The sequence below is a fragment of the Paramisgurnus dabryanus genome, chromosome 4 (genome assembly GCF_030506205.2).
Source record: "Paramisgurnus dabryanus chromosome 4, PD_genome_1.1, whole genome shotgun sequence".
NCBI lineage: Eukaryota > Metazoa > Chordata > Actinopteri > Cypriniformes > Cobitidae > Paramisgurnus > Paramisgurnus dabryanus.
The window spans coordinates 51,219,302-51,291,390 of NC_133340.1; the positions used below are offsets into that span (position 1 = coordinate 51,219,302).

The following is a 72,089-nucleotide window of genomic DNA, read 5'->3' on the forward strand; positions in this document are numbered from 1 at the left end:
GGTGGGCTCATTTTACTCAGGCATCCAATCAGTCTCTCAGGATCCTTACAGACTTACTAAGCCACGCCCCTAGCAACCACTTTTGAGCACCCTAGCAACATAAAATACAAACAGTTATATCTCGGCATCAGAACATCGTAGAGACACGGGGGTTGGACCATTTTACTTGTGACTAGGGGTGTAACAATTGGGCACATCATTGGCCACTCCGAAGCCACGCCCCTAGCAACCAAATTTGAGCACCCTAGCAACCGAATAAACAAAGCCTTATATCTCCGCATCAGAACATCGTAGAGACACGGGGTTTGGACCGTTTTACTTGTGACTCGGAGTGTAATCACTGGGCACATCATTGGCCACTCCCAAGCCACGCCCCTAGCAACCAAATACAGTACCCTAGCAACAGAGTAAACAAAGCCTTATATCTCCGCATCAGAACATCGTAGAGACACGGGGGTTGGACCGTTTTACTTGTGACTCGGAGTGTAATCACTGGGCACATAATTGGCTACTCCCAAGCCACGCCCCTAGCAACCAAATACAGTACCCTAGCAACAGAGTAAACAAAGCCTTATATCTCCGCATCAGAACATCGTAGAGACACGGGGGTTGGACCGTTTTACTTGTGACTCGGAGTGTAATCACTGGGCACATCATTGGCCACTCCCAAGCCACGCCCCTAGCAACCAAATACAGTACCCTAGCAACAGAGTAAACAAAGCCTTATATCTCCGCATCAGAACATCGTAGAGACATGGGGGTTGGACCGTTTGACTCGTGACTCAGAGTGTAATCATTATGGGATGCCAATTTTTCCCTAGCAACCAAATACAGTACCCTAGCAACAGAGTAAACAAAGCCTTATATCTCCGCATCAGAACATCGTAGAGACACGGGGGTTGGACCGTTTGACTCGTGACTCGGCGGATAATCACTATGAGATGCCAATTTTTTCCCTAGCAACCAAATACAGTACCCTAGCAACAGAGTAAACAAAGCCTTATATCTCCGCATCAGAACATCATAGAGACATGGGGGTTGGACCGTTTGACTCGTGACTCAGGGTGTAATCATTATGGTCTGCCAATTTTTTCCCTAGCAACCAAATATAGTACCCTAGCAACAGAGTAAACAAAGCCTTATATCTCAGCATCAGAACATCGTAGAGACACGGGGGTTGGACCGTTTGACTCGTGACTCAGATTGTAATCATTATGGGATGCCAATTTTTTCCCTAGCAACCAAATATAGTACCCTAGCAACAGAGTAAACAAAGCCTTATATCTCAGCATCAGAACATCGTAGAGACATGGGGGTTGGACCGTTTGACTCGTGACTCAGAGTGTAATCATTATGGGATGCCAATTTTTTCCCTAGCAACCAAATACAGTACCCTAGCAACAGGGTAAACAAAGCCTTATATCTCCGCATCAGAACATCGTAGAGACATGGGGGTTGGACCGTTTGACTCATGACTCAGAGTGTAATCATTATGGGATGCCAATTTTTTCCCTAGCAACCAAATACAGTACCCTAGCAACAGAGTAAACAAAGCCTTATATCTCCGCATCAGAACATCGTAGAGACACGGGGGTTGGACCGTTTGACTCGTGACTCAGAGTGTAATCATTATGGGATGTCAAAATTTTCCCTAGCAACCAAATACAGTACCCTAGCAACCGAATAAACAAAGCCTTATATCTCTGCACCAGAACATCGTTGAGACACGGGGGTTGGACCGTATGACTCGTGACTCAGAGTGTAATCATTATGGGATGCCAAATTTTTCCCTAGCAACCAAATACAGTACCCTAGCAACCGGATAAACACAGCCTTATATCTCCACATCAGAACATCGTACAGACACGGGAGTTGGATCGTTTAACTTTTGGCTTGGAGTATAATCATATATGGTCCCCAGAATTTTGCCACAGCAAGCACCACTCACATTTTCTTCAGGAAATGTACCTATCTACGACACTGTAAAGCAAAGATATCTCATCTGGAACTGTTTTATTCCCTTATATGGGCATGTTTCCTGCCCCATTATAAGTCAATGGGAATTTTCGGGTGTCGCTTACACCCCAGGGGTACAACTTACACCCCATTGTGATCCATGTTCTTACAGAGTCTACCACCCTCTTCAAATGTTGTAACCCACATGTTTCTACAAAATCCTTGAGCGGAGCTATGACCCATCAAAGTTGGGCGTAATGTTAAGTCAATGGGATTTTTTGGGTGGTTTTTCGCCCCCCTTTCGAAAACCTTGCACCCGATCGCTTATAAAAGTCATAGCAGACGTGTCCTCAATTAGCCGGTCGTTTTGAGCACTGTTTCATTGGTCTACGACAAACCGTGCGGGACGAGTTACGCGCCGAAAAAGTGTCCAGATATAAGAATAATAAATAAATAAATAATAAGTATGAGCAATAATAATAGTGATGCCTTGCATAAATGCAAGCACCACTAATAATAAGTATGCAAGATAATAATAGTGATGCCTTGCATAAATGCAAGCACCACTAATAAGTATGAGCAATAGTAATAGTGATGCCTTGCATAAATGCAAGCACCACTAATAATAAGTTTAAGTGCAACAACAGTATGTTGGCTTTCTCAAGCCAACATAATAAGTTTAAGTGCAACAACAGTATGTTGGCTTTCTCAAGCCAACATAATAAAAAGTTTATGTACAACAACAGTATGTTGGCTTTCTCAAGCCAACATAATAATAAGTTTAGATACAACAACAGTATATTGGCTTTGTCAAGCCAACATAATAATAAGTATGCAAGATAGTAATAGTGATGCTTTGCATAAATGCAAGCACCACTAATAATAATAAGCTTAGATCGAAGAACAGTATGTTGGCTTTGTCAAGCCAACATAATAAGTATGAGCAATAGTAATAGTGATGCCTTGCATAAATGCAAGCACCACTAATAAGTTTAAATACAATATTAGTATGTTGGCTTTGTCAAGCCAACATAATAATAATAATAATAAGTTTAAATACAATATCAGTATGTTGGCTTTGTCAAGCCAACATAATAATAATAAGTTTAAAAGCAATAACAGTATGTTGGCTTTTTCAAGCCAACATAATAATAATAATAATAAGTTTAAGTGCAACAACAGTATGTTGCCTGCACCACGTTTTTTTGTCCTATTATTTTTTCGTGTTTTTCAGCAAGAATTTAATGTATTGCAATAGTATATACCCGGGAGCTGTATTGTTTTACTTTATTTGTCATTAATTTATTACACTTTAAGCGCTACTTTACTCAACATTTAATCAGGAGATGTTTATCCTTTTTTATTTGTTTAATATTCTGCATGATGATCGCCATTGTAAACCATCGTCAGCAGTACATAATTGTTTTTTCGTGCTAGTCAGAACGACTTTCAATCTAATGTATTTCAATAGGAAGTATTTTTCGTGCCTGCACCACGTTTTTTTGTCCTATTATTTTTTCGTGTTTTTCAGCACGAATTTAATCTAATGTATTGCAATAGAATATACCCGGGAGCTGTATTGTTTTACTTTATTTGTCATTAATTTATTACACTTTAAGCGCTACTTTACTCAACATTTAATCAGGAGATGTTTATCCTTTTTTATTTGTTTAATATTCTGCATGATGATCGCCATTGTAAACCATCGTCAGCAGTACATAATTGTTAATTTACGAGACTGCAGAGTTTTGCTACTGCAATCGTTTCCAAATGTTGCCGTTTTTTCTGAGAAATATTGATTTTTCGATCGGTTTCGTGTGTCAAATACAAGAGTAAATACTACAGTACCCATGAGCCTTATCGACATCTACTATGGTGAAGGCACCAGCTAAAACTACATGTGGGCCCGCTGCAGATCACAATATTTTCTCAACACATGAACACTAACGTGTGCTTGATAGTTCAACAATACGATGTTATGGCCATCAATTTTGATTGTTTCTACTTTGATTGTAAAAAAAATAAGTCCGTTTTGGACGCCTGCATTTCCCAGAATCCTCTCTGCCTCCGTTGCTATGGAATCTGAGCCAGTCCTCTTTGCTATTGGGTGATTTCTTCTTCGGTACTCGTAATTGACAGGGATTCTCTCATCATTACGCGTAAATCACTGTCCAGGTAAGTCTCGATGCTTTCGTTTAAAGTTCACTATTTGTTTAAATGTTATAATTCACGCCTTTCTTTTGGCATTAGGCTGACATTGCCATACCCGTACGAAAATTAACCATGTTTTTGTGGTAAAAGTGTAGTAACCACGGTTTGTGTGTGTCGATTATTTGCAAAATGGTTTTACTAAACCAAACATGGTTTAACTTTTTTTTTAAATCCATGGTTATTTCTTAACTGTAGTAAAACAATGTTTAATTTTCGCAAGGGAAGTCTAAGGTTTCGTGTTAGAGAATTAAAGTCCCATTAAGAAGCTAACGTTAACCTAGTTTAAGTTCCCTGCTGAAAAAAACAGCAAGACCAGCATATGTTGTGTTTTGGTGCTGCTTTGCTAGTGAACACCAGCTAAACCAGCATCAAACCAGCATTAGCACCAGCTAAACCAGCATCAAACCAGCATTAGCGCCAGCATCCCATGCTGGTCATACCAGCATATGTTGTGTTTTGGTGCTGGTATGCTGGTGACCACCAGCATAGACCAGCATAATTCCCATGCGGGTTTGATGCTGTTTTTTTCAGCAGGGTTATCAACATTAGGGTAACTTAACGTGGTCATTGCTTTATTGTGTGAGCTTAATATAGTCTAAAGTTTTAATATTTGTCTTATAATATTTGTAAGAAAATAGGAATCCCCACTATCGGGGTACACTATTTAAGCCTTATATTAGAGCTAATTTACACTACATAATAAACATTTTCTGTTCTCCCTGCAGATCCTGTCAATCGAATCACCTGTTACAACTTAGATTTAACGTTGCTTATTTTATAAACCCAAATGCAATTTTAAGAGCCATCCATCCTCTCTTTCTTTATAATTTTCTGTCTATTTCTTGCAACCTATCTCTACATACTGCATCTGTTGTACCTGTCTGTCCAGCTGTGTGTTTGTCCTTCTGTCTTTGTCTGCTTTGCAATGGCCACCAGATATACCCCTCACAAACAGGATCCCCAGTACCAAGAGGGGAGGCTCATGGCTCTTGAGCTGAACCATGACCACATTGTAGCTGAAGCCAAGGTTAGAGTTTTTATTTACCTGTTAGTTTATACTTAAACATAATGGATGTGGGACAACTTAAAATAAAAATGATAAATATGGAAAAGAGATGAGTGTTGAAGATTTCATACGGTATATTGTAATAGCAACTTATTTAGCAAGTAACATCCTATAATGCTCTGTGGCATTTTTAAATAAGGTAATATATTTTGGAAAAGAGAGGTTTCATCCCCTGAGTTTCAGAGACTTGGAGAATCTATGCCAAGGCTCATTTAGATTATTCAATACTTACACTATGCTGTGTTTCCTTTTAGTTGTTGCATGTCTTTCACATCCTGTACCTTTTATTAGTCGGTAACACTTTAAAATAATGGTCAATACTTAATAGGTAGTTACACAGGAAGTAATGCAGAACAAATGGTTAGTGCTGCATTAACACTGTTATCACTACTGGTAACTAATAAAGAAGAGCGATTAACTAATCAGTAGTTAATAGCATACTAATGTTTGGGTTAAGTAACAATTAGTTACTTATTACTTATTTAATAGTCATTATTAACTATTACATGTTGAATAAATCCTGGTGAACAATACATTAATTAAGACATATTTTTAAAAAACTATAAATTAACTACATATTTACAGTTGCTGTAAATTAATTATGATGTGTGTGCATGCGTGCGCGTGTGTGCATGCGTGTGTATGAGCTATATGATCACATTTTGATACTTTATGTTATCTATATTGATTCATGATTAAATCAAATCCAGAACGTAAAATTCAGAAACGTAAGAATTAACCCCATCTTAATTATTAAATTATTATCACTTGCTTTTATGGTAAATAGTTAATAAATCCATGTTTGATTTTGAACCCATACGCTGTCACTTTAAGGAGGGGGAGGTGCATGACGTCATGCGGAAGTCACTCAGACAGCAAGCGCGTGCTGCGGCTAATATTAGAGCTGTTGTGTGATTAATTGAACACATCGATTCAACAAGAAATTTGAGTTATCTTTTCACAACCTTCTAAAGCTACAGAGAAGAGAAACGGAGAAGAGAAGCAAAACAGAGAAGATATTTTGCTGCGATGCAAAGAAACAACCATTTTGTGTTAAATAAGTAACGTTAACGTTAGCCTTTTTGAGTAAAATCTTATGTAAAATATGGCACTGACTACTCATAAATTAAATATTTAACATTTAGTAATCTGTGTAACTATTAAGTATTTTTAAAGAATTTATTAAAAATATATTCATTATGATGAGTCGTATGTTTCTATATGGATGCAGACAAAGGTCCGCTCTACTGTTTGTGTTGTTTCTCGTTTCAGTTTGCATAACGTTACTTTATGCCTTTACAGTACCATTTCTTTTATTTGTAATAGTGTTGTTATTATAAAAGTACAGGATTGTGTCTTTACTAGGGGGTTACCATGATTTGTACCTTAGAATACAATTTCTTATAATTAATTGTGCTAATTACTAGTACATTACCATGTTTTTCACTTTAAAATAATGGTCAAGATTTTAAGATTTATGCCTTAAGTCCTGAGTAATTACTAATAAGTTACCGTGTTTTTCACTTTAAAATAATGGTCAAGATTTTAAGTAATTTCTTAAGATTTATGTCTTAAGTCCTGAGTAATTACTAATAAGTTACCGTGTTTTTCACTTTAAAATAATGGTCAAGATTTTAAGTAATTTCTTAAGATTTATGTCTTAAGTCCTGAGTAATTACTAATAAGTTACCGTGTTTTTCACTTTAAAATAATGGTCAAGATTTTAAGTAATTTCTTAAGGTTTATGTCTTAAGTCCTGAGTAATTACTAATAAGTTACCGTGTTTTTCACTTTAAAATAATGGTCAAGATTTTAAGTAATTTCTTAAGATTTATGTCTTAAGTCCTGAGTAATTACTAGTACATTACCGTGTTTTTCACTTTAAAATAATTGTCAAGATTTTAAGTAATTTCTTAAGGTTTATGTCTTAAGTCCTGAGTAATTACTAATAAGTTACCGTGTTTTTCACTTTAAAATAATGGTCAAGATTTTAAGTAATTTCTTAAGATTTATGTCTTAAGTCCTGAGTTATTACTAATAAGTTACCGTGTTTTTCACTTTAAAATAATGGTCAAGATTTTAAGTAATTCATTAAGAACAGCGTGGTAATACTTGAATAATTACTAATGGGTTACCATGATTTTCTTAATATTAAGTCAGTCTTCCAGACTTATAAACATCAGTAAGGAGGGATATATCTAACAGAGGTTGAAAACATGGAATCTGTATTTTGTGAGGTAAGTTAGTTAGAGATTGGTTAAATCAATAAGATAGAAAACAGAATAAAAATGCTAAAAATTAAATGTATATGGTAATATAAGAATTGAATCCTAAAGAGTTACCATATTTTACCCTTTCAGTGATGATAGGTAACATGAGTAATTCAAAGTAATTAAGTAAACATATTTTTTTCAGATTGTATTATTAATAGTTACAGCAGTGGTTCTCAAACGGGGCCCCCAAATTTTATAACATTTTGTAAAGTACATTATCATAAATTCTGTGTAATTAAACCTCAGAAAAAATAAGGCTACTAACCAACTGCACCAAATTGTAGAATTTAATATGTTTTGTGTCATAAAAAAAATAGATTTTACAATTTTGTGGGGGGCACCTTACACAAAGGGGGGCGGCACGCCGAAAAAAGTTTACAGGATCAGACTTTATTTATTGGTATGTGACTGGTGATATGTATTTAATTCATAGTTACTTGAAATAAGTCGTAGTTAATGTATTGTTCACCAGGATTTTTCAACATTGCAGTAGTTAATATGTAACTAGTTGTTACTTAACCCAAACATTAGTATGCTATACCTACTGATTAGTTAATCGCTCTTCTTTATTAGTTATCAGTAGTGATTTCAGTGTTAATGCAGCACTAATCATTTGTTCTGCATTAGTTCCTGTGTAACTAACTATTAAGTATTGACCATTATTTTAAAGTGTTACCTATTAGTCTTACAAGAAATATTCACTTCAACACACAGAGAGCAGCTGTGGAGACGAAACGTTTATGCCCTAGAAGAGACCCTTCACAGACCTCTAAAAGGATCTTTGTTGGCTGGGGCAAGCCGAGGGGGAGGCAAGGAGGGTGACGCCAAGCCTCAGCTACAGGGTATATCTGAATTATTTCAGATTTGTAGGAATTGAAATGTAAATTGTGGACCAAATCAAATTACGGAATAACATTGTAATTGTATTTGAGTATTAACAGTTTAAATCATTTCAATATGACAAAACACATAAAAAATAGAGTATAACACTTAAGTATACTATCATGTCAAGTACTTGGTAATGTCTTTACCAAATGCTTAACAGAAATACATCTGATTTCATAAACAGTTCTGTATATAAGTTGAAAAAGATCATGCATGTAGTGATAGCCTAACCTGTTCTGTGTACTGTTGCAGTGAATTTTACAGGGTTGAGTGCTTCCTGTCATCCAGTGTGGAGTTTCCACTAAACTGTACCCTCAGCAAAACTAAATCCTCATGAGGAATTTGGTTAATCGCATTGATTAATTTGAGCTTAATATTATTTAGTCAATAATATTAAACTTTAATTACTTAAAGTATGCTTGCTAAGAATTAATGCACAGTGCCCTGCTTTATGGTTTAAGATGCATGTTTTTGGGATTTGAGAAACTTGGATAACCAGATAAAAACACATTTAAAAGAAAAGTAAATCTAGGACCTTCTTGCTGTGAGGTGATGGTGCTAAACATTGAGCCACTATGCAATCCTATACAAAAAAATCAAACCTAGAATCCAACTAAATCTTGAGTAGTTTGGTTTAGTGTATTATTTTTTTATGAGTTATTCATCTAAAATAATGTTAATTTCTTTTTCTTCCTAGGTGCAGAGAGTGGTTCTGTGGGGGGACCCTGATGTATTACGTCACAAAAAACAGCCACTCCACAATAGGGAATGTGTAAATAATAGGTTTTTTGAAGGCATCCGTCCAACCAAATGCATCATTAAAGGGGAAGATGGATATTGCACACAACACAAGGTATGGTCTCACAAAAGCCCTAATTTTGATGTTTATATGTGTCTGCAGCCAGTAACAGGTAATCTAAACTAGTGGTTTTCTTTCTTTTTGGCAGTCGGCAAGATGCCAGACCGCTGTTGTAAACACACAAACGTAATAATGCTTTCAGGCAAACCAGTCATTTTAATTACCATCAATGGTAAAACCAATTCACAGTTTAGATTTCCATTTTAGATTTGATGTTTTTCACACTATGTTTTGATGTTTTCAATGCTGTGGCATTGTGCTTAAAATTGCAGTAGAGTCAAAGTGCATTGTATAGCACATCACAATCTGTTGCAAAGCAATTTGGTGAATTAGCAAATTATACTACTCGAGGAGTTAGGCAGAAGGAGTGCTATACTGGGATTATAGAAACTTATAAGATGTCTGTTAAACATTCACAATGTGCAGAATGAACTAACTGTTATAAAATATAGTATGTGGTAAAGGTTTTTTTTTTTTTTTTTCAAGGGCGTTTTGACTTGCATCAGCCACTGTATGTCTGTTAAACATGCAAACAGCAAAGGACCCCAGACCTGAAAGACCTTCTGAGGATTGGATATTGACCAGCTTCAATAAACACCACCACACTTTACATACTGGACCTCCTGATCTCCTTTCAAGAACTCAAGGTCATCTCTCCAAGATTCTCCAGACAAGCCTTCGCAAAGCTGCTGGAGCATTGCACGAAGTGTGGAAGAAGAGTAAGTCTAAATGTTATCATTTTATTCAAAACTCCATAAGCAGACAATATCACAATTACTATTTCATTCTATATATCTTCCAGTCTGGATATATCAACGGCGATGCACTGCAACGCAGCTTCTTGGAGTTTTCATACGCTTCATTTGAAGCAGACCAGCTCTGCTGTGGTGCTCCTTTCACCTGCCCAGCCTGAACGCTAGAATTGTTGGCTGCTTCAGCAGATGGAAACAGAAAGCTATATCGCTTTTGCCAAACAGAAGGTGGTCTTTATTCCAGTATTTTTATTGGTTTATTTATTTACTTTAATTGATGGATTTCCTATTTTTCTTTCTTAGCTCTGGTGATCCTGTTTTTTGTGGCTGATGACAGTGCGGTGTCTAGATTTGTCAACACCATACAATTAGCACTGAAAATGCAAGTTTTAATCATAACTTGACAAAATAGTTGTTACACAAAAAATCTTGTTCGGAGTTGATTTCTACTTTTGCCTACCAAGTACTCCTAAATCAAATTAGGAATAAATGCCATATACTGTATTGTATGACACCATCACTTTAATTTGATTTGTTGTGTGTTTCATAGACTGTGGCTTGCAAATATTGGCCATACTTGAAGAAAGTTGCTAGTGTCCTTCCTGATCTTCAGGAGCTGACCTCAATGAAACCTTTCCTTAATGTCATGCATGCTTGAGCCACGCTACAACGTGTGAGGTATGTATAATATTTTTGCTTCATATGTACATGTGTAATGTACATTCATAAGAAATAGAAGTTAATGGCTTGACTACACTATTTAGATTATTTTTGGCATAACCATTTCTTGTACAGGTTGTAAAAGCCCTTTGAGGACAAATGTGATATTGGGCTATATAAATTAAATTTATTTGAATTGAATTAGTCTTGAATTCTTAAATTAGTCTTCCACCATTTATTCAAAGATTAAATGAAGTGGTAGGAACCAGGAAGGAACAGGGACAACCACCGGTGAGTGGAGCAAGTGAACAGCTACCTTTCACGTTGTGCCCGTACAACCAAATATATGTCCAAAGCAGGTGATCAGACTGTTTGTAATATTTTTGCACTTTTTTATATTGAGCATCATACCCTCATTATTTTCTTTCAACAGCACAGGTGGACATGCTTACATTGCATGCAATGGGCTGGAACCATAAAAAAGTATCTCTCTACATCAGGCACTTTCCACAATATATGTGAAAGTAAGTTTTTTTTTTATATATATATATATATATATATATATATATATATAAATGTTTTGTGTGTCTTTTAGTTGTTGTGTGCATTTTGCCTGTTGTTAATTGTACAATGTACAACAATCCTGATTATTGAATAACAGACATCCAGCACGAGACTGCAAGGCTGGCAGAACTAAAAACAAAGCTACATTGCAAAGATGAAGTGGCGTCACAATGGCTTTCTGATGTGAATGAATGGGCAGCTGGTGGTAAGCGAGACCAATATTCTTCCCACTACTATCTGAATTTTTCAGTTTGATATTAAACAAGTGCCAAAGATGGTAGGCTTATCATCTATTGCTTAACCTCCTAAGACAGGGGTGTCCAAAGTCGCTCCTGGAGGGCCTGTGTCCTGCAGAGTTTAGCTAAAACTTCGCTCAACACACCTGCCTCAAAGTATCTAGTCTGCCTAGTAAGACTTTGATTAGCTGGATCAGGTGTGTTTGATTAGGGTTGGAATAAAACTCTGCAGAGACACCGGCCCTCCAGGAGCAGGAGTGGACACCCCTGTCCTAAGACCTGGTGTGTCCACATACATGGACATCACATTTTTTGTTGTTTGCATCATAATACTTTATTCTGAGTAACTGGAACCTGGTACACAAACGTGAACAATTACACTGCTTCATTTTCAAAAAAAAAAATTATTTGGTTAATATATTTATTGGTTTTTCCTAACCCCAAATAGCTGGAAGAAATCTAAAATGCAAGCCAAACCAAAGCTCGGGTCTTAGGAGGTTAAACAGTTGGTGACATCTCCTGCCACCAAAAACAAGCCAACTTCATCTCACCATCAGATGTTATTGCACATTTATGTTGTGTTTATGTTTATTATAGTTTCTTTGCAGGAACCATACATATCAAGTTCAGGAAAGTTGTTTAAACCATTAAAATGGCTTTTATATACAAATTTATCCTCTGAAATGTTTGTGTGTTGTTTAAACAGTGAATTTGCTTTCATTATCACTTCTACAGAGACATCAGAAACATCTCATGCCAGTCAAGGCACCACACACAGAGAACTTCAGCAGTCAATTGAGGGGCTTAAAGGGATACTTCACCGATTTAGCATTCAGCTTTGTATCTGTAGAAACCCGGCAGTATTACTGAATGACCATGTTTCCCTCCATCATTTCCCCCTGAGAGGGGAGATATCTGCATTTTGGTTCTGCAAAAAAGTCCTCCGATGATGCAAAAATCGTCATATTACATCATCGGAGGACTTTTTTGCAGAACCAAAATGCAGATATCTCTCCTCTCAGGGGGAAATGAGGGAGGGAAACATGGTCATTCAGTAATACTGCCGGGTTTCTACAGATACAAAGCTGAATGCTAAATCGGTGAAGTATCCCTTTAATCTTAGTGTGATGCTGCGCAAGCAAACTCTCTACTGTCAGAATGGTATAACTATTATAATTTAATAGCTTGATAAATTCAAGCTAATGTATGCATCCTACTTTCCAACAACAATTACATGGAACTAGATAGAAAAGTTTGTTGACAAACTTTATGTTGGCTTGACAAAGCGTAGCCTGAACGTTTAAAAGGGTTTGACAGAAGTTTAGTTTAGTAGGCTATCTGGCTGTTAGTATGTTTAAGTGAAGCTAGCCTGATTAACATGAAGTTAGCATGATTTAGCATGATGTTAGCATGATTAGCATGAAGCTAACATGAGAATAGCATGATTAGCATGAAGCTAACATGAAGCTAACATGATTAGCATGAAGCTTGCATGATTCTAATATGATGCTAGCATGATTAGCATGAAGCTAACATCATATAAGCATGATTAGCATGAAGCTAACATGATGTTAGCATGATTAGCATGAAGCTAGCATGATTAGCATGAAGCTAACATGATGTTAACATGAATTAGCAAGAAGCTAGCATGATGCTAGCATGATTAGCATGAAGCTAGCATGATGCTAACATGATTAGCATGAAGCTAGCATGATGCTAACACGATTAACATGAAGCTAGCATGATGCTAGCATGATAAGCATGAAGCTAGCATGATGCTAGCATGATTAGCATGAAGCTAGCATGATGCTAGCATGATTAGCATGAAGCTAGCATGTTGTAAGCATGATGCTAACATGAATTAGCATGAATTAGCATGAAGCTAGCATGATGCTAACATGAATTAGCATGAAGCGAACATGAATTAGCATGAAGCTAGCATGATGCTAACATGAATTAGCATGAAGCTAGCATGATGCTAACATGAATTAGCATGAAGCTAGCATGATGCTAACATGAATTAGCATGAAGCTAGCATGATGCTAACATGAATAAGCATGAAGCTAGCACGATGCTAACATGAATTAGCATGAAGCTAGCACGATGTTAACATGAATTAGCATGAAGCTAGCACGATGCTAACATGAATTAGCATGAAGCTAGCATGATGCTAACATGAATTAGCATGAAGCTATCATGATGCTAACATGATTTAGCATGAAGCTAGCATGATGCTAACATGAATTAACATGAAGCTAGCATGATGCTAACATGAATTAGCATGAAGCTAGCATGATGCTAACATGAATTAGCATGAAGTTAGCAAGATTTATTATGAAATTAGCATAAAGCTAGCAAGAAACTAGCATGAAGCTAGTATGACTTAGCATGAAGCTAGCATAAGGCTAACATGACCAAAATACCCAACCGATTCCAGAGATATAAGGCTTTGTTTATTATGTTGCTAGGGTGCTCATATTTGGTTGCTAGGGGCGTGGCTTAATACCTTGATAAGAATCCTCAGAGACTGATTGGATGCCTGAGTAAAATGAGCCCACCCCCATGTCTCTGTGACACTGTGCTGCAAAGATATCCTTCTGGGCATTTTATAATGGCAGTCTATGGGATATGTTGCTAGGTTGTCCAAAAATGGTTGCTAGGGGCGTGGCTTAATAGCTATGAGATGATCCCTAGAGACTGATTGGATGTCTGAGTAAAATGAGCCCACCCCCATGTCTCTACGACACTCTAAAGTGAAGATATTCCATCTGGGACGTTTTTATTCCCTTATATGGGCATGTTCCTTGCCCCATTATAAGTCAATGGGGAAATTTGGGTGCCTCTTACACCCCAGGGGTGAAACTTACACCCCAATGTGAGGTATGTTCTCACAGTGCCTGTCAGCCTCTTCAAATGTGGTAACCCACAAGTTTCTACAAATTTCTCGCTTGCAGCTATGACCCGTCAAAGTTTGCCGCAATGTTAAGTCAATGGAAAATTTGGGGTGTTTGAGCGCCCCGTTTAGGAATTCGGTAGGTCCCATCAGTTAGAAAAGATATAGCATAAATCTACGTACCAGTCTTAAAAGTTTTGTAAAGTTTTGTGGGTGTAGCTTGAAAGCTCTAGGAGGAGTTACAGTTAGAAAAAGTGTGGACCAGAAGAATAATAATAATAACTAGATAGAAAAGTTTGAAGACAAACTTTATGTTGGCTTGACAAAGCCTAGCCTGAATGTTTAAAACAGATTGAGAGAAATTTAAAACAATTTAGTTTAGTATTATAACTTTCCGTAAACATGATACCAAAAGTTACCATGTTAGCATGTTTAGCACTAAGTTAGCATGATGCTAACATGAATTAGCATGAAGCTAGCATGATGATAACATGAATTAGCATGAAGCTAACATGATGCTAACATGAATTAGCATGAAGCTAACATGAATTAGCATGAAGCTAGCATGATGCTAACATGAATTAGCATGAAGCTAGCATGATGCTAACATGAATTAGCATGAAGCTAGCATGATGCTAACATGAATTAGCATGAAGCTAGCATGATGCTAACATGAATTAGCATGAAGCTAGCATGATGCTAACATGAATTAGCATGAAGCTAACATGATGCTAACATGAATTAGCATGAAGCTAGCATGACTTAGCATGAAGCTAGCATGATGCTAACATGAATTAGCATGAAGCTAACATGAATTAGCATGAAGCTAGCATGATGCTAACATGAATTAGCATGAAGCTAGCATGATGCTAACATGAATTACAATGAAGCTAGCATGATGCTAACATGAATTAGCATGAAGCTAGCATGATGTTAACATGAATTAGCATGAAGCTAGCATGATGCTAACATGAATTAGCATGAAGCTAACATGATGCTAACATGAATAAGCATGAAGCTAGCATGATGCTAACATGAATTAGCATGAAGCTAGCATGATGCTAGCATGATTAGCAGGAAGCTAACATCATGTTAGCATGATTAACATGAAGCTAGCATGATGCTAACATGAATTAGCATGAAGCTAACATAAATTAGCATGAAGCTAACATGAATTAGCATGAAGCTAGCACGACGCTAACATGAATTAGCATGAAGCTAGCACGACGCTAACATGAATTAGCATTAAGCTAGCACGACGCTAACATGAATTAGCATGAAGCTAGCACGATGCTAACATGAATTAGCATGAAGCTAGCACGATGCTAACATGAATTAGCATGAAGCTAGCACGATGCTAACATGAATTAGCATGAAGTTAGCACGATGCTAACATGAATTAGCATGAAGCTAGCACGATGCTAACATGAATTAGCATGAAGCTAGCACGATGCTAACATGAATTAGCATTAAGCTAGCACGATGCTAACATGAATTAGCATGAAGCTAGCACGAAGCTAACATGAATTAGCATGAAGCTAGCACGATGCTAACATGAATTAGCATGAAGCTAGCACGAAGCTAACATGAATTAGCATGAAGCTAGCACGATGCTAACATGAATTAGCATGAAGCTAGCACGAAGTTAACATGAATTAGCATGAAGCTAGCACGATGCTAACATGAATTAACATGTAGCTAGCATGATGCTAACATGATTTAGCATGAAGTTAGCAAGATTTATTATGAAATTAGCATAAAGCTAGCACGAAACTAGCATGAAGCTAGTATGACTTAGCATGGAGCTAGCATAAGGCTAACATGACCAAAAGACCCAACCCCCATGTCTCTATGATGTTCGGATCCAGAGATATAAGGCTTTGTTTATTATGTTGCTAGGGTGCTCATATTTGGTTGTTAGGGGCGTGGCTTAATACCTCAATAAGAATCCAAAGAGACTGATTGGATGTCTGAGTAAAATAAGCCCACCCCCATGTCTCTGTGACACTGTGATGCAAAGATATCCATCTGGGCATTTTATAATGGCAGTCTATGGGAGATGTTGCTAGGGTGCCCAAAATGGTTGCTAGGGGCGTGGCTTAATAGCTCTGGGGTGATCCTAAGAGACTGATTGGATGACTGAGTAAAATGAGCCCACCCCCATGTCTCTACGACACTCTAAAGTGAAGATATTCCATCTGGGACGCTTTTATTCCCTTATATGGGCATGTTCCCTGCCCCATTATAAGTCAATGGGGAAATTTGGGTGGCCCTTACGCCCCAGGGGTGAAACTTACACCCCAATGTGAGGCATGTTCTTACAGAGCCTGCCAGCCTCTTCAAATGTGGTAACCCAGAAGTTTATACAAATTTCTCGCTCGCAGCTATGACCCGTCAAAGTTTGTCGCAATGTTAAGTCAATGGAAAATTTGGGGTGTTTGAGCGCCCCGTTTAGGAATTCGGTAGGTCCCATCAGTTAGAAAAGATATAGCATAAATCTACGTACCAGTCTTAAAAGTTTTGTAAAATTTTGTGGGTGTAGCTTGAAAGCTCTAGGAGGAGTTACAGTTAGAAAAAGTGTGGACCAGAATAATAATAATAACTAGATATTAAAGTTTGAAGACAAACTTTATGTTGGCTTGAAAAAGCGTAGCCTGAACGTTTAAAACGGATTGACAGAAGTTTAGTTTAGTAGGCTATCTGGCAGTTAGTATGTTTAAGTATGAAGCTAACATGATTAGCATGAAGCTAGCATAAAGCTAACATGATTAGCATGAAGCTAGCATGATGCTAGCATGATTAGCATGAAGCTAGCATGATGCTAGCATTATTAGCATGAAGTTAGCCTGATGCTAGCATGATTAGCATGAAGCTAGCATGATGCTAGCATGATTAGCATGAAGCTACCATGATGCTAGCATGAAGCTAGCATGATTAGCATGAAGCTAGCATGAAGCTAGCATGATGCTAGCATGATTAGCATGAAGCTAGCATGATGCTAGCATGATTAGCATGAAGCTAGCATGATGCTAGCATGATTAGCATGTAGCTAGCATGATGTTAACATGATTAGTATGTAGCTAACATGAAGCTAGCATGATGTTAGCATGATTAGCATGAAGCTAGCATGATTAGCATGAAGCTAGCATGAAGCTAGCATGATGCTAGCATGATTAGCATGAAACTAGCATGATGCTAGCATGAAGCTAGCATGATGCTAGCATGATTAGCATGAAGCTAGCATGATGTTAGCATGATTAGCATGAAGCTAGCATGATTAGCATGAAGCTAGCATGATGCTAGCATGATTAGCATGAAGCTAGCATGATGCTAGCATGATTAGCATGAAGCTAGCATGATGCTAGCATGATTAGCATGAAGCTAGCATGATGCTAGCATGATTAGCATGAAGCTAGCATGATGCTAGCATGATTAGCATGAAGCTAGCATGATGCTAGCATGATTAGCATGAAGCTAGCATGATTAGCATGAAGCTATCATGATGTTAGCATGATTAGCATGTAGCTAGCATGAAACTAGCATGATGCTAGCATGATTAGCATGAATCTAGCATGATGTTAGCATGATTAGCATGAAGATAGCATGATGCTAGCATGATTAGCATGAAGCTAGCATAAAGCTAGCATGATTAGCATGAAACTAGCATGATTCTAGCATGATTAGCATGAAGCTAGCATGATGCTAGCATGATTAGCATGAAGCTAGCATGATGCTAGCATGATTAGCATGAAGCTAGCATGAAACTAGCAAGATTAGCATGAAGCTAGCATGAAGCTAGCACGAGGCTTGCATGATTAACATGAAGTTAGCATGAGAATAGCATGATTAGCATGAAGCTAGCATGATTTAACGTGAAGCTAGCATGATTAGCATGATGCTAGCATGATTAGCATTAAGCTAGCACTATTTAGCGTGCAGCTAACAAGATTTAACATGAAGTTAGCATGATTTAGCATGAAGTTAGCAAGATTTATTATGAAATTAGCATAAAGCTAGCATGAAACTAGCATGAAGCTAGTATGACTTAGCATGGAGCTAGCATGAAGCTAACATGACCCAAAGACCCAACCCCCATGTCTCTAAGATGTTCAGATCCAGAGATATAAGGCTTTGTTTATTATGTTGCTAAGGTGCTCAAATTGGTTGCTAGGGGCGTGGTTTAATACCTCAGTAGGAATCCTAAGAGACTGATTGGATGCCTGAGTAAAATGAGCCCACCCCTATGTCTCTATGACACTCTGGTGTAAAGATATCCATCTGGGCTTTTTATAATGGTAGTCTATGGGAGATGTTGCTAGGGTACCCAAAATTGTTGCTAGGGGCGTGGCTTAATAGCTCTGGGGCGATCCTAAGAGACCTATTGGATGACTGAGTAAAATGAGCCCACCCCCATGTCTCTACGACACTCTAAAGTGAAGATATTCCATCTGGGACGCTTTTACTCCCTTATATGGGCATGTTTCCTGCCCCATTATAAGTCAATGGGAAATTTTGGGGGCCTCTTACACCCCAGGGGTACAGCTTACACCTTAATGTGATGTATGTTCTTACAGAGCCTGTCAGCCTCCTTAAATGTGGTAAGCCACAAGTTTCTACAAGTTTCTCACTCGCAGCTATGGCCCGTCAAAGTTTGTCTCCATGTTAAGTAAATGGGAAATTTGGGGTGTTTGAGCGCCCCGTTTAGGAATTCGGAAGGTCCCATCAGTTAGAAAAGATATAGCACACTAAGTCAGACCAGTCTGAAGGTCCGTGGAAAATTTGGTGCATGTAGCTTGAAAGCCCTAGGACGAGTTAGTGTCAGAAATTTTGGGGTGCTAAGAAGAATAATAATAATAAGATATAAGTTTAAAAGCAATAACAATATGTTGGCTTTTTCAAGCCAACATAATAATAACTAGATAGAAAAGTTTGAAGACAAACTTTATGTTGGCTTGACAAAGCCTAGCCTGAATGTTTAAAACAGATTGAGAGAAATTTAAAACAAGTTTAGTTTAGTATTATAACTTTCCGTAAACATGATACCAAAAGTTACCATGTTAGCATGTTTAGCACTAAGTTAGCATGATGCGAACATGAATTAGCATGAAGCTAGCATGATGATAACATGAATTAGCATGAAGCTAACATGATGCTAACATGAATTAGCATGAAGCTAACATGAATTAGCATGAAGTTAACATGATGCTAACATGAATTAACATGAAGCTTACATGATGCTAACATGAATTAACATGAAGCTAGCATGATGCTAACATGAATTAGCATGAAGCTAGCATGATGTTAACATGAATTAGCATGAAGCTAGCATGATGCTAACATGAATTAGCATGAAGCTAGCATGACTTAGCATGAAGCTAGCATGATGTTAACATGAATTAGCATGAAGCTAACATGAATTAGCATGAAGTTAGCACGATGTTAACATGAATTAGCATGAAGCTAGCACGATGCTAACATGAATTAGCATGAAGCTAGCACAATGCTAACATGAATTAGCATGAAGCTAGCACGATGCTAACATGAATTAGCATGAAGCTAGCACGATGCTAACATGAATTAGCATGAAGCTAGCATGATGCTAACATGAATAAGCATGAAGCTAGCATGATGCTAACATGAATTAGCATGAAGCTAGCATGATGCTAGCATGATTAGCAGGAAGCTAACATCATGTTAGCATGATTAGCATGAAGCTAGCATGATGCTAGCATGATTAGCAGGAAGCTAACATCATGTTAGCATGATTAACATGAAGCTAGCATGATGCTAACATGAATTAGCATTGAAGCTAACATGAATTAGCATGAAGCTAGCATGATGCTAACATGAATTAGCATGAAGCTAGCACGACGCTAACATGAATTAGCATGAAGCTAGCACGACGTTAAAATGAATTATCATGAAGCTAGCACGATGCTAACATGAATTAGCATGAAGCTAGCACGATGTTAACATGAATTAGCATGAAGCTAGCACGATCCTAACATGAATTAGCATGAAGCTAGCACGATGCTAACATGAATTAGCATGAAGCTAGCACGATGCTAACATGAATTAGCATGAAGCTAGCACGATGCTAACATGAATTAGCATGAAGCTAGCACGATGCTAACATGAATTAGCATGAAGCTAGCACGATGCTAACATGAATTAGCATGAAGCTATCACGATGCTAACATGAATTAGCATTAAGCTAGCACGATGCTAACATGAATTAGCATGAAGCTAGCACGATGCTAACATGAATTAGCATGAAGCTAGCACGATGCTAACATGAATTAGCATGAAGCTAGCACGATGCTAACATGAATTAGCATGAAGCTAGCACGATGCTAACAAGAATTAGCATGAAGCTAGCATGAAGCTAACATGAATTAGCATGAAGCTAGCACGATGCTAACATGAATTAGCATGAAGCTAGCACGATGTTAACATGAATTAGCATGAAGCTAGCACGATGCTAACATGAATTAACATGAAGCTAGCATGATGCTAACATGATTTAGCATGAAGTTAGCAAGATTTATTATGAAATTAGCATAAAGCTAGCACGAAACTAGCATGAAGCTAGTATGACTTAGCATGGAGCTAGCATAAGGCTAACATGACCAAAAGACCCAACCCCCATGTCTCTATGATGTTCGGATCCAGAGATATAAGGCTTTGTTTATTATGTTGCTAGGGTGCTCATATTTGGTTGTTAGGGGCGTGGCTTAATACCTCAATAAGAATCCAAAGAGACTGATTGGATGTCTGAGTAAAATAAGCCCACCCCCATGTCTCTGTGACACTGTGATGCAAAGATATCCATCTGGGCATTTTATAATGGCAGTCTATGGGAGTTGTTGCTAGGGTGCCCAAAATGGTTGCTAGGGGCGTGGCTTAATAGCTCTGGGGTGATCCTAAGAGACTGATTGGATGAATGAGTAAAATGAGCCCACCCCCATGTCTCTACGACACTCTAAAGTGAAGATATTCCATCTGGGACGCTTTTATTCCCTTATATGGGCATGTTCCCTGCCCCATTATAAGTCAATGGGGAAATTTGGGTGGCCCTTACGCCCCAGGGGTGAAACTTACACCCCAATGTGAGGCATGTTCTTACAGAGCCTGCCAGCCTCTTCAAATGTGGTAACCCAGAAGTTTCTACAAATTTCTCGCTCGCAGCTATGACCCGTCAAAGTTTGTCGCAATGTTAAGTCAATGGAAAATTTGGGGTGTTTGAGCGCCCCGTTTAGGAATTCGGTAGGTCCCATCAGTTAGAAAAGATATAGCATAAATCTACGTACCAGTCTTAAAAGTTTTGTAAAATTTTGTAGGTGTAGCTTGAAAGCTCTAGGAGGAGTTACAGTTAGAAAAAGTGTGGACCAGAAGAATAATAATAACTAGATAGTAAAGTTTGAAGACAAACTTTATGTTGGCTTGAGAAAGCGTAGCCTGAACGTTTAAAACGGTTTGACATAAGTTTAGTTTAGTAGGCTATCTGGCTGTTAGTATGTTTAAGTATGAAGGTAGCATGATTTACCATGAAGCTAGCATGATGTTAGCATGATTAGCATGAAGCTAGCATGATGCTAGCATGTTTAGAATGAAGCTAGCTTGATGCTAGCATGATTAGCATGAAGCTAGCATGATAAGCATGAAGCTAGCATGATGCTAGCATGATTAGCATGAAGCTAGCATGATGCTAGCATGATTAGCATGAAGCTAGCGTGATTAGCATGAAGCTAGTATGATGCTAGCATGATGTTAGCATGATTAGCATGAAGCTAGCATGATGCTTCCATGATTAGCATGAAGCTAGCATGATGCTAGCATGATTTGCATGAAGCTAGCATGATGCTAGCATGATTAGCATGAAGCTAGCATGATGCTAGCATGATTAGCATGAAGCTAGCTTGATGCTAGCATGATTAGCATGAAGCTAGCTTGATGCTAGCATGATTAGCATGAAGTTAGCATGATGCTAGCATGATTAGCATGAAGCTAGCATGATGCTAGCATGATTAGCATGAAGCTAACATGATGCTAGCATGATTAGCATGAAGCTAGCATGATGCTAGCATGATTAGCATGAAGCTAGCATGATGCTAGCATGATTAGCATGAAGCTAGCATGATGCTAGCATGATTAGCATGAAGCTAGCATGAAGCTAGCATGATGCTAGTATGATTAGCATGAAGCTAGCATGATGCTAGCATGATTAGCATGAAGCTAGCATGATGTTAGCATGATTAGCATGAAGCTAGCATGAAGTTAGCATGATTAGCATGAAGCTAGCATGAAGTTAGCATGATTAGCATGAAGCTAGCATGATGTTAGCATGATTAGCATGAAGCTAGCATGATGTTAGCATGATTAGCATGAAGCTAGCATGAAGCTAGCATGATTAGCAAGAAGCTAGCATGAAGCTAACATTTATTGCGTTGCTAGGGTACTAAGTTTGGTTGCTAGGGAGAAAATTGGCATCCCATAATGATCACCCTTCAAGCCACAAGTTAAACGGTCCAACCCCCGTGTCTCTACAATGTTCTGATGCGGAGATATAAGGCTTTGTTTATTCCGTTGCTAGGGTACTAAGTTTGGTTGCTAGGGAGAAAATTGGCATCCCATAATGATCACACTTCAAGCCACAAGTAAAACGGTCCAACCCCCGTGTCTCTATGATGTTCTGAAGCGGAGATATAAGGCTTTGTTTATTCCGTTGCTAGGGTACTAAGTTTGGTTGCTAGGGAAAAAATTGGCATCCCATAATGATTACACTTCAAGCCACAAGAAAAACGGTCCAACCCCTGTGTCTCTACGATGTTCAGATCCAGAGATATAAGGCTTTGTTTATTATGTTGCTAGGGTCTTCATATTTTGTTGCTAGGGGCGTGGCTTAATACCTCAATAAGAATCCTAAGAGACTGATTGGATGCCTGAGTAAAATGAGCCCACCCCTATGTCTCTATGACACTCTGGTGCAAAGATATCCATCTGGGCTTTTTATAATGGTAGTCTATGGGAGATGTTGCTAGGGTACCCAAAATTGTTGCTAGGGGCGTGGCTTAATATCTCTGGGGTGATCCTAAGAGACTGATTGGATGCTTGAGTAAAATGAGCCCACTCCCATGTCTCTAAGACACTCTAAAGTGAAGATATTCCATCTGGGACGCTTTTTTTCCCTTTTATGGGCATGTTTCCTGCCCCATTATAAGTCAATGGGAAAATTTGGGGGCCTCTTACACCCCAGGGGTACAGCTTACACCCCATTGTGAGGTATGTTCTTACACAGCCTGTCAGCCTCCTTAAATGTGGTAAGCCACAAGTTTCTACAAGTTTCTCACTCGCAGCTTTGACCCGTCAAAGTTTGTCTCAATGTTAAGTCAATGGAAATTTTGGGGTGTTTCAGCGCCCCGTTTAGGAATTCGGAAGGTCCCATCAGTTAGAAAAGATATAGCACACCTCGTCAGATCAGACCGAAAGTCTGTCCAAAGTTTGATGGCTGTAGCTTGAAAGCTCTAGGACGAGTTAGAGTTAGAAATTTTAGTCTCAGAAGAAAAAGAATAATAATAATAATAATAATAATAATAAGTTTAAGTGCAACAACAGTATGTTGGCTTTCTCAAGCCAACATAATAATAAGCTTAGATCGAAGAACAGTATGTTGGCTTTGTCAAGCCAACATAATAATAATAAGCTTAGATCGAAGAACAGTATGTTGGCTTTGTCAAGCCAACATAATAATAATAATAATAAAGATAGTAAAGTTTGAAGACAAACTTTATGTTGGCTTGAGAAAGCGTAGCCTGAACGTTTAAAACGGTTTGACATAAGTTTAGTTTAGTAGGCTATCTGGCTGTTAGTATGTTTAAGTATGAAGGTAGCATGATTTACCATGAAGCTAGCATGATGTTAGCATGATTAGCATGAAGCTAGCATGATGCTAGCATGATTTACCATGAAGCTAGCATGATGTTAGCATGATTAGCATGAAGCTAGCATGATGCTAGCATGATTAGCATGAAGCTAGCATGATGCTAGCATGATTAGCATGAAGCTAGCATGATGCTAGCATGAAGCTAGCATAATGCTAGCATGATTAGCATGAAGCTAGCATGATTAGCATGAAGCTAGCATGATTAGCATGAAGCTAGTATGATGCTAGCATGATTAGCATGAAGCTAGCATGATGCTAGCCTGATTAGCATGAAGCTAGCATGATGCTAGCATGATTAGCATGAAGCTAGCATGATGTTAGCATGATTAGCATGAAGCTAGCATGAAGCTAGCATGATTAGCATGAAGCTAGCATGATGCTAACATGATTAGCATGAAGCTAGCATGATGCTAGCATGATAAGCATGAAGCTAGCATGATGTTAGCATGATTAGCATGAAGCTAGCATGAAGTTAGCATAATTAGCATGAAGCTAGCATGAAGTTAGCATGATTAGCATGAAGCTAGCATGATGTTAGCATGATTAACATGAAGCTAGCATGAAGCTAGCATTATTAGCAGGAAGCTAGCATGAAGCTAACATTTATTGCGTTGCTAGGGTACTAAGTTTGGTTGCTAGGGAGAAAATTGGCATCCCATAATGATCACCCTTCAAGCCACAAGTAAAACGGTCCAACCCCCGTGTCTCTACAATGTTCTGATGCGGAGATATAAGGCTTTGTTTATTCCGTTGCTAGGGTACTAAGTTTGGTTGCTAGGGAGAAAATTGGCATCCCATAATGATCACCCTTCAAGCCACAAGTAAAACGGTCCAACCCCCGTGTCTCTACAATGTTCTGATGCGGAGATATAAGGCTTTGTTTATTCCGTTGCTAGGGTACTAAGTTTGGTTGCTAGGGAGAAAATTGGCATCCCATAATGATCACCCTTCAAGCCACAAGTAAAACGGTCCAACCCCCGTGTCTCTACAATGTTCTGATGCGGAGATATAAGGCTTTGTTTATTCCGTTGCTAGGGTACTAAGTTTGGTTGCTAGGGAGAAAATTGGCATCCCATAATGATCACACTTCAAGCCACAAGTAAAACGGTCCAACCCCCGTGTCTCTATGATGTTCTGAAGCGGAGATATAAGGCTTTGTTTATTCCGTTGCTAGGGTACTAAGTTTGGTTGCTAGGGAGAAAATTGGCATCCCATAATGATTACACGTCAAACCACAAGAAAAACGGTCCAACCCCTGTGTCTCTACGATGTTCAGATCCAGAGATATAAGGCTTTGTTTATTATGTTGCTAGGGTCTTCATATTTTGTTGCTAGGGGCGTGGCTTAATACCTCAATAAGAATCCTAAGAGACTGATTGGATGCCTGAGTAAAATGAGCCCACCCCTATGTCTCTATGACACTCTGGTGCAAAGATATCCATCTGGGCTTTTTATAATGGTAGTCTATGGGAGATGTTGCTAGGGTACCCAAAATTGTTGCTAGGGGCGTGGCTTAATAGCTCTGGGGTGATCCTAAGAGACTGATTGGATGCTTGAGTAAAATGAGCCCACCCCCATGTCTCTAAGACCCTCTAAAGTGAAGATATTCCATCTGGGACGCTTTTATTCCCTTTTATGGGCATGTTTCCTGCCCCATTATAAGTCAATGGGAAATTTTGGGGGCCTCTTACACCCCAGGGGTACAGCTTACACCCCATTGTGAGGTATGTTCTTACACAGCCTGTCAGCCTCCTTAAATGTGGTAAGCCACAAGTTTCTACAAGTTTCTCACTCGCAGCTTTGACCCGTCAAAGTTTGTCTCAATGTTAAGTCAATGGAAATTTTGGGGTGTTTCAGCGCCCCGTTTAGGAATTCGGAAGGTCCCATCAGTTAGAAAAGATATAGCACACCTCGTCAGATCAGACCGAAAGTCTGTCCAAAGTTTGATGGCTGTAGCTTGAAAGCTCTAGGACGAGTTAGAGTTAGAAATTTTAGTCTCAGAAGAAAAGAAGAGGGAATAATAATAAGTTTAAGTGCAACAACAGTATGTTGGCTTTCTCAAGCCAACATAATAAGCTTAGATCGAAGAACAGTATGTTGGCTTTGTCAAGCCAACATAATTAGCATTTAATTCTGAATTCTGTTCTTGAAATGTCTAGTCTCTAGGATTTATGTAGCTGTAACATTTTAGCTTCCTCCCCTAAATGGATCTTTCAGTTACCTCTTTGTCAATCTAAATTGTAATTTTCGCATAAAATTCAATTGCTGCTTTCCCTTTTGCTTGTAACATTTTTTCTTGGTGAACAGTTCACAAACCCCTGTACATGTCTTTCTAGACAGCAGCAAGCTTCGCCACCGCCTTCGAAGAAAGCTGGCAGAGGACAAAAAGCTCCTTCTTCAGGAGATACAGAAATACAATGATCTTGTACTAGACTCTGCCACAAACATCATTGACCTAGCTGTGGTGGAGCATTCCTCACTGGAGAGAGCAGTGTGTCTCAGATATGGCAGTGGTATGTCAAGAATTTATTTACAGTTTTGCTTTATAGAGTATTCTGAACAAAAGCATGCAACATAGTCAGTGTTAAAATATTCATTTAATTTATTGGCGTTTGCTTATTATGTATCAGTTTGTAAAAAGTATGCATAATGCGATTATGCAATATTGCCTCAAATTAACATATAACTGTTATTGATTCTTAGCAAACATTTCAGTCAAGAAACGATTGCATGACCAAGTGATGTTGACAATGCGACTGCAAGAGGAAAGGGGCATTGTGGTGTTGGAGATGGCACAACACTACACATGGTTGCAGAGCCTGGCATTGGCTCTCAAGAACAAGATGGCTGAGGAGGGTAAGTTAAATAAAAATCCTGTCAATTCAAAGTATGAATAAAGAAGTCACCCTCAGTCTCCGAACTTGGATGGAGTAGAACGGTTATTGCTCTGTTTACCATGGACATTTGGCTTGTACATAATAAAATAGGCATTATAGTTGTTGTTCACAACAAATACGGCTTTGCTAGACTGTGATTTAGGTAGTACTAGTTTAACACAGTTAAATATTTAACACAATGCCAGTTTCTTTAACTCACAAAAGTGTTAAAGGGGTCATATTATGACATTTTTTATTGTGTAAAATAAATGTTTGGTGTCCCCAGAGTACATATGTGAAGTGTTAGCTTAAAATACCCCACAGATAATTTATTATAGCATGTTAAAATTGCCACTTTGTAAGTGCGAGCAAAAACGTGCCATTTTGGAGTGTGTGCTTTAAATGAAACAGCCAACATCTAAACCTGGGTTAAGAAAATAACACATAACACAGAGATGGTGATAGAGAGAATAAAGTAAAAGATTGCAGATCTTCATCAGTGTTACTTTTTAACACACTTTAATATTGGGACTATATATATATATATATATATATATATATATATATATATATAACCCAGCAGTGTTCGTTTAACTAGGGTTCAAGGACAACAAACACAAAAAGTTTATAACAGTTCATTACAGTTAAAATCGAAGCATTAAAATTGAGTTTAAATAATTTAGTTTCACTAAATGACAGGCGACCAGCCCAAATGGAAGACTGAAATGTGTGGGTGGACTGTAATTGCATCTCTAACTGTACGTTCACAACGCTGATGGAGACTCTGGCTGCCCTGCAAACAACGCTATAGAAAAAGAGTAGCGGACACTCGAATATGTTCTACAGAATCCTTTTCCACCTTCTGATTGATTGCCGCCGAATGTTTTCTCTGACTTCCGGCCACATTAACGCTCTCGTCGGTGGCGGTGTGAACGTATAGTAAGGAAACTGGTATTATTAACTCTGTCAATTAACTCCAACTCTGAACAACAATTTACTCTGAATATGTTAAATTTACTCTTTAGGTGTTCAATTCAACTCAGAAATGTTTAACACTGAAATTTTTACTGTCCAATTTTGCTGTGTACTTAAGCACAACTATATTGAAGAAGAAAACGGTTAACCAACAGGACCTATCAGACATTGGCTGAAACACAAAATGCTTTTTTCTGCTTTTGGTCTTTCTGCATTGAATTACCTCAGTGATCCATCATGTTGCCTCGGTTTAAACAGAGTCATCTAGCCGGGTACCATTGCAACAATGCACAGAAAAATGACAGCCATTCTTGTATGTAGATTTAAATGGGTGAAATTTTTTACTCTATTGAAGTTCTTTGGCCTCAAAAAGCAAAATTAATATCAAGTTAGTTTGTCTTCAATGTAATCTCTTTTGTATTTTAGACAAGGGAAATAAAGAACTTTGCTGTCTCTTAAGAAGATCGTCAGTGGTGTCAGAAGGGTTGCAAGTCGTCCTTCAACAATACAAGACTGCATTAGGTCTGGAGGTCTCTGTCCTTCTACATGTTGAAGAAGAAGATCAAAGTGACCTCAGCAGTCCAGATACCAGCGAGGATGAAAACATAATTTACTGTGGCTTAAGCCCAGTTCAGATAAAAGATTTACAACAAGACAAAGCTGTTTTAAAAGTTAACAGGGGGAAGTTGCAGCAACATGAACTGGCTCGTCTCAGCTCTACTCAAGCCAGCTTTTGGGGTTGCTGCATCACAGCTTGTCAATTTGCCAGCTGCTGGTTTTAGAAGGTTTCAACACACAGTCAGCTTGTAACAGAGTCAACTGGTCAAGTCACTATTCAACTAAGTCAACTATTGGCTGGTTCAAGTTTTGGACGAAAGAAAGTGGGGAACAATTAGTTTATTTGTTTGAGGAACAGCTGTGTCTGTTTGCCTAAAAACGTAAAATGTACTTAACTCTTCAGGGAACCTTATGTGCACGAGCACAATGCATACCTATTCTGGCTTGGTTAAAGTCAACATGGAATTGTAATTGCTATATTACACTGACTTTCACTGTAGGCTCAAGCCATTTCACTGACAATGTTAATTTAAGCAAGGCTTTTTCAAGTGAGCACAGGTTTCCTTAGCTGCATTGATGGAATTTCCCCATTATTTTTACATGAAATCACATTTTTGTGTAATAAATAATGCTTTACACACCTAAAACAGCTGAACTTAACCTTCTTTTCCTACCTCTTGCTTTCCCAGATAGAAACTGCACAAAGGACTGCGTTTAAGGAAATGGACTTGGCATATATCTGTGTTGTGTTAGTATGCTAACTACATTAAAATCTGTATGCATCCTATATTGTTGAAATGTTCAACCTGTGTCTAGATTATCAAGCATGTTATTTAGCACGTTGATGCTCCTTAAATATGCACAAACATCTCAATATAGGTGCAACAATCGTATGATATTATCAGATGTAATAATTGAACTGATGTTATATTTGGCTAGTGTATTCATAATTTGTGTATTTAAAGTTGCTAATGGGCATTGTTAGCCACCTCACAAACTCAATGTTAAAACACTGCTTATTGTGCCTTATTGTGTTTATTTACTTGCATTGGTGCAGTAATATTGATGTAATGCAGTAAGGTCATTGGTGTGTTTTACAATGGCTTTGAACAGAGCTCAACCAATCAGAATAATCATTGATAATAAAGTAAAAGTTTTATAACGGGTAAGTTGATATGAAATACTGTAAGCACATTCATCAGGATGACTTTGCTGACCTTTTGACCTTTATTACCACATTTAGGCCAAAATGTGAAAACTCTACTTGATTGAGTGTATTATAGGATATAACTGTTGTGCACCATTGAAGATAAACATCATAAATTCTTTCTTAAAGATGGATAATTTGTTGGCCATGTGTCTGTCACTATCAGTTCTGTTCTTATAAGCACATTGTACATTAAGCTCTATAGTATGCAAAAGAAAAATACACTACATTTATATTTTATGATTATACTTATATTGTGTATTACTACATTTGATAGATAACTTTATTCCCCTGTTCTGCTGGTGGTTTTCAAGTGAACTTCACAGTCTAGTGTTATTAAATTCAGCCTTATGGCTTGATTGACAAATTTGCATTTCATGTATTTTCACTGCTTTTATTGTGAAAGACAAAAAATAAAGTGTTTCTAAACATGAGCATATTATGTTTTTACTTGTTCATACATTGTTAGTTAAAAACAAAATGTGATCAAATGTGTCAAAATATGCGTATTTATATGGGCGATCTTGGTTAATTTGACAACAGACTGCATTATATAATAAATGCATTACTTTAAAGCAGGGGTGGGCATTCCTGGTCCTGGAGGGCTACTGTCCTGCAAAGTTTAGCGCCAACCTTAATCAAACCTTTGATTACAGCCTTTGATTAGGGTTTTTCAGGTGTGTTTGATTAAGGTTGGAGCTAAACTTTGCAGGACAGTAGCCCTCCAGGACCAGGAATGCCCACTCCTGCTTTAATGCATGCATTGGTCTCCAACAAGGTTGCCTTGTGAATTGTCTGCCAAAGCACACTCTACTAATAGCCTTAATTTAATTTTATTTATTAAACAGGACTATTTATTTATTACATATTTTTATATTAGCTTGGCTTCTTTTATGTACGTTAACATTTTAAACTATTATAAAACATTAACAAGTAAAATAAAATAAAAATCAAGTAAAACAAAAAAGTTTTTAGTAGACTATTTAAAAAAAAGTGGCCCTGCAGAATTGTTTTATCCATTGTGGTAGCCCTTGCTCACAAAAAGGTTGGGGACCCATGCTTTAAGGCAGGGGTCAACAATCCTGCTCCTGATGGCTCGGTGTCTCTACAGAGTTTAGCCCCAACCCTAATCAAACACACCTGAAGGGCTGGAGCTAAACTCTGCAAAGACATTAGCCCTCCAGGAGCAAGACTGGTGACCCTTCCTTTAAGGCATATATTTTACTTATCTTTAAACCACTTGCTTTTGCTTATATTTGATGATGTAATGATTCTAGCAGAAAGTGTTCTAGCAGTGGTAGAGCTCAAACTAGATCATTAGGACCCACAGCTCTGCATATTTTGTATGTTTTCCTTAACTGACACACCCAGAACCCAGATCTGTTCATGGATCTCTCCCTTAATGAGCTGATGATCTAAATCAGATAAGGGAGACATGCAAAATGTGCAGAGGAGTGGATCACCTGGGGCCAGTTGTTCAAAAAGTTTAATCTGGATCAAAATGATCCGGATTTGGAAATCACATTTTTTCCTATTCAGGATCAGGTAATCCGTCTTACTTTTATGCCGGTTTTTTCAAAGCAACATTGGACTGGATCACCCTGATCCAGATACACAGTTTTCAAGATTACCAAATCCAGATTACCTGTGCTCTAAATGGGACAACATATCACAACATGTGCTACCAGCTATGTGAAGAACAGGTAGAAGAACCAATATGGGATCACTGTAAGAGTTTTTAATTTTAACACAAAAATAACATAAACATCCATTTATAATTTCTTTTATGAACCCTCATCTGAGTCACAAAAAAATATATATATCCAATAACAAATACATTGTGGACGCACAAAGGACGCTTCAAGTGTCTTTTCTGAGCTCCTGTGACTGCTGGCTCTACCAGTGAGGGTCCAGGTTGTATTTCAATAATACAGTAGGGCTGAGATCCAGAATGAATGTTTCCTCACTTTCCTTTACAATCGTAGGCTCACCATCCCCTACAACACCTCGAATCCCATGCAGAGCTTTATAGTTTTACCTCCAATAATGTCCAGAACCACATCTGTGTATTCATCAACACTACTCATTGCAAAACAAGATGTGCAATTGAGCTTTTAAATGGAGTTCTGAAGAGGCGCTTTGCATGCCTTAACTACTTGCGAGTGGAACCACAGGGAGAATGCAACCAGGGCTGGATTAACATAAGGGCTAGGTGGGGCTGAAGCCCCAGGGCCCGCGGGATTTGGGGGCCCGTGATTGGCTGGAGGAAATGAGATTGTCAAATCATAGGTGGTTGATTTGTGTATAATAAAATAACAAGACGTTATTGGAAAATGTGACTTGAATGATATAATTCACCGCCCAATCAAATGAACTCCACAATTTGCGCCATGACGTTGGGAAACGCCTCTTTTCGTTATGCTTTCATGAACATTGTAGCGCTATAAAACGCTCGCTGGAGCAATAGTTACGCCCCTCTCTTGCAGACAGACCCATCTCCGCTGGAGTTCAAAAATGATGAAAAAAGTGATAGTGGTTCACAAAAAAAGGAAAAACAAGCTTCACCCCCCTGCCTCGTCCCCGATCCGCGTGTTTTATATGTCGAAAAGGGTAAGCAAGCAGCTGAAGTTAATGAGTTAAGCACTATTTGGATGATCGCAGTGTTTCCCATACATTATTTGTGGCGCGCCGCCACAGAATCAACACTGAGCGCCACGAATAGATTTTTCATGATTACCATTGTGGGATTTTTATGTTGTTTTATTAATCAGTATGTTATGTTATAATCCATATGTGCCATTATGCTTTCTGTGCTGAGATATGTGAGTAAATGTCTGTGTGTAAAGTTGAAAGGCTGTTCCAGTTGGGGGTAGGAACAAAGCCCTGAAGAGAAAACACGCAGAACAGATGGTTTCAATAAACAAGTTGTTTGCTTTATAACTATGTTATATTTAGAGAAAGTGAAAATTAGTATGTTTAACTAATGAATGCATTTAACCAATTCATGAACAATGGAGTACTGTTGTGTTGTTGAATAATTATGTTTTACATATTTACTGCCTACATTTCATGCTGATTGCTAAAAGTGTTAAAGTTACAAAGATGTCCAAATAAGGACTGTGGAAATTGATTTTGTTCCATTTGATATTTCTTTAATTAATCATTTTATTCTATAAACATTGTGTGTTTCATATATGCACTGAGCTATTATGTAGAAATGAGGTGTTTGTGTTTGAGAGTGGAAAGGTACCAGTTTTTGTGTGTGTGTAAGATGCTGTAAGGAGGATTAGCGAGGAATTTACGCCTGGCATCGATCAAGATAAGAGAGAGGCCTGAGGGGGAAAGCAAACAGGCAACTATGTCATTAATTAATGCTTTAATATTCACAGGATAAAATATGCCATGTATTTCTTACTTAATCAGTATTAATCATTGAATAATTGATGTAATAAATATAAGATGTTGTCTTTGATAAATTTGTATTAACCAATGAAATGAAGGTTGCATATAGAATAACTTAATGGGGGCAGGGCAGCTCAACCTTGAAGAACAGAATCTCCTGTGTGTGTGTGTGTGTGTGTGTGTGTGTGTGTGTGTGTGTGTGTGTGTGTGTGTGTGTGTGTGTGTGTGTGTGTGTGTGTGTGTGTGTGTGTGTGTGTGTACCTGGTAATTATCACGTTGTGGGGACCAATTGCCCCCACAAAGATAGGAATACCAGTGTTTTTGTGACCTTGTGGGGACATTTTGATGTCCCCACGAGGAAACAAGCTTATAAATCAAACAAGATGATGTTTATTGAAAATCTAAGGTACAAGAAAGGTTTTTCTGATTGTTGGGGTTAGGGAATGGGGCAGGTAAGGGGAATAGAATATACAGTTTGTATGGTATAAAATGCATTACGTCTATGGAATGTCCCCACAAAACATGGAAACCAGAATGTGTGTGTGTGTGTGTGTGTGTGTGTGTGTGTGTGTTTTCTTTCCTAACAGATGGTTTTTAATAATGATTAAAGTGTTTGCTTAGAAGTAGTATTGCAGTAAAAGATTTAATATGTGTTTATCTATCTAAATAAGTTAATGTGTGCCTTATTCATATAACCAATTTTACAAATAATGAAATGATGTCATGATATTGAAATATGTTTTACATAATAATCACTTTCATCTTACAGCTTATGTTTTTTATAAATGAATGTTTTATTAATGATTTGTTTTTAAGAAAGCATTATAACATGCTATTCAAAGTGGAGGAGTACTGGAGAGGAACTGCAGGGCTCCCAGGGATGAGAGGAGAACAGATTGTTTTTTCTTTGTCTATGTGTGTCCATCTTTGCCTACAGGCTAAAATTGGGTGTGGTGATGGAGTCAGATGGACGAGGGGAACGGCCTTTGTGGGTGGAGATTTTCTGAAGAAAGATCGACGTCACATATTTTATAAATAAGCATGTTACTTCCTGAGCTGGTTGTTCGCTACTTGAGAGGACCCAGCGCTGTTAAACTTTTTCAATCTGATCAATAAATATTTGAACTTAGATATTCGTATCTTTTGCCTTTCCTCTAAATTATGAACACGCAATGGACGCCTTAAAGTCCAACAATTGGTGACCGCCGACGTTTTGTGGAGGGAAAGGAGAGAGTGAGAGGAAGGAGGGTTTCACATTGAAGAAACCAGAGTAAGGGAGGGCTCCATTTCAACACAAAGAGCGCTCTAATAAACAAGGTAAGCAGAAACCTGTTGTATCGAATTCTGCTATTTGGATATACCAAATTAATTGTGTTGATAAGGAGCTCCGAACTGAAATTAATTATTTAAACAATAAGAATTGATCAGAGTGAAAAACTTTTTGAAATGTTTGAATTTTTTTTGTTAAATAAAAGGTTGAGGATTCCTTTAACGCATTAGGCGTTATAAAATACCAACTCGGGTTGAAGCCCGTAGGGGGTTGAGAAACCAATGGGTGGAGGGCCCAGGAACCATCTAATTGAGTACAGTATTAAATTTAAGGGTTATATATTGTAATTTATGGTTGGAGGCCATTAGTGCATTAGGCGCTATAAAGTACCAATTTGGGTGAAAGGCCCGTTAGGTGAAATTCCTACGAATACTGTTAATGGCGGTGTAAGTTAACAGAATTAAATATAAGGCTGAGGATTCCTTTAATACATTAGGTGTTATAAAATACCAACTCGGTTGTAGCCGTAGGGGGTGTACAGCAGCCCGTGAGGTGTAAGGCCTACGAATACTGTAAAAGAAAATTGACGTCTTACTGTTATTGTTGTGGTTTGTCTGAGAAATTGTATTGTAATAGTATTTGTACCGTGTATTGAACGTTGATATATATTATGGCTGAATTTCAGAAAGAGTGTGATGACTATGTGTGTTCACCGGTGTATGTGCCATGGCTAAAAATAATTCAATTAATGATGGCCCAAACTGATCCTAAAGATGTTAAGAAAAGACAGAAAGAGGTTGCATTAGTTAGGGGAAGTTGACAGTGGTGCAGCTGCAAAGCCAAAGGAAGTTGAACAAGGAAACAGTCAGCCAGACTCAAGTGTGACACCTACGGCTCCTCCTCCAGCTCCACCCCCAGTGAAATCGATCTACCCCTCCTTGCACACACCTCCTCTTTATGAGAAAGCCAAAGCCCCAATGCAACAGCCTGTTTTTCAAATCAATAGCGGTGAATTGAATGTAGATGTAGATTTTATTTGTGTGAAAATGTAGTGTGTCTGTGATATATTGAGTCTGTTAAAACCATAAATGGGATTAAGCAAAATTTAGCAGAAAGACAGAGGCGAAGCTTTGAAAGAAAAACAACAAATTACAGAAAAGAGTAGAGACCAAGTTATTAAATGTGGAAATGAACATGAACAATTAAAAAAGGACAGAAAATTGTTAAAAGGTGAATGACACAGATAAATTGTATAAAGGACAAAAAGATTTAACAAAATGAAGAGGAGTCTTCATCTGATGATGGAAGGTGGTCACAAGATAAATTTTATTTTAAATTGAAAGGCAATATTTTGCAATGGGTTAAGTTAAACCTTGAAAGGCTGAAAGCTCTCATCCTTTGACATTCAAGAAAGTGAATAAAAGCTGGCAAGAAACAGACAATGAAAAACTGTGTGTGACATCAAAGTGTTGGAGTTGCAAAGAGAGGAGTAACTCATAAACTGGACTGAGAACACATTCTATTTGAATGGGACTATACTTGAACTCAAGCGGTGAAGGGGGCACTGCCTATGGTCAGAGACATTTACAAGGATGAAACACCAAATCCAGAAAGACTCACAAAGACAATAATGTTCTTGGAGGCAAGAGAAACTGGACAATATTTCACTGGACACTGAACTTTTTCATTTTCATAAGGGCCTTTGAGTGAAAAAGGGGAAAGAGTAAACAGCCGTTCAATGTTTAGTAAAGACCTTGTTACTATAGGGACACAGACAATCTTTATGAGAAAATCAGCTAGACAAATTTAAAGGCTGATCAAGAACTTTGTTGTTAGGTGTGACTACCTGTTCTGAAATCAAATCAGACTCCTATTAATCTGACAGGAAGAAATGCATAATTGAATTTAGTATCTACAGAGGAAGTCAGAATTCCACTGATGGTACTGAGCTAAAAAGCAAATATATATGGCATAGAACAGCTATGGCAGAAAGGAAATTAAAATAGATAAAAGAAATAAATTGAAAAAGAAAAAAAGAACACCATAGAACACTATAAAAGGTAAACAAGAAAAGCTGTGAGAATAGAAATATAACTGATTATTGTAACAAACTTTGTATTTAAGGAAATCGCCAGCCAAGACATCATATTATGTGCATGAAGGTGTTCACATGGCAGATCTAATCACTGAGGGTGAGCCAAATGATTGGATACCATTGACTGATATAAAAATTATTATTATTGTAATTAATTATAATTGTTATACCATTGACTGAAAAAGCAAATAAATTGAGAGATGGTTTGTTCGCGGTACCACTGACAACTACCCCACCGTTAATCACACTGTTTACAGATGGTTGTTGTTTCAGAGCAGCAGATGACAAATTGAAGGCAGGCTTTGCTGTGGTTGAGCAAGTTGTGGGTGATTTTGTAACACGACTGAGTGGTAGATAGAAGGGTAAACGGTCAGCACAGAGAGCTGAAATGACAGCTGTTATCAAAGCCTTGCACTACACTGGTGAAGAGAGGGTGATTATTTATAGTGACTCTGCATATGTGATTGGTGCAGTATATATGGAACTGCCATATGGCAGATAGGTGGGTTTGAAACCAGGAAAGGCCGGCCTATAGTAAATGCTAGCAAAGCCTGACACATACTACAGGCTGTGAAGGTACCTAATGAAGTGGCTGTTGTCAACTACCTAACACACCACTTATATCCCCAACCATGGTTTCCCAAGACAAAGTTAGATCTGACAAAATTGACAAAAACGGACTGGAATTGACATATAGTTTCGGGGCTGCTTATCACCCCAATGTTAGAGCAAAGCTGAAATACTGAACCTGACTTTGACATTAAAACTTGACTTGACAAACTATGTGCACAGATAAAAATAACATGGCTTGACGCATTACCTATTGCATTAATGTCTATTCACTTTTCTGTTAACAGGATTTCTGGTTTTACAACCTTTGAATTGCTTACAGGTCGTCAGTTTCCGGGTCCGAGGAACGCCTTGGTGTAGGATCCAATCCTGCCACTAACTAATGATGTTTATTTCTACAAACTAACTGCTATGATTAAAATTTTTCCTGCCAGGCTACCACACAACGAAATTGTGAGAACAACCCAGCTGTTACAAATGATGATTGGGTTTCTAACAGACACAGGTGTGGACCTGAGGACTCAGGTCCAAGAGAGGGAGAGTGTTGAAAGTGAAAGTGAATCAGCTGGAATACAGAGAGGACAAACAGGAAGTGGTAACACATCAGTGGTAACACTCGCACAACACCAACAACAAAGTCAACAAACACTCTGTAAAATTGTGCATAAAAAAGGTGACATTTTTTCCAGCCCAGTAACAGAACCCCTAGCACACTGTGTGAGCACAGATTGTGCCTACGGAGCAGGTATAGCCGTACAGTTCAAAGCGAAGTACGGTACACAAAAGGTTGTAAGACAGAACAAACACACAGGTGAATGTGCAGTTACCCATGAGGACGACGGCAGATTGATTTTTCATTTAATAACAAAACAAAATTGTACTGATTTACCAACATATGAGAATTTTACCTACAGCCTCAGACGTATGAGAGAGTGGTGTGAGAAAGAAAACATAACAAGTGTATCCACTCCCCGGCTGGGGTGTGGCTTAGATAAATTGGATTTCCACAAAGTGCTGGAAATCCTGACAGAAGTGTTTAGAGACCTGAATATCACAATTACCATATATTCATTATAACCTGGGTAACTACATACCATATTGACCTTTGAATTTTGATCTTTGAATTTCTTAAGTTTCTTATACAATTCTACAGTATTAATTTCATATTTAATTTTTCTTTTCCTTTTTGAATTTACGATTGTTATTTGAGTATTAGCCAATAGGCATAAGTGTATTTTTTCCACAGAGATGAAGCTATATGCAAATTGGAAGGTTCTGTGGGCCGTAGGAGTTATAACTGCAATTATAATCACCATAATATTTGGCATAAACAATGGAGATCCCTGTGTAACAGACTGATAGTGTCTGCAATAGAGAAAAAAGAAAATCCACCCAAATACAGCATGCCCCTATTAGGCCTACAGAACCTGGATGAGGAGGAAGAAGAAAATGTGTGACCTCTTTCAGAGGTCAAGAGAGGGAATTGTGGGATTTTTATGTTGTTTTATTAATCAGTATGTTATGTTATAATCCATATGTGCCATTATGCTTTCTGTGCTGAGATATGTGAGTAAATGTCTGTGTGTAAAGTTGAAAGGCTGTTCCAGTTGGGGGTAGGAACAAAGCCCTGAAGAGAAAACACGCAGAACAGATGGTTTCAATAAACAAGTTGTTTGCTTTATAACTATGTTATATTTAGAGAAAGTGAAAATTAGTATGTTTAACTAATGAATGCATTTAACCAATTCATGAACAATGGAGTACTGTTGTGTTGTTGAATAATTATGTTTTACATATTTACTGCCTACATTTCATGCTGATTGCTAAAAGTGTTAAAGTTACAAAGATGTCCAAATAAGGACTGTGGAAATTGATTTTGTTCCATTTTATATTTCTTTAATTAATCATTTTATTCTATAAACATTGTGTGTTTCATATATGCACTGAGCTATTATGTAGAAATGAGGTGTTTGTGTTTGAGAGTGGAAAGGTACCAGTTTTTGTGTGTGTGTAAGATGCTGTAAGGAGGATTAGCGAGGAATTTACGCCTGGCATCGATCAAGATAAGAGAGAGGCCTGAGGGGGAAAGCAAACAGGCAACTATGTCATTAATTAATGCTTTAATATTCACAGGATAAAATATGCCATGTATTTCTTACTTAATCAGTATTAATCATTGAATAATTGATGTAATAAATATAAGATGTTGTCTTTGATAAATTTGTATTAACCAATGAAATGAAGGTTGCATATAGAATAACTTAATGGGGGCAGGGCAGCTCAACCTTGAAGAACAGAATCTCCTGTGTGTGTGTGTGTGTGTGTGTGTGTGTGTGTGTGTGTGTGTGTGTGTGTGTGTGTGTGTGTGTGTGTGTGTGTGTGTGTGTGTGTGTGTGTGTGTGTGTGTGTGTGTGTGTGTGTTTTCTTTCCTAACAGATGGTTTTTAATAATGATTAAAGTGTTTGCTTAGAAGTAGTATTGCAGTAAAAGATTTAATATGTGTTTATCTATCTAAATAAGTTAATGTGTGCCTTATTCATATAACCAATTTTACAAATAATGAAATGATGTCATGATATTGAAATATGTTTTACATAATAATCACTTTCATCTTACAGCTTATGTTTTTTATAAATGAATGTTTTATTAATGATTTGTTTTTAAGAAAGCATTATAACATGCTATTCAAAGTGGAGGAGTACTGGAGAGGAACTGCAGGGCTCCCAGGGATGAGAGGAGAACAGATTGTTTTTTCTTTGTCTATGTGTGTCCATCTTTGCCTACAGGCTAAAATTGGGTGTGGTGATGGAGTCAGATGGACGAGGGGAACGGCCTTTGTGGGTGGAGATTTTCTGAAGAAAGATCGACGTCACATATTTTATAAATAAGCATGTTACTTCCTGAGCTGGTTGTTCGCTACTTGAGAGGACCCAGCGCTGTTAAACTTTTTCAATCTGATCAATAAATATTTGAACTTAGATATTCGTATCTTTTGCCTTTCCTCTAAATTATGAACACGCAATGGACGCCTTAAAGTCCAACACCATTTACATTTTTATTTTAATATTTAAAACGGCTTCATTCACTATTGCTAGGGCTCAGCCGCGCCTCTCTCGTGCGCACGCGCTCTCTCTGTCTCATGCTGTGTGCGGCACCTCGACAGTGCATCTCTCACATGACACTGAGTGAAAGAATTAAAAGTTGGCGGTGTTTTCATGTCATTTTTCAATGTACTTGTATTTTCACGTAAACGTCAACAGATGTTACTGACAGAGAAGACGGCTGACAGACTTTATCATAACTTAACGAAAGGTTAGTAGTGTTTTCCCACAAACACACATCGGTTCTCTGTGTGCGAGCTCTCTCCTTCCCTATGGTGCGGTGCGTTATGCGCGCGTGTTCTGTAGTTCTGTGTAACAGTGTATTCTCTCATATTTTTGAATTTGCACTGAATTGTCTTCACCATACGCGATCTACAATCCAACTATCACTTGCATTTTAAATTAAAAGCGCTCATAAACACAACAAGATGAGAAGAGCATCAGTAGCCTAAAGCTCTGCAATGCTTGAGAGGTAGTGTAGCCAAAATCACTTTGTATATCAGCTCTTCAAAAAACTCTTCTAAAATAACAATCATAGCATTTATGTAATTGTAAATGCAGTGTAAATATAGGCTATTAATAATAACCCTCATGCTATCAACATGAGGGTGATGTTTTTTAACTATCTCTAAATTATTCATGGTTGAGTACTTATTGAGGAAGTATGACTGAAGTAGGAGTAATGTTTTTGCTGATTTTTGGCAACCTTTATGTTTTTGAGTTCATATCTGGAGTAAATGCACTACATAGGTGTTAGAATCTAATTCTAAGCAGGTCTAGGAGTATGAGATTTTCTTTCAAGTTCGGTACCTAGGTTGTTAGGTGAGGATCTGAGGTGAGCAACAGAGAAATCTGATATCAGAGGACCATGAAAGACACTGACACCGAGATGCAGTTTCAATCATAGACCAAATTTTATTAGACATCCTTCACATTATATAGGATGCCAAAAGGAAACGTTAGTCACCTGGGTTGTCTGGCACAATCTTGTGATCAAAACATTGACGAATTCGTCTAGCCAATAATCGTATGATTAATTAAGACAGCTTTGTGTTCAACCTACATAAGGGGAAGTGATACCAAAAACAGGGAAGTAGGGTCTGACACATATTCCCAAAATATCATCCTTGCCCCGACCACAATTAACCAAAGGATATTTTCCAAACATAGCAAATGTAAGATCATTAATCACTGGGGAAAACTTTAACTGAACAGGCCAGAAAACAAACAGTGTGTTATACAATGGAAAAACCCAGACACATAACATTTCTATAATATGCATTGTATATATTTAACCTTAAAGACAGGATGAGCTTGTCATCAAAATATATGATTAGAGAAGATGCCACTATGAAAAGGATTATCAAAACCATGTGAACATATAATGTGAATTAAACAGGATATATAGATATATATTTGGTTTGCTTACAAGTTAACTAGTGGGTGTGGGAAAGGTACATCTTTTAGATTCTTACAATGGCCCCTTTGATACACGATAGTGGATCACATCTATTCAATTCAATTCAATTTTATTTATATAGCGCTTTTCACAAAAGTCAATTGTTTCAAAGCAGCTTTACATAAATAGAAGCAGTGAAAAGCACAGAAAACGACAGATAGCACAACAAAATACATGATAGCATGAGCCGTTAAATTTGCTGCGGCTATGACTCAATATTATAATTGCACGTATTACTAAAGCAACGTATAGAAGAGGAAGCTAGGTAAAGCCCAAAAAGGCTGCCTCCCCGGGGTGAAAAACCCCCTAGGAGAAAAAAAACACCGGGCTTTTATCCGAGGAAAAATAAGTCCTAGGAGGGAAAAACCCTTGGGAGAACGGAAATGGAGATTTAGCGGAGATTAAGCGATTCTGCCGGTGATCGTTGGTCAGGTATCAGCTGGGCATAACGTTGAAGGACAGCCAGTAGATCAGAGGTGTGCCGACTTTCACATCTACCGGGACTGGGTCTGGGTCTCGTCCTCGGGTCGAGGACGAGACAGGGAGAGAAAAACAAAATCGTATTAGCGTAGCGGCCGTTCATATGTATTGAAGTGTCACACAGTGATGTGGTTTAACTCAGCTTAGTTCCAGACAGACTAAATATTGCGGCATAATTATGTTATCCACAGTTGAGGATTTAGCAAATTGGGGGCCCAATGCGAGGGTATATATGGTAAATAAGGGTCACCTTCCGATCTTTAAGAGAAAATGAAACCTGACGACCCGTTTGACTAAGGCCTAAAGCCCCACTGTCGTCGTTAATGCAGGTTCAGTGGCAAACGGGTCTATATTGTATACCATTTACAGGACCAGGAGAAAACGCCAAAAACATCGCAACCCGACCATACGTGTTAACCCGTTTGACTAAGGCCGGAAGCCCCACTGTCGTCGTTAATGCAGGTTCAGTGGCAAACGGGTCTGTATGGCATACTATTCATAAGACTTACGATAGCGCCAAAATCGCAACCCGACCATACGTGCCAACCCGTTTGACTAAGGCTGGAGGCCCCACTGTCGTCGTTAATGCAGGTTCAGTGGCAAACGGGTCTGTATGGCATACTATTCACAAGACACACGAAAGCGCGAAAAACGCAACCCGACCATACATACCAACCCGTTTGACTAAGGCTGGAGGCCCCACTGTCGTCGTTAATGCAGGTTCAGTGGCAAACGGGTCTGTATGGCATACTATTCATAAGACTTACGATAGCGCCAAAATCGCAACCCGGCCATACGTGCCAACCCGTTTGACTAAGGCTGGAGGCCCCACTGTCGTCGTTAATGCAGGTTCAGTGGCAAACGGGTATGTATGGCATACTATTCACAAGACACACGAAAGCGCGAAAAACGCAACCCGACCATACATACCAACCCGTTTGACTAAGGCTGGAGGCCCCACTGTCGTCGTTAATGCAGGTTCAGTGGCAAACGGGTCTGTATGGCATACTATTCACAAGACACACGAAAGCACCAAAATCGCAACCCGACCATACGTGCCAAACCGTTTGACTAAGGCCGGAAGCCCCACTGTCGTCGTTAATGCAGGTTCAGTGGCAAACGGTGGCAAACTATTTAATGCAATTCATTTTAAGTGTTCATGCAGAAAAGGTTTTTATTTATTTATTTGGTTGGTCTGTGTTATGACCGTGAGTGCTTTGTTTCTTGAAAATAACTATTGCGAGTTAAGAACCTTTACTAGACAAATTATGCGAATGCTTTGTTGAAGAGAAAAGTTTTAAGTCTAGATGTAAAATGATCGACTGTGTCTGATTCTCGGACATCGGTTGGTAAATCATTCCAGAGCTTAGGGGCTAAGTAGGAAAAGGATCTTCCACTTTTAGACACTTTTGATAGTCTAGGGATAATCAATAGGCCAGAATTTTGCGACCGTAGTGTGCGTGATGGATTGTATTCTGATAGTAATTCTCTAAGATATGAGGGTGCTAAGCCATTTAAAGCTTTGTAGGTGATTAGTGATATTTTAAATTGGATGCGATATTTAACTGGTAGCCAGTGTAAAGATGCCAGAATTGGGCTTATGTGGTCATACTTCTTAGATCGAGTAAGTACCCTTGCAGAAGCATTTTGAACTAGCTGAAGCTTGTTGACCTGATTTGAATGGCATCCCCCGAGTTACAATAGTCTATTCTAGAGGTCATAAAAGCATGAATAAGCTTCTCTGCGTCAGATGTAGACAGTATATGGCGTATTTTTGAGATATTTCTAAGATGGAAGAATGCTGTGCGGCAGACGTTGGCGATATGACTATCAAAGGATAAGTTGCTGTCGAACATCACACCTAAGTTCCTAACCGTGGAAGATGGCACCACAGTACAGCCATCTATGTGCAATTTGTAATCTGACATATTATGTTTGTAGCGATTTGGTTCAATAATAAGTACCTCTGTCTTATTGGAGTTGAGCTTAAGAAAGTTATGTGCCATCCAGTCACTAACATCGCTAATGCAGTCTTTTAGCTTAGAAAACGTGTGTGTTTCGCTGGGATGCGAGGAGATGTAAAGCTGGGTATCATCCGCATAGCAGTGAAAACTTATGTTATGTTTCCTGATAATGTCTCCTAGGGGTAACATGTATAACGAGAACAGGATAGGACCTAAAACTGATCCCTGCGGTACACCGTATTTAACCAGGGAGTGATATGACTCTTCCTCATTTACATAAACAAAGTGATAGCGATTGGTTAGATATGACCTAAACCAGGCTAGCGCCTGACCACTGATACCAACATAGTTTTCTAGTCTATTGAGTAGGATTCTGTGGTCTATTGTGTCAAATGCTGCACTAAGGTCTAGTAATATAAGAATTGAGATTTCACCACGATTGGATGTTAATAGGAGGTCATTTGTAACTCTAAGCAACGCTGTCTCTGTGCTATGGTGGGGCCTGAATCCTGATTGGAACTTTTCATATGTACTATTATTTGTCAAGAATGTGCGTAACTGGCTTGCCACTACCTTTTCTAATATTTTCGAAAGAAAAGGGAGATTTGAGATTGGTCTAAAGTTATTAAGTTCTCCTTGGTCAAGCTGTGGTTGGAACGTATCCTATTTCTAGCGATGAGTTAAAGATATTTAGAACCGGGGTTGACACTACAGGGAATACTTCTTTAAGTAGTTTTGTGGGAACGGGGTCTAATATACAGGACGATGATTTGGATGATGTGACTAGTTTAGAGAGCTCATCTATTGTAGTAGGTTTAAATGAATTAAGATGTTCGTATGGTAGTCTAGTGTTAAGTGAACTAATGGGTAGAGTGGTGGCTGCCTGGGTAGCTACGATGTTTTCCCTAATAGCCGAAATTTTGTTAGAAAAGAAGTTCATGAAGTCGTTACTATTGTGTTGAAGTTTACTATTGGTTTCTGTTTGTTCTTTGTTTCTAGTCAGTTTCGCAACTGTGCTAAAGAGGAAACGAGGGTTATTATGATTCTCATTTATAAGCTTGCTAAGATATGTAGATCTGGCGGTTTTAATAGCCTGTCTGTAGTGTTTAACACTCTGTTTCCATGCTGCGCGCCATACTTCTAACTTTGTGCTTCTATAATTTCTTTCCATTTTTCTAGCTGCCTTTTTAAGGGCTGCTGTGTGATGGTCATACCATGGAGCTGGCGGTTTTTCTTTGAATCTCTTTTTTCGAATGGGAGCAACGGCATCCAATGTGTTAGAACAGACATTGTTTAGGTTTTCTATTTCAATATCTAGATCGTCACAGTTATCTGCTACATGTTTCATTTGGGACAGGTCTGGAAGAGTGCTAATAAAGCTATCTTTAGTGGTGGAAATTATTGTTCTGGCTAGTCGGTAGCATGTTGTAGATTGAGTGATCCTATCTAGAAGTACAGTGTATGACACAAGGTAATGGTCAGAAACTGCATCACTCTGAGGTGATATTTCGACGTCATTAATATTGAGTCCGAGTGACAGAATTAAGTCTAATGTGTGCTTACGAGTATGCGTTGGCCCTGTCACGTTTTGTCTAATATTGAGACAATTTAGAACATCTATAAACGCACGTCCTAATGCGTCTTTTGGGTTGTCCACATGGACATTAAAATCACCAACAATAAGAGCTTTATCTACAGTGACTACAAGCTCAGATAGGAAATCTGCTATTTCATTAAGGAAATCTGCATGGTGGCCCGGTGGTCTATAGATTGTCGCTAAAGGAAAAGAAAGCTGTTTGTGGTTACGATCAGTTATTTCCATATTTAACAACATTACTTCAAATGATTTAAATTTTAGCTCAGATTTTTGGTTTACTTTAAACATTGTGTTGTATATTGTAGCTACACCACCCCCTCTCCCCTTTAATCGAGGTTCGTGTTTATAATAATAGTCTTGTGGGTTGGATTCATTTAAACTAATGTAGTCGTCTGCTTTAAGCCAGGTTTCTGTTAAACAGAGTACATCTAAGTTTTGGTCTGTAATTATTTCATTGACAATAGGTTCTTTATTGGTAAGCGATCTAATGTTAAGAAGGCCGAATTTTAAGATTCGAGATTCATCTGTTAATGTATTGTTTTCTAATTTTATTTGAATCAGATTTGTACCAGATGTAACAAGCGGTGCCCTGTATTAATTTGTTCGGGGAACAGATACAGTTGAAATGTGCTGATATTTCGGTAAGATTGACTCGAAGTGCTGGGATATAAGTGGTCTTGACATATCACGGCAGCTAACAGATGGACGGTTAAGCCGATCCGTCTGTTTCCTGACCTGGGCCCTGGATAGTCAGACTATATCAGAATTAAGACTATTGATCAGATTTTTAGTGAGTATAGCACTTCCTTCCGATGACGGATGAAGGCCATCTCGGGTTAGGAGAAATGGTCTTCCCCAGAAATGCTTCCAATTGTCTATAAACCCTACGTTATGCTGAGGGCACCACTTTGACATCCATCCATTGAGAGACACTAATCTACTATGTGTTTCATCTCCCCGGTAGGCGGGGAGGGGACCAGAGCATATTACATTGTCTGACATTGTTTTTGCAATTTCACACATCTCCTTAATATTATCTTTGGTGATTTCCGACTGGCGGAGCCTAGTGTCATTCGTGCCGGCGTGAATAACAATCTTAGAAAACTTCCACTTAGCATTAGCCAGCACTTTAAGTTTGGATCTAATGTCAGACGTTCTGGCTCCCGGTATACAGTCGACTATGGTGTTTGGTGCCTCAATGTTAGTGTTCCTGAGTATAGAATCTCCAATGACCAGGGCACTTTTAAAAGGTGTTTCAGCTGGTATACTCCTTAGGGGATCGAATCTGTTAGAAATTGTCGTTACGTTATGGGTCTTAGAAGGACGCCTTATATGACTATGCCGCCTAACAGTCACCCAGTTTGACCGCCGACTTGACTCTGATGACGGAACCGAGCCATGTGTATTTTGATAAACACTATGCGCGCTCGATACAGTATTTGTAATATTTATATTAGCATCTGATGTCGGAACCGAGCCATTAGTCTTTTCGCTCGATAGATTATTTGCGACAGTAACATTAGCTGTTTTGCTATCCTCAACTAGCGTTCGGATGCGCGATTCTAGTTCAGCAACCTTCTCAGTTAACCTTAATACTTCAATACACTTAGTGCATGTAAACCCCTCTATGCTAACAGCAGAAGCTAAACTATACATGAGGCAAGTTGTACATGTTACAATAACAAGCGGAGTCTTACCGCTTTCATGCTGGGCGATGGCGTCTTCGTTTACCCGAACGCGGTCCCCGGAGCTGCATCGCGTGGGGTGTTCGGTTGTGACACGCCTCGGTCGCCTGCGAACGTCTGGGGCCAGGGTGATGTTTGGCTTGCTGAATCTGCGAAGGCCGGGCAGCGGTTCCTCCACAGCTTCCGGATCGCTTTCATGTCGTTCACGGTCCGTGAAGCTGCATCGCGTGGAATGCATGTTTGTTGCTCGCTTGTGGACGTCGGAAGGCAGGGTGAAGTGGGCGCTGTACCTCGCCTTGGATCTGCTAAAACCGGGAAACAACTCCTCCACAGCTTCCCGCTCAGGTGAGGATAGGTCAGAAAAGCATATATCAGATGAATCCGCCATTAGATCGGAAAATGCTAGCTTCAGCCTCCACCGTGTGGATGCTAGCGGGCTATATGCTAACACTGGGTGTTTATTAGTGATAAATAGTTTCACGTGGTAGTACTGCTCAATAATCGTCACGGTAAAGTATTCCTATGTAAAACTAATAAGTTATATTATATAAATAGGAATAAGATGGTAAAAAAAGCTTTTAGATGATGAACTCGACGGAGCTATGATGCACGATCTGTTCAGCGTGAAGTCACAGACCGGATGTCAGTGACGTCAGTTACTGGCCCGAACGTCTCTCATGGGCACAGTCACCCTAAAATGTGATCTGATCCCACACACCTATATCAGAATAGAAATGCATTCGCTTCATGTTTGAAAATCACAATTTGCATCACAGGTCATTTGGGTTCACCTTCTATGGTCGAGTTATCACTAATCCATTTACTCCAGATATATTATTTATGGCATGCACAGTTAATGTTACCCTCAATTTCTCACGGCATATAACAGGGTTATGGTACACATCTGGAAAGCACTGGTTTCATATACTTTAAAATACTCTTCCCAATTGTCAAATTGTTACAAATAGCAATTTCCTACATAACCCTTTTTTCCAAGAAACCATTTATCTATTTATTTTTCTTTAAACTTTCAGATCATCATCATTCAAAATAAACATATACCACAGCATATGATCTACGAATCGCTTTTGCAGGGTTGGTTGTGTGATGGTTTCGTTGTCTTCCATTCTCTTTGCTCTGCTTTCACAATGTGCTCGCTGAAGATGATGAAAGCTTCGGTCACTGTACACGGTTCGAATCCTTCTGGCAGTTGAGCTTCCAGCAAGATCTCTCACTCGTTGTTCTCCGTTGATCTCCGTGAATAGCAGTCGTTGTTTGGGTTTGTCTCCGGTGTCCTGATCCATGGCAGAGTGATGTTTCAGCCTCGAGGCGTGAATCCACTGCGGCTGATGATCAGTCAGAACCCCGGTCCTGGTGATAGCAATCACCTTGGCTGGGCCGTAGTAGTTTGGCTCTCCAACCCTTGTCGGTTTCAGACTCTTAATTAGAACACTCTGTCCGGGAGCAAAAGAATGAGTATGGTTTTCTGAGGGGGGAGATAAAGAAACATTAGCACAGATAGAGTTCAATTTCTCAATTATGGACACCACGTAGTCTTCCTGTATCAGCTCCAGGTCACCTGGGGAAGAAATGCCAGCACGGCCTTTCACCCAAGGGGTGGGGAAAGGCCTGCCCATTAGTTTTTCAAATGAAGATAATTATTTGGTTGAAGATGGGGTCATTCTTATTTTGGATAATAAAGGAGGTGTCAAATCTACCCATTTCTTTCCCGTTTCTAACACAGATTTGGTTATCGTCTGTTTAATTTTCGCATCCGTTCTCTTTATGACAGCTGCTAATTGTAGGTGATACGGGATATTAAAATGCCAATCAATAGACAACGCTTTAGCTAAGAGCTACGTTACTCTGGACACAAAAGGTGTCCCTTTGTCGTATTCCGTTGTTTTCGGTATGCCAAAACGAAGAATAATTTCCTTTTGTCAAAAATTTTAACTACAGTTTGCGGATCCTCTTTATGATAAACAATATTTAAGATTTCCAATCAGCGTCATGTGTGAAATCAATCTGATCATGTTAAAAAGGTGCCTCGGGGTGTGGCAACGCATCTTTTTTTTGTTTTTCGTGGCGGGTTCACTTTTGCACAGGTTAGACATGAGTTGAAAATCAAATTTGTTGGTTTTCTTTACATCTCTGCAATATATTAAAATAGATTTATTGCATGAGTCACCTTTGTATTACTGGTATGTGATAGATCATGGTAATATCTTATTAAAATTACCAGTCCCAGTTTTGGAAGTGCTACTCTCTCTCTCTCGTCTCTCATGACTCCCCTCTCATCTGGTACACGCTTGCTTCAGTGTTCGAGGTCACCCTGTGTTGGTTGACTCTGTAAATTTTTTTTTTATGTCAATATCATATATATTAGTCACTTGCACAGCCATTGCAAGGTCTGTTTTGACATCATACTCAAATAGTTATTCAATTTGAGCTTGAGCTGCTGCTTTGGCAGCTTCCTCTTCTCTTCTTGTTTCCCACAGATCATTTCCTAATCCATGACTTTTTACCTTTACTATTGCCACTTCAGACGGTAGCTGTACTGCTTTTGTGAACCGTCCTATCAAATTTAAATGAATTATTATGAATTTTTAAATGAAAAGGACTTACCATCTGTTGTCTTAAAATCTCAGGCTTCCCATGTTTTTACAAAATTTTGAGTAAACATTTTTAGAGTTATCAATTCTGCAGCTTGTGCTGAGTTGTATTTTAGAGCAAAAGCTTCAATAACCTCACCAGTATCCAACACCACAGCATAACCACACAGGTAGACACTGTCCGATGGCTTTGCCTATGAGCCATCCATATAGATCTGACCCCCCCATCTAGGGGCGAGTCCATTTAATCGGCCCTAGAGGAATAGGAAGTGGTCAATTCAAAATGCAGTTATGTTTTAGATCGTGCTCAGTCATGTCTACCAGTCCCAAAACTCCCAGCAAAAGTGGAATTAATGTTAAAAGTGGGCTGGATCGTTAAATTTTTTGATTGCCAACAGTGTCTCATACCCAGATCGCCTCTGTGCCGTCCTGTGTTGTGTAAAAATGTACCTACTTGATATAATGTGTAGAGTCATTGACTGTGACAGCCTCGTTCTCTCCACCTGTACAAACAGAGCATCAGCAGCCACTGCATAAAGACATTTCAGGCATACCTGTAACTACATTATCTAGTTTTCTAAACAGATATTCCACTGGCCTATAAGTGCAACCTTATTGTTGCCAAAGGATACCCAGAGCCACACCCTTCGCCTCTCGCGCATGCAGGTGAAAAGTCCTTGCATAGTTCGATGGCCCAGAGCTGGGGCCGTAGTAATGGCATGTTTCAGTGCCATGAAATGAGTCTCTGCTTTATCAGTCCAGCATATCAGTGATGCAGGCAATGCCTTGTGATCAATCATACTCCGCAAATGTCTGTCATGGGCAGCACACTCAGGTTTCCATGAGCGACAAAAGTTTATGAACCCCAGAAAACTTTGGAGCTGTTATACAGTTCATGGGAATCTCATCTTCCGGATCAGTTCAATCTGATCTGTGGAGGATTTTTTTCGAAGACCTGGCATTATGACGTGACCCAGGTACGAGAACTTTTGCTTGACCCACTGGAGCTTTTCTTTTGATGCTTTGAAACCAGCATTCCCCAGAATATTGTAGACAATAATGGAGGCTTTCTCACAGTTCTTTTCAGTCAGAGCAGAGACCATGATGTCATCGGCATACTGCAGAATGCAAACCGAAGACAGCAAGTCGATCTTTTTTTTTCAATGTCTTTTTCACCGCAGCGGAGAGGACGGATGGTGATTCAGCATACCCTTCTTAGTATTTGCGCCCCCTATCCTATAAGGCTAGCAGTGGCTGTGCGTCTGGATGCACTGGAACAGAGAGACAAAAGCAGCACACAAATAAATGACAGAAATACTTATGTGTGCATGGTATAAAATTTATGACAGTCGGCACATCTGGAACAATTGGAGACAGAGGAATTATCAGTTTATTGATTGCTCTTAATTCTTGTGTAAGACATCATGTCTTTCCATCAGCATTCACCACCGGGTTAATCGGTGTGTTGTTTGACGTGTAGATATGAAGACACCTTGGTAAACAAAATTGTAAATAATAGGTTTAATGCCATCTTCCTTTTCTCTTGACAAAGGATATTGTGTAATGTACACAGGTTTTAAGTTTCACTTTGTGTGGTTTCATATCAATGAAACCTGCATCATTGTTTGACTGAGACCATAGGCATGAGTTAATCAAAGTGTTTACATTCTGTGGTATGCGGGCGGTCACTGGGTCTTAGTCGGCCTTCTCACTTCCTCCCCCCATAGGCAGAGGATCAACGTATGTCTGTAAACATGACATAAAAGAGAAAACAACATGAGAGTCATGAAATTTGATGTTCCATATTTAAGTTATGCATTATGTCTTGCCCGAGCAAATTAAGACAACCATCTGGTATGATGTGAAATTTGTGAAAAAATGGCTTGACACCTGGAGCTTACCTCCAGAGGTGGTGTAATGGGACAGAACATTTCAGTTTCTGGACTACCCAAAGAGCAAATTTATCAGTAGTTGGTCCCTCATATTCAGATGAACACATTAATAATACTTCAGTATCCAAGAGAAATATATGCATTTTACCATTAAATTTAAATAAAGTTAACTTTCATTATCATTATCAAATATCAAATAAATGTGGACTTCTTCATTGTGTTTTGTTATGCCAGTTTGTCTGGTAATTACTGTCAGATAGTTTCTGATGCACTTGCTGTGGCTGTTGCATTGACTGTCTATGTGATGGCGCCCTTGGATTAAAATTGCGCCCCCCTTGGAACGACAGTCACATTGCATGTGGCCCCTTTGTCCGCATACTTAACACAGTATATCAAATCTCAGTTTCCTTTCCGGTGCTTGAGCAAGCTGTTTCCCGTTTGATGAGACTTGCCCTAAAAACATAGCATTTTCAGTTTAAACAGAAAAAGTCACCGGATGCATCAGACTCACAAATCCGTCTGCTCACATTTATATCCAACAGATTAGTGGTTGTAACCTTATGATTTACTCTTGCCTAGGATTCATATTTTTCAACATATTTTTTTAACAGCGCACTCAGACTTTGTAAATCGGTAGTCTAGAATAAACTCATACTGCTTTCCAACGTGTGCAAAATTTAGAGGCAGTTTCATTTGGTTTTATCTTTCTGTTTAATGCAAACGATAAATACTGGCAAATGCCAAACCGTTTATTTAGAAAAACGCGCATCTGATCAAAAGCATATCCTGATATTCATGATCTTCCCATGTGCCTGGATAACGAGAGGCTGCAGTCCCCTGCCTCCAGTCACATGGTTTTCTCAAATCAGACGACGGCACGTATCAATTATGTATTTATTTTATTTTTATTTTTGATTTTAATACATCGCTCTCCAATGTTTTCAACAAAATAGCACAAATCTGCCCCTGTGACGTGTGCATACCTCTTGTGAGATTTGTAAAGCGTTCACGTATTTTACTGTGATTTGTGGCAACGGTAAACTTAGGCTGGTAGCCTACTATTCGACATAAAATATGGCGGCGCATCTTGTGTTGGGGTTTTTTGATGTAAAGTCATTAAATTACTAACCGCTAACTTACTGACGTACAGTTCAACATAAAACCCTCTATTATTCGTATACATATCAGACATTAGCAAAGGTTTCAGACGCAACTGATTTCCAGCTCTCGTCCAAACCATAGCTCTAGATTTCTTTTGTACAATTTCATCATCTGGTTGGTCAGAGACTGCTTTTATATCGGTTTTCGGAGAATGTACTCCTTGTGAAACCAGTTTCATATCCACAATCGCTGCGGGTGCACTTGCGGGCTGAACGACAGCGGTTGTGGGTATCACATTATAAGGTGGTGGTTCTTTTTCAGAACAATCAATTTTTTCACACAATTTCTTCATTTCTTTTTCCTCTGGACCTTTGTCCCAGACTTTTTTCATTTCTTTCCAGACAGAAAGACATTCTTTCATGTAAGACATATCCCAATTTGGGTTTGCCAAACCATGACTGGACATGCTTTTAGCCAAGCGCATGCCATCTTTTGTAAATGAACCCGTTCGTGGATATGCAGGGTCAACCTGCGGATACAGCGTCTCAGACCAACCAGATAAATTTGCCACATAAGGATCAACATAATAAGACTGTTTATTACGTCTCATAAAATTGACGGGGGTCTCCCCCCGGCAATGGTCTTGAAACAGAATCACCCATCTTCAAACACTGTAATGTATACAAGTATAAGCAAACAGCAGCAGCAATGAAGAAAGATAGCAGTAAGCAGTCGCAGAAAACATAAAAAGGACAGACACCCGGGTTTTCTGTGCTACTCCACTCAGCCTCAATGTCGTATTTGTACCGTTTGTATGGTATACTTTTTCAATCATTCCTTTATCGACTTGATTTCATAAAATTTAGTCATCCAATTAGCATTTATTTATTATGTGTTTTTTTTATTATTTTCTATTATTTTATTTTTTTTATTTTCAAAATTGAACTTTTAAATTTCAACAAATTATGCGCTCGATCAATATTTAAATAATCATTTATCAACACCACGATCCCAAATATACAATGAGCTCAAACATGTATATTTGCCTCGTTTCGTGGGCTGTAGCCTCAACTTCCAGCACCATGAGGATTTAATTTTCAATCAAATTCCCCCTTTTCACGAAACGCCTTCACTACGTGCCCCAACTGGGCCGGGTGAAATGAACCAATCTTGACTCGAGTCAACAAGATATAGGTCCCCTTGGACTCCCCAGGTCCTATAGGACTCCACAGGGGCAAGCGCTGTATTTCAAATTTATTAGAAATATCGCAACACTTACCCCTTTTTGTAGAGTCCCCCGGATCTGTGGTGTTCAAAATTCGGTCTCCGGTTCAAGGATGTTCCCCTTTTTCGCCGGACGAGCGCCCAACTTTTAGAATCTAATTCTAAGCAGGTCTAGGAGTATGAGATTTTCTTTCAAGTTCGGTACCTAGGTTGTTAGGTGAGGATCTGAGGTGAGCAGCAGAGAAATCTGATATCAGAGGACCATGAAAGACACTGACACCGAGATGCAGTTTCAATCATAGACCAAATTTTATTAGACATCCTTCACATTATATAGGATGCCAAAAGGAAACGTTAGTCACCTGGGTTGTCTGGCACAATCTTGTGATCAAAACATTGACGAATCCGTCTAGCCAATAATCGTATGATTAATTAAGACAGGATGAGCTTGTCATCAAAATATATGATTAGAGAAGATGCCACTATGAAAAGGATTATCAAAACCATGTGAACATATAATGTGAATTAAACAGGATATATAGATATATATTTGGTTTGCTTACAAGTTAACTAGTGGGTATGGGAAAGGTACATCTTTTAGATTCTTACAATAGGGCACAAATGTTTTATCAATAAAATGTTCCCAAAATCTGTGCAGTTGAGGGTTACTGTGTTAAATAGCCTGAACTCTTTAGTGTGCAAAAATAATAATAAATAATGTTAAAGAAAAACACTAATTAAATACATTGATTAATAACAATAAAAAATATGTATAGCTATTGCGGTAGAAGACTGGCTTGGCAATCAGATGAAGGGGGGCCTTTGGTGTTTGCTATAGCCCCAGGGCCCAAAGTCCTCTTAATCCGGGCCTGAATGCAACATAATACTAGCGTGTAACGTCCTGCACAACATTGCTACCAGGTGCAATGTTCCTCCCTGTGACGATGTTTATGATGCACCTGAGCCGTTTGAAGAACCAGACCAACCTCTGGCATTCTGTCAGAATGAGGGACTGAGTGGACGTATAGTAAGGGATGCCATTGTTAGACATTGTTTTTGACAGGCTCATCTCTGATGATTGTTTCTTTGAAATTAATATACGGTAATGAATGACATAAAAAATTTTGTTTGTGATTGAAATCTGTTTTGGGGATTATTTCACATTTCATTATTTTTACTTTACTGAATAGCTTAATTGGTAGCCTATGTCTACTATATCTACTTTATCACTGTTACAACGGTTACACAAGTCAAGTTCAAAATATAAATAAAAGTATATACACTAAATTAAACAAATGTGTTATTTGACCAATTTTAAAGTTTTTCTACATTTCCCTTCCGGAATCCACCTTTAAATCCTACCCCCTGTTGGGATCAGGATAATCCAGTTTTTTTGGATCAAAGTTATCCAAATCCTTTGAACAAGTTTTGAACAACACAAACTGAAGGTTTGATCCAGATTTAAACTAGGATTGGATTATGTGATCTGATCTGATTTCAGATTCCTTCTTTCCCTTTTGAACAACCCATTTTCAAGATTTGATCCAATCCGATAACCAAAATCCGATCAGCTTACCTTTGAACAACTGGCCCCTGGGTTTCAGATCATCAGCTCTGAGATTATGGAGAGATCCATAAACAGAAATTGGTTTGTCAGTTAAGGTAGACCTAGAAATTATGCAGAGCCGTGGGTCACCTGGGACAAGATTGAAAACCACTGGTTAAGGCAGACAACATAGATCTTGGATGTCATTATCCAAATAAGGTAACAATTCAGGCCATGTCAAATAGTTTCTTTTCAAAGGGTTCTGTGAAGCTATGCATGCAAAGTCATGTCCAAGAAATTATGAGAATTAAAACTTTGTCACATGACTAAACATATTGAAGAACTCAAACTAATTTGGGCACTATTTCTACATAAAATAACAAAATAAAATGAAGCTTTGTGTTTATTTGTGTATATAATAGGCCTTCGAAGTGCTCTCTGAAACTATAGGCCAGGGACAGCTTGAATCAGTGAAATGAGGAAAAAAAACATTTTATCATAGAGCTATACCAAATGCCTCCTTGGAAAGGTCTTGACCTGGGGAGTAACATATGTGAGTGTAAAGATTCTACATGGCTCATGCTTTCTAAATTCTGACCCTTAAACCTTAACATTTTACCATTGTTGAAAGCTTATAATCCAGCAACAAGAATGTCTACAGATGTGAGACCAATAGTTATACACAGTTCTGGACCTCACTTATCACATGAGTATAGTCACTAATGGACACCATCCAAAAGTGCAGTACAAATAGCCCATAAGCAATTTTCACCCATTTAACAATTAGACTTTTAAAATCTGACAACACTAATGTTTTCCCCACCCCTTAAAACCCCTAGGAGTACCATCAGTTTTATATTACCACTTTCTAATTATGGTGAATATACCAATGTATTTAAAGACTACAATTCCCAGCAGAGACACACCCTTGATCTTTTTACTAAGCATGCAAATCGGTGTCCATATTTGAAGTTCTTCAGACTTGAATTAGGGTTAGGGCTATAAAATGTATTTATACTATGCGTTTCAATAACCTACTACAGGTAAAACATACATTATACTATATAACGAGGACGACAGTTTATTGGTGATATTGTAGAGCGTTCAGCCTTCTCCAATGTGCTTATAAACTACAACATCCAGAGTAACGCGCCATAGAGCTTCGTACAAAGCGTACAAATCAGCCATAATACTTGTAGTTCTTCCGGTTTTCAGAGCGTGAATATGGTTATACAGATTTACTATTTATAAATCATCGATATTTTAGTTTAAACAGCCGAAACATAAATTATTATTTTGTATTTACATGTTCAGGTTGAAAAACAAGGCAGTATGTCAGTTCATTCGGGGTAGTTTAGCTAGTACTCTAGAACTGAATTCAAGGTCAATGTCGGCGGGTGTTACTGTACACTTCAAATAGCGATATTATATTAAACTGTAAATACTTTCAAAAGGTATGTCTACTCTCCAGACAAAGACTTTCAGTTCACAATAGTTGTTAACTAGTGACAAAAACGGTTTAATGCTAGTATATAATAGTGATCCAGATAAGTAGCCTATATTTATAAGTATTATCTCTAATTGGCATTTCAAAACCATCCACTTAAAACAACCAGGGCCGCATTAATGCATGGGCTTACCTGGGCTTAAGCCCAGGGCCTCGGACTGGAAAGGGCCCCGAGATGCCGGAAAAAAATAACAACCGCATTTTATAAAAAGTTGATACTCCCTTTAAAATGATGCTTAATCGCTTTGCTTTGAATGTCCGTGCGTGAATGCAGTTCCTGCGCAAGAAAATCTCTCACTTACTGTAGGCTACCCTGCAATCATTAGTGAGCTTTTAAAAATTTCTGTCTGAAATATCCATTATTGCATTTCTGATGAACAAAGACGAAACTGAGGACGCGTTTTTATCTTTATGAAAGACAACGTGTAAACATTCATTAAATGATTCCTCGTAACATTTTAAAGCCAAGATGTACAGAACAGTACACAAAGATATTACACAAAAAAATTTTGATAACTAAATCTAATAAATAACAAATTAGATTCTGCCTCGGAAGCCAGTTCAGCGATCTTATTTCATTTTGAGATTTAGCGTGGCAAGGAAATAAAAGACGAGAAATTACATATAATTTGTTACTGTAAATTATAAAAACAAGCTTTATATACAGTTCCTTAAACGGTTCATTTATAACAAGAAAACACTGAAAATAATCATTTCATAGACACTATATATGCTTTATTTTTTTGTACAGAAATATCTGATTGCTTACTTTCACTTTGATCATCTCTGTATTCACTTGAAACATCTGATGTTTCTTATAACATTTGTTTCAGGAATCTCTTTTCTATCATTTTAAAGTTAACACCGACCATATTATTAAATCACAAGAGAGACAATTTTGTCAGATTCGGTAGAGATATTTATATTCGGTGTCATCACCGAAAAAAAAAAACGGCTTACCTGTTTTGTAGCTCAACTTTTGACAAGTTAAGCAACCTTTTTAAATACATTTTAAAACTTATACTTGTTGAAAAAAATCTGTTTTTTGATGTTTAGTTTGATGAACGCCTAAATATGATCACGCAGAACACCTAGCGCGTTCGGCTAAATTGAATGTGACAGCATGCAACAGCGTAACATCGACACAACGGAAAGCAATCCAAAACTTACAGAACTTAAATTAGATCAGAATTTACCTTTATGATTAATAAAAAATAAAAACAAAATGAAGTCAGAATCAATAAGGTGCAGAACATGGGTGTAAAATGCCTAAATGCGCAGGGGAATAAAACACAAGCCACAAATAGTTTAATCAGATAACACTATAAATTAAATAAAAACAAAGAAATATTAAATTAAATTTTAAAATAACGAAAGTATAGAATTGCCTGTTTTGTCTTTTAAATTGCAGAAACAAAGAGACTTTGCAATGGTTTCTGGATATGGACGTGTAGCCCTGACACGGGATTTAGGCTATTAACAGACTTTAAAAATATTTATTGAAAGCTACTTTTTCACATATTATTTACTTAGTATTATCATTATAGGCTGTATATTTTTTATATTGGGAGAAAGCTGTTATATGTGAAATCAGATAATGTGCACTCTTATACAGCCAAAATTAAATGATCCTCATTTTATAACACATCTGCGACGATTCGACTGTGCAGTAGTCGAATCAGGCTTCTCCTGTCAAAGCATCGAATCTTAGACTATTCGGGTCACCCCTAGTTAGGACTATGTTCATACTGTATGTTATGCAGTGATATTTGTGTAGATTGTGGGCATTCTGATATGGTTTTAATATTTTGTTATTGCATTTATTCCAGCAAAATAAAAGCCTGACAACTTGCACTTAATGCCCAGCTAAAAAAAACAGCATACCAGCAAGACCAGCATATGTTGTGTTTTGGTGCTGGTTTGCTAGTGAACACCAGCTAAACCAGCATCAGCACCAGCATTAGCACCAGCTAAACAAGGACCAAACCAGCATTAGCACCAGCTATACCAGCACCAAACCAGCATTAGCACCAGCATCCCATGCTGGTCATACCAGCAAGACCGGCATATGTTGTGTTTTGGTGCTGGTATGCTGGTGACCACCAGCTAAACCAGCATAGACCAGCATAATTCCCATGCTGGTCCATGCTGGTTTGATGCTGTTTTTTTCAGCAGGGTTATTATAAAGATTGTGTGAATGTAGGCTGTAATTCTGGTGGATGAAGGGCCCCACAAAAGGGTAAAGCCCAGGGGCCCCTTACAGTGTTAATGCGGCCCTGAAAACAACCTAAGGCAAAGTTATTTCTTTGTTCTACTTTTTCATAACCATGTCACCGTCATATTGTGTTTGGAATAAATATAATGTATGGAATAGTAAAAACAAAAAGGATTATCTTTTGCAATATTTGTGGTTCTTCACAAAGATACAGGTAAAAGAGACCAAACGCTTATTTATTGCTTAATTATTCACTAGAAGGTTAAAGAGTGATCAAACAAATGCATTATTGAGATGCACAACAAATTTAAATGATGCAGCCTTTGGCAAATTGACCACATGTAGGTGCAGAGAAATTCATGATATATAAAGGAATCCTCAATTGGAGTCTAAACACTGGTGGTGGTGATGAAGAGGTGAATAGCAATGCTCAAGCTCCTGGTGAACACGCACTGGAAGGATACCTAGGAGCTTAAAGCAATGAGGACTGTCTGCAGATGGAAATGGGGTGAAAGAGAGTTGCATCGCTTTACCCTGAAATGACAACTGACTACAGCAGAGAGTAACATAAGATGAGAGTAAGATATGATTGATTGGTTGGTTTAGGAAGTAACAACATAGAATAGCATAGTGCAGGGCTATTCAAATCTTACCCTGGAGGGCCAGAGCACTGCAGATTTTAGCTCCAACCCTGATCAAACACACATCAAGGTCTTCATGATCACTAGACAAATCACAGGTGGTTAAGTTTGATTAGGGTTGGAGCTAAACTATGCAGTGCTCAGGTGAGGTAGCCTTTCTGTGTGGAGTTAACATGTTCTCCCTGTGTCAGCATGAATTTACTCCGGTTTCCTCCCAAAGGCCAAAAACATGCTAGTTAGGCAAATTGGAAATGTCAAATTGTCCCTCTCACCATGAAAATAGCCATAGATGCTGGAATGGCGTAAAGAATAAAGAAACTCCATGCGTCACATTTCTTGATTTTCTTGAACATTTCCACCTTTTACCACTACAGAAGGAAAATATGACTTCAAATGCAGCACAGAAAAATGTAATAAATAGTCAGAAACCAAAATGGAATTTTAGTGTAATACAATTTTTATTTAATTATTTTAATTAATTTGGAGAGAATCCTTTGGCTGCCAGGGATGGGTCCAAATTTAATCACTAAAACAGAAGAGAAAGTGTGGAGCACAAATTATAACATGTCTTTTATAAATATAAGTTTCTTTTTTGTCATTTGTGAAACAGTTCAGATAAGAAAATTATTGTAGCCAAATAAAAAAACAAACAAAGTTAAAGTGAATGAATAAATAAATAAATAAATAAATGCATTAATTGATAAAGCAAGCAAACAGAAGATTACATACCATACTGGACAGGGCTCCCAGTCCACCAAAATGTCTGCTTTGCCCTATTAAGGAAACAACAAAACAAAAAAGCAAACACATGAATTTCATTTTTAGCATGATGTTTAGATTATGTTTGGCTATAGGCATTAAGTTTAACTAACACAGTGGGACACTGTTGATATTTACAGCATCTGATCATGGATTTTTCTGTTCCTTCTTAGCCTGCAATTCAAAAAGACTAAACACAGAAAGTATCTACATAACAATTATGATATCAATGTTATTTATTACCCACAAGGAAGTATTTGAATCCTATATTAGACTCTGCATATGGTCTACACCAGGGATTCCCAAAGTGTGGTGCGCGCACCCCCAGGGGTACGTGAGCTGCCACCAGGGGGTGCGCGAGAGGAAAAATGTAATGGCGGTCTGTTCCCTTTCAAGGGATACTTGACGCTGTGTCATGTAATGACATTATGGGGAACCCTATGCAGCGTGACGCGCGTGAATATTGTGTCAACTAGGTCTATATATAGACGCCGGCGGATGACGTCAAGAGTGACGTGGCAACGCGAGGCTATAAATATGCGGAAATAATATAGGTCAAACAGCTTCTGCTATTTCAGCGAACGCTTGTGTGAATGTGAATGTGTCTAAATCTATATCTAGTGAGATTAGATTAGATTAGTTTAAAAAACTAGGGAAACATGGATAAGAGAAAGGGAATTAGAAGTGTGTTACCCCCTGTCCTATAATATTATTGACGGGGATAGCACGAGCTTTGTGTGTGTGTGTTTGGTGCGGACTACACGCACGCTTTCCCTCGAGGGGGAGGCGTGCGGGCATTGTGAGAAAATACCATTCAAATGCTCCGCTCTCGATGGGTTTTCGCAAGCGTGGTTCAATGGGTGCCCGTGAGCGGCTTCACCCGTTTATCCGCGAGTGTTGTGAATTACTCTAGTTCTGAGGATCTAGATGTAATTAATGTTTATACAGAAAACAAACCCCGCAAGCCTTGTGGTTTAACGGGTGCCCGTGAGCGGCTTCACCCGTTTTTATCCGCGAGTGTTGTGAATTACTCTAGTTCTGAGGATCTAGATGTAATTAATGTTTATACAGAAAACACAAAGCTTACTGATTTATACCCTTTCTCCATGTTACGAAGAACTATTATGTTGTGACCCGATCGGCTGTAACAATCTAATATTGACTTTACTGACCAGCACAAAGTGAAGGCTGCCAGTGAACTTGACGAAAGAGGTTTAACTTTCTTCCCTGATTTACACTGATAAGTTTTTAAACGGAAGACCATGCAGATATGCAGACTCCTCTCATTTATTGTTAAACACATCAGCGAGTTTCTTAACCCTTTTTGGGGGGGTTTTAAATAATGCAGATACGGCAAATGCCCGTATTGAAAGTATCTCGCGGTTTATTTGTTGCGAGAGACAGCAACAATATAAATGGATTAACAAGTTTATATGGTCGCGGGTCGTGCTGGAGCATGCCTTCGCAATATTGGCATTCTTCACGCATATCAAGCAGATATTGTATGAAATAAAGGGTGAACCTGAATCCTGTAATATTAGATGAGCTCAGGAGAGCGGCGGAGCTTTCTCTCCGTGCTACTAAAGAAACGGGGTTTTCCTCGTCGCAGTTTCCCCCGAGAATCTGCATCTAAACAGTATTAACACAACATACAGATAACAAAAACAGAGTGTTGTCTCTCGTGCCCCCCTCTCCCTCAGAGAGCTTGGGGGACGAAACAACAACCAGCAACCAGAGAGGCATATAAGGCTGATCTGAGAGCAGTCATTGTCTCAAAATCATAAGGCTGCGTTAAAGGGGACCTGTCGTTCACAAGTGGCCTCTTAGGGCACTTTTCATAGAGCACAGATAAAACCTGTGCCCGATGTGCCCTCACATACAAAATAGTTTGTTAACCCCTTATGTTCCGTCTTCATTAAAGAAGACCTAATTTTTGTCTCCATTAAAAAAGACATATAAAAAAGAACAATAGGGTTTTTCTTAGTAGCTCAGCTGTGCCCTGCCGGTCCTCTGCTTCAGGGCAGTGAGCATTCTGGAGTCAATCTCCTTTTTAGTGCATTTTTCCATGAGTGGAGAAAATTAAAAAATGTCACAAAATGGCTGCTAGAGGTTATAGAGAAAGGCTACATAATTCAGTTTGTTTCCCATCCTCCCAGGTTCGGAGGGGTTTTACCCACCGAGGTGGGCCCCGGAAAAAGACCACCTTATTAAAGGAATAGGTCATTGCTTTATAGCCATTATTTTATTGTACCAAAGAAGGATGGAGGGCTGAGGCCTATTTAGATCGATCTCTGAAGAGATAAAAATTCTAAAACTGACAATTCCTTTTATTGTGGCGTTAATCAGGTCTGAGGACTGGTTCGTCATGATAAGGACCCCTATGTCCATATATCTATCCTCCTGCAGCATCTGGAAATCCCAGGTTTGCTTTCGGGGGCAAACCATACCAATATCGGGTTCTGCCGTTCAGAGTAGTTCTTTCACAGCGCATAATGCATGGATTTAACCCTTGCTCCTCTGAGACTTCAAGGGATCCAAATACTTAATTACATAGACTATTGGCTTGTGTTAGTCCAGTCTCGAGACATGGCAGTTCGGCATCGAGATGTCGTCCTTGCCCATATGAAGCGCCTAGGGCTACGGAACAACGCCAAAAAGGGCATTTTAACCCACTAGCAGAAAATATAATTTCTTTGGGTAACTTGGGACTCAGTGAGGATGTAGGCACGTATGTCTCCTACACACACAGAGTCGATCCTGGCATCAGTGTCTAGGATCAGATAAGGCCAATTTTACACCGTAAAGCACTTTCTAGAGTGTTAGGTCCATTGGCGGCAGCATCTAGTATTAGGGAGGCCTGAGGTCGCGCCCTCTATACAGACTGGCGCATCAGGTTCTCCTTTGGTCTCACGGGAAATTTTTTGTCATTCAGACATCCCCAGGGTCCAGAATGTGAGAGCAGACACCCTGTCGAGGCAGGGGCTGAGGTTGTAAAGCCCATACTATTCGAAAGATTATGGTTTAAAATGGAGATTACTCCAGATTTAAGATCCACTATTTCTGTTTTTATGCTCCTATTACTAAGGGCTCTTTTTAGTGTTTCGAAAGCCCTTTTCATGGCCTCTTTCAAACACATTTGACTTATGTGCAGATACATTTCTGTCACTGAAGTTAGCCTTTTTATTAGCCATCATAGTTCAACAGGTGCCCGCAAGTCGGCTTCATCCGTTTTAACCGTGAGGGCTGTGAATTACTCTAGTTCTGAGGATCTAGATGTAATTAATGTTTATACATAAAACACAAATGAGCTCCACACGAAATTAAAACTATTTTAAATGGAGACTATTCACTACTCGGTTTAGTGACAAAAAATTTATTTCCAAACTGCCCAGTGGCTTCAGTTCTGGAATTTTTACAAAATCGGTTTTCATCCGGTTTATATCCATTTACTACCAGAGTATAGGCTGCGGCTATCTCTGTGTCTATGCTCCTATTTCTAAGGGTTCTATCTGTAGTGCTTCGAAAGCCCTTCTCATGGCCTCTTTCGAACACATTTGACTCATGTACAGATACATTTCTGTCACTGAAGTTAGCCTTTTTTATTAGCCATCATGGTTCAACGGGTGCCCGCGAGTCGGCTTCACCCGTTTTAACTGTGAGGGCTGTGAATTACTCTAGTTCTGAGGATCTAGATGTAATTAATGTTTATACAGAAAAACACAAATGAGGTCCAGATGAAATTAAGGCTATTTTAAATGGAGGCTATTCACTACTCGGGGTAGTGACAAACATTTACTTCCGAACTGCCCATTGGCTTCAGTTCTGGAATTTTTACAATACCGTTTTTTCATCCGGTTTATATCCATTTACTACCAGAGTATAGGCTGCGGCTATCTCTGTTTTTATACTCTTATTACTAAGGGCTCTATCTGTAGTTGTTTCGAAAGCCCTTCTCATGGCCTCTTTCGAACACATTGATTCATGTACAGATAAAGTTCTGTCACTGAAGTTAGCCTTTTTATTAGCCATCACTTCTCTGAGGAGAGTGAGTGACTTCTTATTCATGCCTGGAGTTCGCTTCAGACGAATTAAGGCTATTTTAACTACCTGGTGTAGTGACGACATATTTAGTTCCAAACTGCCCAGTGGCTTCAGTTCTGGAATTTTTACAATACCGGTTTTTATCCGGTTTATACCCAGAGTATATGCTGAGGCTATCTCTGGTTTCACACTCATATCCCTGAGGGCTCTATGGGTAGTAGCATCACTTCTCTGAGGAGAGTGAGTGACTAACAAGCTTATCAGCTGCTTCTTCATGCCTGGAGTTTCGCTCCAGGCGACATTTAAGGCTGTTTTAAATGGAGATTATTCACTACTCTGTGTAGTGACAAACATTTACTTCCAAACTGCCCACTGGCTTCAGTTCTGGAATTTTTACAATACCGGGTTTTCATCCGGTTTATATCCATTTACTATCGGAGTATATGCTGCGGCTATCTCTGCCTTCACGCCTTATTGGGTGGTACATTTAGGATGAGGCCTCCTGCTCAAATCAGAGTTCCAGTATGGGACCTGGCAGTAGTTCTGAAAGGGGTTCTTTATGGCACCTTTCGAACCCATTAACTTGTGTACAGTTAAGTTTCTGTCACTGGAGTTAGCCTTTTTATTAGCCATCACTTCTCCGAGGAGAGTGGGCAACTTCCAAGCTTATCAGCTTCTTCTCTATCCTGGAGTTTGCTTCAGGACATATTAAGGCTATTTGCACCCAAGACCGGGTTATGTTCCCAAGGTTCCTAGCAATGTGGCTAGAACATTGGTCTTTCAGGCTTTTTCATCCTCCTCCTCAAGAGTCGGCGGATCAACAGAGGCTACATCTTCTATGCCCTGAGGGGTTTTTAGAGGTTTACATTAATAGATCTTCCACCTTAGAAGATCCGACCAACCTTTGGTCTGTGTTTGGTTCTCCAAGAGAGAACATTCTTCCTCTAAACAAACAATCAATAATTGATTGTGGAGGCTATTTTTATAGCGTATGAGGTGCACATTATGTTTTCACCTCTGCGAAAATTAGGGCACACTCGACTAGGAGTATGGCGTCTTATCTGGCCCCTTTGTCAGGGACCTCCATGCTTTGTGGTGTGGCGGGATAATCTCCCCCACACATTTTTATGAGGTATTATGATTTTAGACCTCCCTTTTCTACCGGGATCTCAGGTCTTTATGTCTTAAGTTGTGCGTAGACACCTTCACACTTACAGACAGTCACAATTAATTATGGCGTAGTGGGTATCTCGTTCCCCATAATGTCATTACATGACACAGCGTCAAGTATCCCTTGAAAGGGAACGTCAGGTTACGACTGTAACCGTGGTTCCCTGAGATAGGGAACGAGACGCTGTGTCCCTTTGCCATAACTCCTTGTGCCTGTAGCATTCGCTTCAATTTTAACAGAAGCTGTTTGACCTATATTATTTCCGCATATTTATAGCCTCGCGTTGCCACGTCACTCTTGACGTCATCCGCCGGCGTCTATATATAGACCTAGTTGACACAATATTCACGCGCGTCACGCTGCATAGCGTTCCCCATAATGTCATTACATGACACAGCGTCTCGTTCCCTATCTCAGGGAACCACGGTTACAGTCGTAACCTGACGTTTCTTTAAGTGGGATTTTTCCATACAATAAATAAATAAAAAAATGTAAACAATATAAAAATATAAAAAACAGTAAACATTTCCTTTGAAATCGCTTTTATTTTAAATAAAAACTATAATTAATTAGTTTTTGATAGAAACGCAGAAGACAGCTGCTGTTTTTTTTTACGCACTGCTCTTCTTTTATGCACTGCAGCCGCTATATGCGTGCCAACTCGTTTCATTCATTCCATATATTATAAATATGCTTAACTGGCTGAAATCAGGGAAACTGTCAAGTGTGGGACGTCTTATGATAAAGTTGTTAGTCACGAAGGAGGAGAGGGACCAAGAGAGAGAGACTTTTTATGGCAAAAATAGAAATAATGAAATGTGACGAGATGGGTGCAGGATAATGCACAGGATACGCGAGCATTGTGTTTTCATGCATGGTAAAGAGACCGCCAATGAATTATATAATAAAATACATAAATACTTACAAAGACACTGTAAAGAACTTATTAAAAGCTTTCATTTAATTTTGTTTTAAACTTGAGCTGTTATAACGAATCTGCAAACTATTATACACTTTTTGTGCGAACAGTAAAGGCTTTCGTGAATGATGGGTCTGCACGTTACGCACGCATCTAGAAGGAGAGTGCACTGGTAAACATGAGGAAACTCATATATCATCTATTAGCTGACGGCAGTAAGTGTATGTTTTTTACCATTGTAAACTCGAATGGCATCTAAATATCACAGTGGTTAAACGCATACACGGGGGCGCGCATCATCTACGCTGAGCGTAGCTGCGTCTGGTCGTAGTTTCAGATGGTGCAACACGCGTAAATATTTTTTCACAATGTCAGACGTAGCTAAGCTCGACGTAGGACGGGCTTCACACCCAACTTCTTAACGTCCGGCTGTTGCAACCGGCCCCTGGTTATTTGCGCATGATTAAACATGAGTCTTTAAAAAACAACTCTTTTTAGCGTTTTTTTTTTGAATGGGGGTTGGGGGTGCGCCAACCCGGTTGGGACATAGAAGGGGGTGCGCAGGAAAAAAAGTTTTGGAACCCCTGGTCTACACTATGCATTTCTTTTATGACTGTCTAACCTTTGTGACTGTTGTAAGTAGTTAGAGAAATAAGCAATAGAACTATAACAAATAACCAGGGGTAAAATAGCAAAATGTCAACACACTGATAAAAGCATCAATGTTTACGTACACTTACTCCTTTTAAGCTTTTTCTTATCAGGCATAAGCTTTGGTAAACCTGTAGGATAGAAGATTACAGTCCAGTCATATATCCACTAAGAAAAAACTCATTAATAAAAAAAACAAAATGCTTAGTTGTAATGTGTGTCTGGTACTAAACATGGGCATCAGAAACAAAAAAATGTGGGTGGGTCTAAAATAATTACTGGGGTAGATACCATTTTCTTGTATTCTGGTGCATTTTAATATTAAAAAAATGCTTTTATAACCTAAAAGCTTTGTTTAGCATGTTGTGGAAGTGCATCATGCAAAGAGTTTAATTTATAGGGACTCTAAATTAGACAAGCGAAACGGATTTGAGGAAGCAGCAACTAAAATGTGGAACGGAGTTGAATTTATTAAGGCATTACTCTAGTGCAGTGTCCTTCAACCCTGGTCCTGGAGGACATCCTTCCAGAATGTTTTAGATGTCTCCTTAATCAACACACCTGTTTTAACTTATCAGCTTGTTAGGAAGACATTCTGGAAGGAGGCTGATGAGTTGGTTCAGGTGTTTTAAATAAGGAGACATCTAAAACTTTCTGGAAGGGGGTCCTCCAGGAGCAGGGTTGAAGAACACTGCTCTAGTGGAATAGACTTGATTGCCAGTGCTCTGACAAGTGAAAAGACTAAAGGTACATTCACATAAGCGATTTTGTCGCTCGTCTCTTCAAGAGGTTGTTTGGGGGTGTTTCTAAATCTGGTTGTCATAAACAAATGAGTAACGTCCACTCCAGTAACTGATAAGAGACGGATGACATGAACTCCACTGCTTCGCTCTCACTGGTAGTTGCTCCAGAAGATCACTCATCATTTGCACAAAGTTAAGCTGCATTCAGACTAGCAGTAGCAGTGCGACGCGATTTCATTTATTTCAATGGAAGCTTGGTGACTTCTGGCGACACGACTGACAATGACCATTGGCTTCTGAATGGGTGTGTCAAATTTGAGACAAGGTTGAGAAAAGTTTAACTTTATACAAATGATGAGCTACTTTCTGAAGTGACTACCAATGAGAGCAAAGCAGTCGAGTTCCTGTCATCCATCTGTAGTCAGTTACTGGAGTGGACGTTAATCATTTGTTTATGACAACTAGATTTAGACACTCCCCTAACGACCTATTTGAAAGAGACGAGCGGCACAGTAACAAAGTCACACGTAATATGTATGAGGCTTTAAACTTTTCTTAAATTTGTCGTCCGGCTGGACATCCCCAATCTGGTCGCCAAAGGTCACTGTCGCTCGTGTCATCGAGCTGGCATTGAAATTAATGAGATTGCGTCGCTCTGCGCTAGTCACTGCTAGTCTGAATGCAGCTATATGCACTAAGATTAAGATGCATTCTGGTCGATCGGATTACAAGTGGACTACACTAAACACAGGTTTAAACAGTGTTCAAAACGTTTTGGGCTCATCCACTTTCGACCACATTCAGAGGTAGGCTTTCATTTTGTGAGCATGTAAAAGTTGTGCAAGCTTATTTCATCAATGGCTCTGAAAAATCAGAAAAAGCTCTTACATAAACATGTACAAAACACTGTGCAGCATGTTTACTAACATCACAAGCAGCAGACTTTGACATAATTAGTTTGCGTCAATTTAAACCCGCCAATTCTCCCGCTCACTTTTAAACGAAAGCAGAGGGTCTCGCTCAGTTTCTCACAGTAATTTGGATGAAGTGGTCGAAAGTGGACAAAACAGATCAAGTCAACTCAAGGTTTATTTATATAGCACAGATTTAACACAAGTGTAGTGTGTTAATCCATCTGTAAAACAGATAAATTTAAATACCACCAATAATTACTCTGCAAACATTATTTACATACCTGGCTTTTTCTTTTTGCGACAGAGTGCAAGATTTGTGACTGTGGCTGACCATGTGTAGACACCTGTGGGTTTGAAGAAAGAAAATTACTCATTAACCAAATAAACCTTTAACTTCTTATTTCAAATACTGGACAATCACAACATCACTGTGCGGCAGTACATGTATAAGTGTGAAGTACATGTACAGTTATTGTGATTTAAAGTTTTAAGTTAAGTGTTTATAAACAAGGACATTAAGGATCTACTGTATATATGATACTTAACATCTTCTGTTACTGTTTTTTTTTTAAATAGCCTTTTGTTATGGGTGCTCTATAAGCAATGTAACTGTGTTTCAGCTGGTGCCAAGAGTTTGCTTTACTTTTAAAAATGTCTATAGTGTATTGCATGTACAAAAAATGAAGCATGACCAAAATCAAATCTACTTTATGGTTGATCTGATTGGCAAAATATTCTGGTGTGGCTGAACAGATTTATACAACCTTACATGTCAGCTTGTAAGTACAGATTAGTGCTGTCAATCTTCCTCTGTTATCCCATTCAAAGTACATTTCATAGTATTTTTAATATTCAAATTATCCCAATATATTGAAATCTTAAAATGTAGCCTAGTCACAGGCCTGTAATAAGCACATCTAATCATTCAATTGTGTCTTTATGAAACAAGAAAGACTAGACTATGACCATATTTAACACCTACAGCTACAAGTATAAATGTAATAATTGACTCCGGTCCTTTGAATTATTTGAAATGCAGTGTGAAACTTCACTTTGCATCATGCCACATTACCACCTTGAATGTGCATTATTTTTGAATATTCGACTGCCCGTCATCAATTATTCCTAACGTAAAAAAACATAGGAATAGTAATTTTGCACTTAAGATTTTTTTGCACACATTGTGTGTTTTTTGATGTCTTGATGACACATGACAAAGACACCTATTTTAATGTCAGAAAACCCTATAACATGACATGTTTGAGTTCATTTTCGCAACTTGATTTCATGCGTCCTGCAATGTGACCATTTCACATGCACACAATGCAATGTTGATGCTGAAAATATATCAGCCTTAACCTGAATAAAGCTCTATGGGAAAACACTGGACAACAGGTAGCGTTAAGGTAACCCATATGTTAAATACTTGAAACCCAGATATAAATGGCAACTGTTAAAATCTGTCTTAATTACCTTGGCCCTTCGTAGTGCTCGCCTGCTCCAGCTGCCCTTCCATAGTGTTCGCTGCCTCCACCTGTCCCTCTGTAGTGGTCGCCTGCTCCACCATGTTTGTCATCTCTTCCAGTTGTTTGCATTCTCCAGTGGGTCACAGGGTGTGAGGTGCACTGTAACCAGCTGATCATAATGCCACTGGAATCCTGGGTCCAACCTGTGCAGGTTAAATCATATGAATGTTTTAAAACATAAGACTTTAAAGGGATAGTTGACCAAAAAATGAAAATTTTGTTATAATTTTTGATCCTCATGTTGTTCTAAACCTTTATGAATTGTATTTCTTCTGTTAAACACACTTTGTGTTCATTAGAAAAAAGAATCCCTTTAACCATGGGATTGGGCTGTACCTCTTAAGTGTTTGAATCATATGGTCTAATTTTTCCAAACCAGATTTATTGGCACTTTAGATTAGAGCTGAGGTAATGATAGACTATTGGATGTATTAGATATGTGCAAATCTATATTTGATTGATTCTATAGGACCATAACAAATACAATATGTCTTTTGATCAGGAAAAAACAGAGTGCTTATATATTATCAATTCAAAGAATAACACCAAGTGTGATGTTTGTTTAAAGAAAAATGTATGCTTTATGCTTTCAAGTTAGCAGCAGCGTAAGTGTATGATGTCTCAAGCCAACATTTGATGGTTTCCTTTTTTGTGTTATTTCTGCTAATGGTCCATCTGCATTGTAAGCTCTACATTTCATATACAAGAGTATAATGAGATTCATTTTCATTTGATTCAGTAACTGAGTGACCTACAAAAGGACTTTACAAATTTCAATTGATGTGTGTCCCTACAAACAATTGTTTAAGTCAGTGTGCCTAAACATTAAAAATGATGTTGTATGTGGGCTGAAAACAAATAAAAACATTCCAAACATAATAATTCCTAAGTTAACATAGTATGTATTCAGGTATATGCTTGAACCAAGTTAACTATGGGTACCAAATCCCATCCGCTTGTTTGTCTGACATCACACAGCACCGCTTCCGGGTCCAAAAGCTCTATCAGATGCTGAGGAAACAAACAAAAATACTGATATACAATCACAATTCTAACCTCTCTCTCTATGTGGACATCCCAGATGATCGTT

General features: G+C 38.7%; 1 protein-coding gene across 2 annotated transcripts; it reads left to right on the top strand.

The window, feature by feature from the left end:
• The first annotated feature begins 3,542 nt into the window (after positions 1-3,542).
• Positions 3,543-30,331, top strand: LOC135787927 (uncharacterized). 2 transcript variants are annotated; one of them, XM_073814429.1, is made up of 13 exons: positions 3,543-5,194; positions 8,221-8,348; positions 8,644-8,736; positions 9,089-9,244; positions 9,737-9,969; positions 10,053-10,680; positions 10,908-11,021; positions 11,096-11,186; positions 11,324-11,431; positions 26,635-26,811; positions 27,002-27,154; positions 28,576-28,759; positions 29,397-30,331. In XM_073814429.1, the coding sequence occupies exons 8-13, from the start codon at positions 11,120-11,122 to the stop codon at positions 29,398-29,400; spliced, it is 693 nt and encodes a 230-aa protein (XP_073670530.1). In that variant the 5' UTR covers positions 3,543-5,194; positions 8,221-8,348; positions 8,644-8,736; positions 9,089-9,244; positions 9,737-9,969; positions 10,053-10,680; positions 10,908-11,021; positions 11,096-11,119; the 3' UTR covers positions 29,401-30,331. The 2 variants fall into 2 exon arrangements, with proteins under 2 accessions (XP_073670530.1, XP_073670531.1); XM_073814430.1 differs by lacking the exons at positions 3,543-5,194; positions 8,221-8,348; positions 8,644-8,736; ... (4 more) ...; positions 11,096-11,186; positions 11,324-11,431 and adding an exon at positions 12,529-12,623.
• The last annotated feature ends 41,758 nt before the right edge of the window (positions 30,332-72,089 follow it).

What these genes read in the sequence shown, in the direction of transcription:
- LOC135787927 (XM_073814429.1), top strand. Translation starts at nt 11,120, where the DNA reads ATGCAATGGGCTGGAACCATAAAAAAGTATCTCTCTACATCAGGCACT. An exon ending in TTTCCACAATATATGTGAAA is followed by an intron (nt 11,187 to 11,323) that starts GTAAGTTTTTTT and finishes ATTGAATAACAG; the next exon opens with ACATCCAGCACGAGACTGCA. An exon ending in GAATGAATGGGCAGCTGGTG is followed by an intron (nt 11,432 to 26,634) that starts GTAAGCGAGACC and finishes ATGTCTTTCTAG; the next exon opens with ACAGCAGCAAGCTTCGCCAC.